General features: G+C 49.4%; 1 protein-coding gene across 3 annotated transcripts; it reads right to left on the reverse strand.

Moving 5' to 3' along the window:
- Positions 1 to 29,197: 29,197 nt before the first annotated feature.
- Positions 29,198 to 53,286, reverse strand: FGF1 (fibroblast growth factor 1). Of its 3 annotated transcripts, none has more exons than XM_008927972.2 (4): positions 53,222 to 53,286; positions 36,424 to 36,616; positions 32,502 to 32,605; positions 29,198 to 31,821 (listed from the first exon to the last, which is right to left on the reverse strand). In XM_008927972.2, exons 2-4 carry the CDS (start codon positions 36,590 to 36,592, stop codon positions 31,630 to 31,632), a joined length of 465 nt encoding a protein of 154 aa, XP_008926220.1. In that variant the 5' UTR covers positions 36,593 to 36,616; positions 53,222 to 53,286; the 3' UTR covers positions 29,198 to 31,629. The 3 variants fall into 3 exon arrangements, with proteins under 3 accessions (XP_008926220.1, XP_008926212.1, XP_017929173.1); XM_008927964.2 differs by having other exon boundaries at positions 29,198 to 31,824; XM_018073684.1 differs by lacking the exon at positions 53,222 to 53,286 and adding an exon at positions 47,016 to 47,083 and having other exon boundaries at positions 29,198 to 31,824.
- Between the last annotated feature and the right edge of the window lie 15,555 nt (positions 53,287 to 68,841).

Genomic DNA, 68,841 nt, shown 5'->3' on the forward strand with positions numbered 1-68,841 from the left:
TTACTGTGTCAATGGTCACACTGAGCCTCTTAAGCTTTTCTGGAGCTGGGATTTATAAACAGTTCCAGGGCAAAATTGCTGCTTTTTGGCTCCAGCCAAGGAAACTGTTCATCTTGCCAGTTGCCAGCACATTTCTAATCCTGGTGTCCTGGGGCCCTAGTTTTCATATTGAAATCTCTGCTCCTAACAGGCTCTTAGTGGACTGAACTCACAGAAAACAACGACCCGCTGAGCTGTGTACACTCATCTTCTGATCCACACTTGACCAAAGAAGGTTGGATTACGGCTTTGTTTTATCCTGCTACAGTGACAGAATCCAGATGTGAGGATCCTAAATCTTCAGTGTTCCTGGTTTTCTCCTTCATAAACCCTTTGAAGCCAGGGTTGTCATTCTGGCTCCTGGTCTAGCAGGGTCCTACATCTCTCTGACTCTGTAATAATGGAGTTATTGGGTTACAGGTGTACCTATGCCAAGTTTCATTTCCAGATAATCTCTTTGTTGACAACAAATCTGAGGGGTCCAGAGAATAATAAGGTATTGGAATAAACAATGGGTGACTTAAAACCCATCTACCAACATAATGTGAGAAACTGCCATGGGAAAGATGTTGCAGCTACAGTTTGGTCAACAATCATTGCACTAGTTTTTTTTGCTGCTTGCTGGATATTGATTCCCTTTGAAATGGTATTTTTAAAAGAAAAGTATAAATTGTTTTGTGTGCTAAGTTCAACCTATGTTAAAAAATACTCATCTGTATCCACATCCCATAAATGCTTTTTAGGAGATTTGGGTTGAAAGCTGCTCTTTGGTGTTGGGATGGGTTGTGCTCTCAGCAGAGTCTGTCGCAGCAAAGCCAGGCCTGCCCAGGCTTTGCCCAGGATGAGAATTCCTTGGTAGCTCTGGTACCTGCTGTGGCATGTTGGGATCCATATTCCATGAGATGAGATGCGTGTTCATGTGCTGGTGCCCGTGTGGTGCTCAGGGTTCCTGGGCGTCAGGGGAATAACTTTGTGTTAAACACCTCTCCAACTTGCCTTGTTAAGTGTGTATTTTAGTGACTGCCAGCACAGAGTCAGCTTCTCTCTCTTGTTTGAACTGTGTTCCCCTGCTTTATACAGTTGAGAGCTGAGTTACTGGGGAGCTGCACAGAGCTTTCTACAGGGAGCAGAATGGTACCCACACGAAGAGATGTATTCACTTCCAGTTTGAATGAGCTTTATCTCGAGGTGGGTGTTTTTGGCAGAAGCAACAGCTGCCCGGGAGGGGGATCCTGGCTTTGCACAGGCAGAGTAACACAGCTTTAAAACCCTGGGCTGAATGAGACAGTGAGAGCCAGCACTTCCTCCCCTAAAGCATTCAAAAGCAGTTTTAAATCGGATTAGGATTTAACAAACACTTCATGGTTTACTCTCTGCAGGGAGGATCAAAGCCCAGGGAAGACTCCTCAGCTGTTTGCTTTTCCTTTATGTAGAAACTTCTCCGTGGCTGATGTAAAAAACCCACTAAATACAATAAAAAAAATCCCTTCTTAGCAAAGCAAATTACTTGACCACAGCCTAAAAAAAGGTGCTCATTATCTGCTAATTTTTTTTTTTAATTTGCTGATTTACTGAGCTCCCATTCAGAGGTGGTGCTGGGAGCAAGTCTATTCCAGCTGGACTGGTCCTGGGAGATCCCAAAACTGGACCATGGATTTACCTAAACATGTTCTTGTCATCATAGCACCTGGGCAAAAAGAAGGTTCAGCATTTACTTTATTGAATAACATCATAAGGTTGGTGTCTCAGTAGAGCAAGGACTGCTGCAGTGCTGCACAGATTGCGTAGGGACTTTTCTTTGCTATTTGGTGGAAATGTTTTTAAAATCCTAGAGGTTTGTGTGCATATGCCTGTTCTAGATGACCAGGGCTTTATCCTACTGGGGGGAGACTCAGAACTGAGCAACACGGTTTAAAAAAATAGTGAGAATGAGAGATGAAAAATAGTTTTGTGGCTAAAATAGAGCATGTATCTGACCCTCTGACTTCTTCCTACTGTCATGACACAGGTTTGTCTGAAGGAAATCACCTTGGCAACTTGAATATGTAGATGGGGCACTTGGGGACTTAGTTTAGAGGTGGGTTAACAGTTGGACTCGACAGTCTTAGAGGTATTTTTCAATATAAATGATTCCATGATTCTATGGCATGTCAGAGATCTGCACCCTGGGGTGCTGAGCCAGTGATGCCCACGGTTTATCTGCAGGCTAATGCCTGTTTTCTCCTCCCATGTAATGTGGTTTAGCTCAGAAAGGGAACTAAATGCAGAATGAGGATTAAACTGTGTAAGCCTGATGGATGTTTTGTAGGTGATGCTTTGCAGAAAATCATTACTTTGAAATGTTGGAATAGAAAGGAACATTTTTCAGGCTTTTCAGACATAACATGTTGTGGAAAAGAGGCTTGGAACAGATGTACTCATAGTTTATTCCATTTATCATATTAAAAATAAAGAAAAGACAATTTCAGCTCATTTACTGCTTTATTAGTTCAAATAAACAGCTTTTCTAATCAATGTGTATGGCAAACACAATGCTTTCGTAATTGGCAGTGGTAGTTCCAAAATTAATGAGACTGTCCTTGTTTATTGTCTGTAACAAGTCAGACAGTCGATACATTGGTCTAATCCATCTGTTATTTTATGTTCATTTTAGCATAAGAAAAATCATAATCTTATTTTTAAATTTTAAAGCATTTGAGGGTTGTTTTTTTCCCCCGTCCTTTTGAGAAAGCACAGCTAGAAATGAGGAGGGCTGCACAGGAAACAGTCACGAGGCAGGAGGCTCAACTACATCTAGGGGAGTCTTTTGCTCTTATTTATCTAGAGGTATTTATTGATTTTTCCTTCCTTTCCAAAAATACTGGTTTAATTTATGAGGTGATAGAAGAGGTTGGGAGAATAATTTTACCTATAAGAGCACAGAATTGTCCAACTAATTGCCCAGGAAAAAGAGAAAAGATCTGCTGATCTACCCCTGCAGATGTTTCTCATCTGGAATTACAGACCAATTCCAGCCATTTATTTTTTCGATTACTGTTTATTTTGATGCTTTATTACACTGCCATTACCAGGAAGGAAATGGTACACAGAAATCCAGCAAGATATTATTTCTACTTTGGTAATATTTATTCAGTAACAATTTGGGATTGAACCCCTTCCTCCCCCTTCTTTTTTTTTTTGTATAATTGTGAGCCCTCACTTCTATCCTTCACTGGGAACAATAAAAAATGCTGATGGGATATGAGCTGATGCCCATCACGGTTGTTATTAAAGTACCTGAAATTTTATACAGACATTAGTGCTCATTTCCAGAGTGTAGCTAATAAGGACCTGTTGGCTTTTTTTGCCACCTAGTGCTTCTGTCCCTGCATTACTGTGGAGGGCTGTGTGTGTGAGGAGTGAGGAACCATATGCTGCAGCTCCTCAGCCTGTTGGATTTGTCAGTGGAGTTTCCTTGCACAAGTGAAATAAACTCAAACCTTCCCTGTTTTCCTTGAGAGGCACCAAGGGCTGTGGCAAACCTTGCATGTGCTGAGTGGGAGGAAGCAGGTTGAGAGAGCACCTCTTGCTTCTGGAATCCCTGTGATCTGGATTTTAAACCTGGTGAATCCTCCTTCATGGAAGATGCTGAGCTTGCTGATGTTCTATGTGTTTGATAGGATGGTGCATGTTCCTACTGTGGACAGATTTTCAGATCTTTTAGCTGGGCACACAGAGCACATTTATCCTCTGGGTTAGCAACCAGTGATGCTCTAACACACCTAAGCTATGGTTCTGTATGATTAAAAAGGGCTGGAAAATTAAATACAGGCAGAGCCAACAATCCTGTGCCACTTTATTTCTCCATATTTCTACTGTAGCTTTTGGTGTGCTACATCTGCCTCACACTCTTGCATTTACACCCACAGGAACATGTAATTTGTAATTTAAGGTGGTGCTGAGCGCTACAGCTGGAAATGGGCAGAGTTGCACTTGTATCTAAACTGGGTTGTTGCAAAAGTCCTGGTTGGATTTGGGGGGGGTGTGTTCATACCAAGGGATGGTGCAAGACCTCCTTTCCCTGCACAGGCTCTGCCTTGAGCAAACCCTGCAGTACAATGGAGCCGTTCTGCTCCAAAGGGGAGCAGGAAGGTGGGTGGATTAGGAAATATTTTATATTAGTGATTTTTTTTTTTTCCACTGAGCCATGTCACATTCAAGTCCCACCATAGCTTTATGGCTACTTACCTGCCCCTCCCTGTGAGCAGCAGACCTGATGTCCATCACCCATCCATGTGCTGAAGGCAAGCTCAGGGTAAGTGCTTTAAAATGCCCTGCAGTGACGATGACTGTGGGATACAGAAGCACTGACAGACTCCTGCAGTGGGTAATATATTGCTTTTTGGTCCCTGGTGATGGCATCCAGACCTCCCAACCTTTCATAATCCACAAATGGAAAAGTGGCACTTAAAATGAATTTATTCAGGTGGGAGCACTGTAAAACATGAAAATAAGGCTTTTGACTTGCTGCACCTACACTTGAGTGTCAATGAAAAGCTTTTTATTTGGTTTTAGAACCAGACTTCCAGAAGTCAATGTGCCTTGTGGTCTGGAACTGTGTGTTATGGGAGGCAAATCGGAGCAGGGCACGGACAGCAAGGAAGGGATTGGTAATGAAGCTGCACAGTGAAAGACCAGAAACCTTTGGGCATCTGATAGGAAAATGTTTGCCTGGGGAAGGCTGGAAATGGGAGATGAGCGGTGGGAGAGACAAAACCCCAAATGAAATTCCTTTGGGATTAATAAGTAAGTCTTCATTTGCATGTCACCATTTTTTCCCCCGCTTTGGGCAGTGGGATCACTCAGCACGCTCTGCCTGCTGCCTCCCTGCTGGGCAGCACAGGGGTGTCTGCTGATGGAGCTTTCAGCTCTGCTGAACCCGAGGAGCTGCGAGTACCCTGAAGAGAAAGAAGAGAACAGAAAACCAACGGTGGCGATGCAGGGAAGGCGAGCAGGCGCGGTTTTCCCTTGACCGCTTATTTGATTTGACACTGTCCTTAAACACAAGGTCATTTACAGCCTGCCCGAGGGCTGCCAGACGAGGAAGTTACCTTGCAAAGGAAGGAACTAGCCCATACTGTCTAAATATTGTCAATTGTGTGCTGAATGGAGGCCACAACTTGAGGAACCTCAATAGTAGCTCTTTGTGCCCCGGCCGCCTCCTGCCAAAGTACTTTCCATAATTAGGCGTAAAACATATTTACATTCCTGCCGTCCTTGGTCCCGGGCACACCTGTACGTGTGTCTGTGTGTACATGTATGAGGTGCAAGCATACATATTCCTGTGCATTTACAGTGTGTGTTCCTGCCTGGCGCTCATGGGAACGGCTGCAGCAACCAATGGAGGTAACTGGGACGTGTGGGACAGTCAGGGGGGTGTAACAGCGAGAGGAGGAGAAATCCATTGGATTCCTCCCCCTGCCAAGCAAGAGTATAATCCTGATATAGAGAGATACTGTGTTTTGTCTGAATCAGAAGGTCTGGGCTGAATGCTCCCTTTTAAAATTCATTGACGTTTGCATGGAAACCAGAAAAATGGGCTTAAGTCAAGAATGCAATAACCTCACTCAGAACTGCTCTCCATGGCAGGCACTCATCCGCTTACGGCCGTTCTGCTCGCGGGGAGATAAATGGAGGAGTAAAATACTGTGTATGGCTGCATCGCCTGCGTATTTATAACACAGCGGTTGATGTACAACAGCTTTTCCGTGCATGTTTCTCCCCCTCCCTCCATGATAACTTGCAGCCAGACATTGATTAGTTCAGTTTGGGGGGAAAAAGAGTCGTGCAGGACAACTGGATACTTCAGCAAAGGGATTCCTGAAACGTGTCCAAGGGAGAACTGAGTGGTCACGTGGCACTGGCTCCGTGCCTGCTTCCAGCTGCCGAGTTTCATTAGAAGACAGCCAAAATACATTAATTAGTTTTCTAACATAACTTTCCTGTGCAGGCAGTGCTATGGCTTTCACAGCCATGCACGGGGGCAGAGGAGATAGTCTGTACAATGTGTGAATGATGGCCATGATGTAACTGCTGTGTCAAGATGTGTCCCCTTCCTGAGGCTCCCAGTTGCCCACCTTGGTGGTGGGATCATGCTGGAGGGACAGGGGCAGGGAAGGCAGCCTGGGCTAGTTTTGGGCTTTCCCCAAGTTCAGTGTGGCTCCAGACCTAGAGCTCTTTCCAAACTGTTTTCTATAGAAGGTTGTAGAGAAGTGAGGACGCGTCTTGTCTTCCAAGTAACAAGGAATAGAACAAGAGAAAAGTGCCACAAGTTGTGCCAGAGAAGGTTTATTTTGGATATTAGGAAAAAATTCTTCACCAAAAGAGCTGTCAAGCATTGAGTCAGGCTGCCCAGGGAAGTGGAGGAGTCGCATGTTAAAAGACATGTAGATGTGGCACTTGGGGACATGGGCTAGTGGTGGCCTTGGCAGTGCTGGGGGAATGGTTGGACTTGGTGGTCTGAGAGATCTTTTCCAACCTGAATAATTCTGTGATTTCTTCCTCTATGATTCTAACTGTATATGAAGTTTCCTCTGACAGATCTTCCCAACAATGATTTCAAATACTCCAAAATGGCTACATTTGTGTTCTTATCTCTAGGGCAGTCAGAAGAGATACCCACAAAAGGACCAGGGTAATCTCTGCTCCTGTTGCAAAACTACTTGTAATAATTCTGCAGAAATTCAAGGAAAAAGTTGTGCTCAGTCTAATCATGAGTTTACTTTTTCTCCGGATGCTTTCTGAGCTCTCAGGCACTTAATGGAAACACCAGTGCTCACACTTGGAGGGCAGGCTGGAAAGTTTGCGTGGGCTTGTGCGTGTGCCAGGGAGTCAATTTTTGTCCGTCAGAAGCCTCTTTCCATTATGCTTTTGTCAGACTTTGCCTCTGTAAAGGGGAATTCAGGCTTTCCATGTCAAAGCCCTCTGCAAATGTTACCCAAGACCTCTTGTCAGTGCTGTATTTTGTACCAGGAACACCTACCAGTGCTACCAGGAGCAGGGAGGGCAGGACTAACACTCCTGCCCTTTGAGGGAAATGACTGGTATTTGGGATTTTTCATTCTTTCCTCCCTTGGCATTCACCATTTCGGATGCAGGCTCATGCTCCTGCTCTCTTTAACAGCCTGTTTTTCCTCTAACCGCTTCCAGCTCCAAAACCTCTCTACATCTTCTCAATGTAAATACACTTTAGCTTGCCCAGCACAGGCTGTGGAGACAGTAGTGACCTTCAGATGAGTGCAAAGCATTTCAATTTGACCTACTTTGCTGCAAAATGGGTTTGGCCATGGCAGGGCAGCTCTCTCTTTCTTCCTCTCCTCTTGGTGAAGGTCCTTGGGAAGCCCCGGGCACAACATGGAGGAGATGCCCCATGTGAATGGGGGAGCAGGGCTTAAGGAGGATAAAAACCTCAGGGCCTGAGTTTTGGCTGCTGTTTGGGTAGCCTGATGCAGACAGGCTGAGTGCTGGGTTTCTCTGTAGTGCCAGGTTTTATATTTGCAGCTTTCGTTTTTTGAATGTGTCTTTAAAAAAATCTACTGTAACACAAAATGTCCTTCACTGAATACTCCTTTTTCATTTACTACCTAAATTTTTTCTCTTTGGTTGCTTTCCTCAAGGATGCTTGTGTGAAGGGAGCAGCTGCAGGAGGAACCAGGCTACCATGGTGCTTCCCAAGGCTACTTGGCTGTACCAAGAAGAACCCTGGTGGTTTTGTCAGATTTCCCTTGTCTTCTGTAAGACCTTCAGGGCAGTGCAGGTACTGCTTTGCTTGGGTGTTGATAAAAAGGGCTGGCCTTTCTTCTGGACATCTCAAGAAGACAATCCTAAATGTAGAGGGGTTGTAATGCCCCAAATCTCCTTATTTGACTTCATGTGTGTGTGTATGTGTGTATATATATATATATATATGTATATATCATCTCTGTATATATGTATATGTATATATGTATATATATATAATAACAGCCTTCCAGTACCTAAAGGCTCCAGGAGAGCTGAACTTCGGACAAGGGCCTGGAGTGACAGGACAAGGGGGGAATAACTTTCAACTGAAAAAGGGCAGGTTTAGATTAGATATTAGGAAGAATTTCTTCCCTGTGAGAGTGGTGAGGCCCTGGCACAGGTTGCCCAGAGAAGCTGTGGCTGCCCCATCCCTGGAAGTGGTTCAAGGCCAAGTTTGGGGCTTGGAGCAACCTGGTCTAGTGGAACAGGTGTCCCTGCCTATGGGCAGGGGGGCTGGAACTAGGTGATCTTTAAGGTTCCTTCCAACTCAAGCCATTCTGTGTTTCCATGATTCTAGGAGTGTATTAAATGGGAATAATTTAATAAATACACACTAGAATTGCTTAGGCCTTTACATTTTGCTATTTTCTGCAGTACTTGTTTCTCAGGAGCACTGTGGGGTGACCTCTCTGGAAGTATAATTGTCTTTTGTTTGGGTACATGTGTCTTTAAAATAAAGTTCTCTCCTTATCTCGAGTTTAAAGTGCAAAATTCCCAGGTTGGAAGCAAGTTAAAATTTCCTATTCCAGCTGCATCTGCATTCAGTCTCAGGAGAAGATACTTGGCTGTAATTTGAAAAAAAGAATAGAAATTGATATTGCAGGTAAAAAGGAGCAACTGAGGAAAAATATCCTTTCAAAAGACCCTCAAGAAATTTTCAGGATAATTTTTACTTATTTCTGAATAATTCATACCACTGGTCAACCACTAAAAATTACAAAACTGACCCCAAACCCACGTCCTTGCTGATAAAAGCCATGGACTTGCTTGTAGCTTATCTAATGACTGAACATCTGTTTCTCCCTTGCTGAGAGGTTCTCTTGGATGAGTTAATGCAATTCCCTATGCAAAGGTTAAATGAAGTTGAGAGGCTCCAACTGGTGGCGTTGTGCCATGAAGGCCTGTGCTGCAAAACCAACTTTGCCATGGAAATGTCCAATTTTAGTTCAGAAAGACATTCAGGAGGAGAAAAAAGTCACCCAGCCTGAACCTGGGCTGCAGTGAGGCTGGATTCAATGACTTTAGAGGGCTTTTCCTACCCTGATGATTCTGTGAGTCTGAGCTTTCTATATATTCCAGTATGGAAAGGGGGCTTTGGAATATGCACTTTCCTTGGGTCTGAAGAGCTAGTGCTGAGCTCTGCAGCCACTTCCTTCTGCTTGGGCAGCATCATTGTCTTCCAATGGGATGGGCTTGGAAGCTGAATGCCTGTTCTTGGTGATTGTGTAGTATGCGTGCACAGGATTATTTAATACTTTTTTGATTATTTAACAACATTTGGCATGTTTGACAGCAGAGCCTTTTATGACTGGAACAGCTGGAGGTGGGAAAGGCTGCTGGGTGATTCCAGCACCGAGTCCTGGAGCTGCTGGGCTGATCCCTGGGTGTTGGGTGGCAGCTCTGCGTGACATGGACGTGGCTGTTCCCGTGGGGATATCACACGTGTGTGTGTAACTGTCATATATCTGTAACCTTGCAGTGAGATCAGGATGGCCTTTGGGATGATGGATTCCAAGCCAGCTACCTCTCTCCTTCATTCCCATCACTTCCCCCTTGAGTCTGCCAGCCCACAGTGAGCTCAGAGGAGCACGATGAGTGTAACCACACCAGGTCCCTGTAGCCCAGAAGCACACGTGGGGTTGTACCTGTGTCCATGAGCTGTTACAGAACGCTGTGTCCACACTTTCACTTTTCTGCCCTTTCCTTTCCATCTCGGCTTTGGGCTCCTCTGGCTCCACATCCTGCAGGGCCACACTTCACACGCGGCAGCAGGAGCATCAAAGAGGAGATCCTGAATAAACCCACTGCTTTATGACATCTCTTCAAAGTGCCTTTTTAAAAGTTCAAAGGACACGAGGGAAGGAGGGGATCAAAATCAAAGGAAGATGGGGGGGAGGGAAATTAAAGCCTCAGAGGAACTTTATGGCACATTTTCTGTAACACTTTCAATGCCAAATTCACAAGTGTTCCCAGCACCAGCTCCTCTCTTGCCATCAGACTCCCTGATGCAGCAGTTTCAGGGCAGCTCAGTACAGGGCACCCACAATGTCACTGTTTCATTCATTTTTTTGTAAGACCAAAACTTCCTGTTCTGCTGCCTCCAGGACGAGGGAGAGATCCTTGTTCTGTACCGGCTGGAAGTCCTGGAGCTGACAGCAGGGTTCACCTTTAATGAAAAGCTTTTTCTTTTTTTCCCCAGGAATGCACCTCACTCTCCTCTCTTCCTGTCTTCCACTGCAGGACCATTATTTTGTACGTGTTTGGGAAATTTCCGTTACTGTTTGGGAAAAGGGACTTCTCCTAAGTGAAGGGAATCTGACTTGAAGCAAGAGAAGAGAAGCAAAACCTCTGTGTCAACACCCCAGAGACCATCTAGAGACTCAGCTTTACTTATGAAGGCAGGAAAGAAATGCAAATAATTGAGGTATATGCTTCTTAATATTCAGTTAGCTCTCATAATTTTGTCATTTTCTGCTTCTCTGTGTCTGTTTTTAAACATATTAGGAAAAAAGTGATATATGAGCCAAGAGAAAAAAATCAGGATGGTCTTGACCCAGGATCAAACTCTCTTTGCTGCTGGGCACGTGCCCACTGAGCTGGAACCACGTCCCTGCTGTGGGGAGCAGAGTGGGGCAGGGCAGGGCTGAAGCTGGAAAGGGCAGGGATGTACATTGCTAAATGGCTTTGCCAGTTTGTGTTACAGGTTTGGGAACTTTCAGGCTTGTGTATTTAAATGGAAAGACTGAGAAGACATTTGTCTCAGAAATATCTGAGAAAAAAAAATGGGTCTTTGTGGAAGGATGGAAGGCTGCTGCTCAAAGGAGCTGTGGAGAGTTTCCTCAGCATTCTGTGAGCTGTGGAGGAGCAGCCTGTGGATCCGGTTTTGTGCTCACCATGTTTACAACCATCAGCCAGCAAATGCAATTCCTCCATAGGAGTGATTGTTTACTCATCCCATTGCTTTTCCAGAGTCCATGGAGCCAACATGTGTGTGTTCCTGCAGCAACACTCAGTCCTCATCCTGCCCAGGTAAGCTCACCTACAGAAAGTGCTTTTCCCACAGGTGCTTTCCAGGGCTGCTGCTTGGAGAATGGCAGAAAACTGTTGCTGAATTCCCTTCTCATTAATTCATTCTCTTGTTTTTAATATACTGAACTGCACACCTTGCCCTGTGTGCTCTGCCTTAGGCAGGCATCCAAAAATAGTCCACAGTGGTGCATATAGGGGAGATAGAACTCTGTGTGTGCTGTGCTGTGTGGGTGGTGGTCTGGAGGACAACTACTGCCAAGAAAACAAATTAATTTGCTTGTTTTTCACCCAGAGAGGTCCCAGTTTCACTAAATAGCACTGAAAAGGACACCTCAAGGTGAAATTCAGTAAGTGTTTAATATATGTCTGCAAGAAGATAGTTTTATTCATTGGTAAGGGGGAATTTAAGGCATGTGGAGTAACTAATCAGATTGAGACTTGCCTTGGAGACTGGAGCTGGGACCTGTAAGGTTTGTTTACAAGAGGGGATTTGCATCGAAGCGAGACCCTTTAATATAAGCTCTTTATATTAATTGGTTTGAAGCAGGTCTGTCTCAATGAACAGATGGCTTTATTTCCCTCGCGGTCCTCCAGGCCACGTGGGGGGATTTCCTTTCCAAACACGCCGTCAGCAGTGGGGACAGGCACACAAAGTCACATCTTGTGCTGTGCCAGGGCTGGGGCACGGTGGGACCGTCCTGGCAGTGCCTGGTGGGCAGCGCGGGGGAAGGAGCCCCATGGGCTTACCAACCCCATGGCTGCTCTCTCAGCATCCCATAATAGCACGATTGTTAAAGGATGTGGCAGTGTTTAGGAGGTTATTAATGGCTTCCCACGGGAACTGGGAGCCTGGTGATTTCCACCCATCCACCTCACCCAGGGTCCAGAAATAGAAAGGGGCTTTTTTGTGTTCCCCTACGTCTTGCTCAGCCACGGCTCCAGCAGCGGTGACACAGGCTGCTGTGGGAATGCTCCCGGTGCTTGGATGTTGTTCCTGCTGGGGGGAAGAGCAGTGAGTCAGCAGAGCTAAAGACGTCTATGGGTGATGTCAGTGCTTCCTCCTGGCTCTGGGACATGCAGTTCCTCTCTGCTGTCACTGCTGGTGATACCTTACATGGGGCATTTGGGTTGTAGGGCAGAGCTCTCGGAGCAGTAGCCCTTGGAGCATCTCCATGGCCTCCTCTGGACTCGCTCCAGCAGGTCCACATCCTTCCTGTGCTGAGGGCCCCAGAGCTGGATGCAGTGCTCCAGGTGGAGTCTCACAAGAGTAGAATAGAGAGAGGAATCACCTCCCTAGACCTGCTGTCCACCCTTCTTTTGATGCAGCCTAGGGCATGGTTGGCTTTCAAGTGACAAAGGCTTTGGTGCTCAATGGCAGCTCAGTGGGGCTTTCACAAAACCAGAGGGTTGATGAGATGTTAATTGGATAGACTCGGAGTGCTCCTGTTGCAGGTGGGCTGCAGCATGGCCTCGGTCCCAGATCTGTGCCGAGTCTATTTTATTATTGTGAGTGTTGCTACGAGATGATTCCCCCTGGAAGTTTCCAGACGTACACAGATGTGAATGGGTGTAGCAGGGAGGAAGACTCCCTGAAACCCAAATGGCAAATGAAAATCTGTTTGGGAGTCCTCAGTCAGTTACACAGACACAAAAAGTCAATGCTGGACACAGGGTATGGCCATTTCCCAGGAAGATCCAGCACTGCCTCCTGTTTGAAATGTCCTTTCCTAATGAAACTGTTTTTCTGTTATTTTCTTAGGTTGCAAATGGTTATGCAAATTTTTAAATATTTTCCTACTTCCCTTTTTGGATGTCTAACATTATGTATTATTTTCTGATACTTACCTAACCTGGGAAATCTGTTTTCCATCTCATTTCAGCCAAGGTTTTCTTTTTAACCAGTCCTTCCCAGTATTTTCCTATAACACTTCTGGTTCACTGAGTGAACTTTGCAGTGTGAGGGTAAATGAAAGTGAAAATGTATTGCTTGTCACACACTGGCTGTTTAGAGAGGGTTTGGGTTTTTTTTTTCCCCTCTGGATTCGAAGAGGGAGATATAAATCATTGATTTAAAACCAGGGTAATTTAACAAGATTATAGGAGAGGGAAAATCCACTTCCTACCCAAAGTAACAGTCTCTTAGGTCTCTCCACCTACACAAGCCATATGCATCCTCCAAGCCGCCTGAGATCCTCTTTTGTGTTTTTCTGGCAGGACTGTGGTATAATAATTAAAGTCCATATGCAAAGCTTTCTCGGTGGGACTTTTAATTACTTTGTAATTGGTCAGAGTGTTACCATTCATCAGCCCCCAGCCTGCTCTGCTGGGTTTGGAAAGTCCCAGACATGGAGGGATATTAGAAGCTCAGAAACCCAGGTCGGAGGGATGTGATCAGGGATTGCCTTTTCATGCCATCTCCTTTTTTAACAAACATGACTGTGCTTTTCTTTTCCAGGAGCAAAGCTCTGGGATGGGGAGAGCAGTGGGATTTGTGCTGCAGTGGTGTGTGTGGGATGCTGTATCTGGAGGGTTCCACACCGGTGCAGAGGGGTGGAGAGGGGACTGGCAAAGGGAGCGCTGATCCCTGGCTCGAATTGCTGGTTTTCAGTTGTGGGGAGCCTTTATGGTAACCCCTGGGTAGAGCATGGCATAACAAAGCTCCTCACTAGGAGCACTGGAATGCCAAAACCTCAGGCATCATTTGGTCTTGGTCACATTATCCAAATTTGTTTGGCCCTTGCCACGATGGTCCCCCTTCTCCCGAGGGATGGTGGCTCCCAGATTACACAGCACAGGGGGCAGAGGCTGTGTGTGTGCAGGTTGGTGTTTCTGGAGGCCAAATACTGAGTGTCCTAGAAGCAGGTACAGCAAGAGTTGTCAGCAGCTCTGCTACACCTGAGCAGAGGCACCGTCAAACGAGACACCGTCAAACTAATCCATATCCCGTTCCTGTTATTCTCATTCTTGTTGGGAGTCAGGACTCTCACGGTGCAGGGACTGGAGTCAACTGATATTTTTAATAGTTGTAGCAACCCACTCATAATGCTTTGATTCTGGGATCTGGAACTCAAAGCCCAGCTCTTGTAAAATAAACATGGGCGTCACTTTGGTTGTCAGTTCAGCAGGATCATGTCACAGAAAGAGGTGTCTTGGAGCCTGCCTAACTCCGACTGGCAGGACAGGCTTCCAGCAATGAATTTTCAATGAAACATTTTTCTAATTATAGCAAATTATTTTTACAAACATTTTCCTGGGAAGAGAGTCTGAAACTAGGGCCAAAAAGGAGAAGGCTGGGATTTAGGCAGTGCCTGACAAAAAAAAACAACCACAAAAAAACGGATTGTATGGTAGTTGTCTTTTATTATTAGGCCAACTTATAAACTTCAAATGAATGGATTCTAGTGAACTTCATTCCAGTATGACCAGTTTGTGTTGTTAAAAAATTGGAATGGCTTAGAATGGTGCCATCGAATCCAGCTCTTCCCCTCCCTCTCCCTGTATGGCCTCGGGACTCCCCAGCTGCAGGGCTGGATGGCAGAGGAGTGATGGGCAGAGGTGACAGACAGCAGCTGGTCATCAGCAACGCTGGTACAGCCTGAGCAGAACTTCACGTCCAATGGCCCCAGATGCAAATTATTTCATATTTATTCTCCTCTCCAGATGTTGCAGCAGACTTGTATTCTTTTTCCAGGTCAGAGCCACCTCTTCCAGTCGCAAACGCGCTTGATTTTGGGGTAAATGAATGAGTAATCTTAAGTTATCACTAAGAGAAGTGTGTATCTCTGGATGTCCCATGCCCTACAACTGTGAAGGCAGTGCATGTTCATGGTGATGGAGGTGGTTTGGCTGTGGGCAGGCTCGGTGTTGCCTGCTTTCTTTTCCAGGAGAGATTCCCACTGGAAGTGCAGGGGCTGGTGGTACTGTGCTGTTTGTGGGCTTGCCTATCATCCCACAGTTCTTGTGCTCAGCTGGGGAATCTAATTAGAAGTTAACCATGGAAAACTCCATAATACTTACATAGAGGTGGTGTGGGCTGTGTGTAATCAAGGGATAATCTTAATGCAAACCTGAATATAGGTTATTGCTCATCAGGAAGGAGTTAGTTGATTATTTCTAAGACCAAAAAAAAAAAGAAAAAAAAGCCACCCCCAGCCAAAACCCTAACCACAAACCTCACAGAGTATTTTGAGTCACTAAACCTGGGCAGCTCCACAGCGGCGTGGGAAGACATGATGTGGTGGATGGTCCTAGTTGAGGGCTGTGCTGGGGTTTGCAGCATGGGCTATCAGCACCCCAAGAGCCAAGATGGGCTCAGGGAGCCTAGGAGTAACACAGGTGATGGATATTTTATGGCATGTGCTTATTTGCTTGATGAGGAATTTGAGATAAAGCTGTTGCAGGTGGTAGAAACTCATCTAGAAGCTCACCATGGGCACAGACTCTGGCGAACCCCGTGGCATCTCGCTGGGATGGCTCTTATTAAAGCACCTAAGGGTTAAAGATGGACGGTTCCCTCCCCCCCCCACCAGTAAAGGTAATTACCCACCATCTATTTAGCAGGGAAAGAATTTGCCATTGAGCAGATAGGGCCAGGCTTCACCAGAGCCCTTCAGCCGCCCAACAATATCGCATTACCCCGATTGCATAAAGAGCGCGAGCCATTTCCGCTGGCGGGGCCATAATGGAGGTATCTCTTTACAAAGCCCCCACTTCAGGCCAGCTGAATGCCTCCGCCGAGCCTCCGAAATCCCGCAGCCCTAATCCCTTTAGCAACAAAGATCTGTTTCTTTGCTTAGCATGAAGTAGACCTCAGAGGCCGGTGTGTGCCTTGGCCTGTAGGCCAAAAGCCTCCTGTTTACAATTTCCCTATTCCTGTTTTTAATGTTGTTCTGAGAGCAGCCACAAAGGGCCGGTTTTGTCCAGCAGGAACAAGGGAGCTATTAGAGAGGGACGGAGGAAGGAAGGAAGGGAGATCCAAAAGGAGCAGCCCAGGAGGGATTAGCATACACAGCTGTTCCCTCAGGGACAGGAGCTTTATGCTTTTTATAATTTCCCTCTCATTTACATTTTTTAATATCTGGTTTCCTTGTTTCCAGTCCCCCTTCCCCCCATGTCTCCAGGACCATCTGCCCATTTTATTGGATTTTTTGTTTTGTTTTTCAGGCGGGTGCATCCAGCCCAGTGTGTTCACTGGCTCCAGCTTAAATCCTGCAATCCCTATCAACTGTGGTTTCGCTCACGTTAAGCCCTCTCCCTTGCCTTGCCCATCTTATCCTGTGACCCTCCATCCAGCCCCATCACCTCTCCCTGGCGTGGTGGGAAGGCAACACTGAGCATCCCTGGGTTGGGATGCCCAAGGCAGAGGGTTTTCATCCCTGAATGCACATTGTTCTTGGCTCTGCCAAGACCAGAGGGGAGAATGGTTGAGCTGTTTACAATATTGTTTCATAGACTGCTCAAAAGCAACGTCTGTTTTCCAGAAGTGCAATGAAACATTTATGAGTATGGGACATCGTGCAGCTCCGGAGCCCTGCAGGGGACGAGGGACAGTTGCTTTTTTTATGTGCACCACATCCCAGCTTATGTGGGCTGTTGGCAAAGGAATTAGCAGGACACGTCTATCTCATTTTCATTTCCCTCTTCCACAGTGGTGATCCCTCAGGTACCCCAGTTTGTGAGGGTGACTGGAACCAGAACCCAGCTCTGGGATGTGCAGGGCAGGAGCTGGGTGAGGCGCTGCGCTGTGCTGTTCTCCAGATTTGCTTGGCTGAGACTTTCTCTCTCATGAGCTCTTTCTCTATTTCTATAAGGTACATGAATCCCGGTAAAGCTATGGAGCTACAAAAATCCTATCCCTTCCCATGCATCCCTCAGGATGAGATGAAATGGCCTCAAGTTGCACCATAAGGTTTAGATTGGACATTAGGAAAAATTTCTTCATGCAAGGGTTTGTCAAGCATTGGAACAGGCTGTCCAGAGGCGTGGTGGAGTCACCATCCCTTGAAGTACTCAAAAAACATGGGGTAGTGGTACTTGAGGACATCGTGTGCATGGTGGTGGTACTGGGTTGATGGTTGGGCTTGATTGTACAGGTCTTTTCCAGACTTAATTATTCCATGATTCTATATGATTCTATGATTTATGCCAGTGAAGAAAGAGGCAAAGCTGAATTCTAGGATTCTATACCTATGCCAATTCACATTAGCCATCTTAAATATGGACATTTATTGAAAAGAAATGAATAGCACAGCAGGTTTTTCCTTCAGTGCAGAGGAGAGGTTGTGTATCTGCCTCAGCGCTTGTACAGCTCCATTTTGGTTATTTCCAGTGCCCCAGCCTATTTCTCGTGTGGAAGTTACAGCAGGTCCTTCCAAATAATGACCTGTTCTTTTCCCAACACAGGACAGCTCCAAGGCCCCTTAAGGTAGTTAAAAATATATATTTTAGGCAAATGGACACTCTAACTGGAATTGTACCCTGACTGTAGCTAAATGTGGGGATAAATCAGAATTTGAGTTTTACTGTGACGTCTATGAATGTTTCACTGTATCTCCAGCATAAGGGATCCCATTGTATGTATCGAGGATGTCTCAGCTTTTACGTGGTCTCAGCTACATTTCTCAGGATTTAATATTTGAGGTTCCTTCTAGGGACGTATCAAAGGAAAAGCTGGATTTGAACTCCATTCAGAAAGCTTTCACATATTCAGAATTACTTAGTGCTCATAGAAGTAATTTGGTTCTGTGGAAGATGTTTAATGAATCTCCTGGCAATGGGGTGTTTTGTCCCGTTGAGCAGGAGCCTGGGCTGTGAATGGGACCCGAGCAGCAGAGCAGGGCTGTGGTTTAACATCCTCCCGACTCACCCGGGGACGTCCAGCCTAAACCCTTCCTTCCTGCCCAAAGTGGAATTATCATTAACTTGTAACTAGTTTTCAAGAAGAACATTTTTTTTTTTGGTAGGCTGTGGAGTTCTTCCAAGAATTTTTCAATTTTTACAAATGAAAATATAGGCTCAGCCAGATGCCAACTAAAATGCAGTTACTTTATACCAGCCAGCCCAGGCACTGCACCACAGGCTCAGCAGCACGACCTTTAAAACAGCCTTTTTAGAACAAGCTGGGAGAACACTTTCTAAAAAGCCACAATTGCAGCTGCTCTCATTACTTATAATATCCTTGATGGAGAGGAACTTAAAAATAATTCTTAAGGAACTTAAGCTTCAACAACCCCCAGTAGACTTAGTTTATGTGCAGTGCAGGCTTCCTTCGTGGGATTATAGGCTCGGGACGGTGATTACAGTGTTGATGATAATGTACATTTTCTAAATCATTACTTGCTTAAGAATAAAATAAAAGGAGTGAAGCCTTTGCTTCACTTTTCTCATGCAGATGAATGGATCAGGGATTTAGCCACTTGTTTCTAAAAGCAGACGCACATTTCCATGTTCCCTCCACATATTTATTAAACTAACAAGTTTAATGTATATGTAAAATGCATTTGGACACTGTATTTCAAATCAATAGAATAATCTGAGTCATCAGCTCTGTAGATGAATAATTACATATTACTTCCTGGGATTTTTTTAATATTCTTATTTATAATAAGCTACTCTTTAATTAAAACTGGTGTTTGGGATTCAATTTCTTTAGGGTTTTGTGTATGGAAATCTGTGCCCTAATTTTTATATATTCATTAATATCTTGCAGCTTTCCTGACTCCACACCCATCCTCTGCTCCAAAGCTGGTTTGAGGGTGCAGATCAGGACTGTGGCCCTGCTGAACTCAGAAGATCAAACCAACATTAAATCTAATTTATTTTAGTAGAACCAGTGAACGTTTTGCACGAACACTGTCAGGACACTTTAGTCTTGACTGAATGATATTTTTTCCATCTGTGAATTTTCTTTCTTAAATTAATTACAGTAAATATGTTGGGGTATGGATAAGAATTGTCCTGCCTCTTCAGCTTCTTTAAGATTGAAACAAGATACCTTTTCCTTAAACTCACTTATTTTTGCTCATTTTTCTATTCCTCTTTGAATAGCCAGCACTTTGGTATTCAAATTTGTCACCTCAGAAAGCTGTGGTTCTGCTGAGACCCTCTGGTCCCCCGACAGCAGCAGGATATTGAAGGATTTGAACTGTGATCTCCAAGCAGCCACAACCCCCTGCTCTAACCCCTTTCATTTCCACCCCAGATGCGGCTCCTTCAGCCCTACATTTCCTCCAGGTAGGACTTGATTTCTGAAAGACCGGGTTTCTGACTGCTCAATCTCTTTCTTCAGTTTATTTTGCCCCAGCAAGGGCTGCAAGGCCAGCACTGGCTTGTCCTTTCCCATGGGATGTCCTTTCCCAGCCCTCAGCTCCTGGGACCACTGCTGATGCGTAACCTGCCAGCTGTGGGGACAGGGATGTTATTCCGGTGGGGAAGACGGGAACCACAGCTTTGCTCTCCCAGACAATGACTGCTGTCTCCTTCAGTGCATTGTTTTGTGCTGGCAGGAACAAATTAAGGCTTGGTCTTTGCTCCAGGAAATTCCCCGTCCTCCCTTGATGGGGTATCTGGCTACACCAAGAGCCTTTCTGCTCCCACAGCAGTGGATCTCAACACCCATGTACAGGACTGGTGTCCTGGGGTGGTTTTTTATTTTAGGGCTGACTTGGGAAGCTTGTCCATAGAAAATGAATAAGTAATTAAATAATTAATAATGAAATAATTTCCAGCTGGATAACCGGAACACCTCCATGCTCTGGTCAGGGTTTGGAAAGTTGATGGGGTGATGGGACATCAATCTATGTCTTCCTTCATCCCTCTTAAAACTCTTCCTGAGCTTTGTGAAGCTATGGGCATTTGGCAAAAGATGCTGGTGGTGACTCTGGAATGAGCCTGCTCTGGTGTCCTGTGTCCTCCAAGTGCGACGTCTGTATGAGCAGGACCAGACTCTTCCAGTAAGGTTGTGGGGCCAGGGGGAGCCATGTCACGGGGCACCAGAGCTTTCTCTTTTTGGTGTTTGCTGAGACAGCTTGGAGGAAAAAGAGCAGGGAATCAAATAGAAAATCTGGATGTTTGGTGGAGGAGGGAAAGCTGGAGTGAAGGCAGCCTGGAAAACCATGGGGTGTTCCGTAGCCTGAGAGGGGAAAGGGGGGTGATAAGGTCTGGGACAGTGCCAGGAGAACAGGAGGAGGCAGAGACCGTGGAAAGCAGCTGGGAAGAAGCCTGCTTTGCGGGAGGAAATGTTATTATTAGTGCTCAGTTTCCTGAACAAAAGATTCTTGTCTATTTAAATACTTCAGCTTCACGGAGCTGCAGTTCTCCAGACACAATAAAATTTGCCTTTTCTCCCTGTCATTGTCATTTTCCGCTTGCCGCAGGTGGTTAAGGCTCCTGTGCTGTGGAGTAAATAATTTCAGTCTGCTGTGCTGGCTTGCTATGGTCTGGAAACAGAGAGGGTAAACCCTGGGAACGAGAGGTTTGTCCCTTGTGTCCCCCTGCATCTGCTCTTGGAGATGCTGCTCTTCCACAGCAGTGCAGATGCTGCTGGTTTAGAGACTAAGATCTATCAGATTTGAATAAAATTGGCAAAAGCAAAAAAATTCATTAAAAAGTTAAACATCTAGATATAAATTTATCTTAAGAAACCTCCTAGGCCACTCTCAGTCTTCCTCAGACAACTATGGCAGGTTTTATGCTCCAGCAGCAAGGAGCAGAACCTCACTAATTCCCAATAATCTCAGCTAATGGCTAATTTGAATTATTCTTTCCATCCAGGGATGTGCAAAGAACAGACAGAAGTTGGAGTTGCTGCTGTGTGAGAAAGAGACCCAGGTTCTGTGCAAGGTGGTGCTCACACTTGTGCTGGAACTATCCTTTGGTGAGTGAGGTGCTGCCATGGTCCTGGTGTCTCCATGTGCTCTTCTCCGTGTGCTTCAGCAGGCCAGGCTGTTTTCTGCAGTTTTCCACAGAAATTCCAGATAATTTCATGTTATAGGGGAGAAATGCTTTTTCTATCTGTCTTGAAATGTTAAAATCTGATAGCAATAGTATGGAATTTACTTTTTGGGATCCTGACTTCTTTTTTTTCCTGTATCCAGGTAGCTTGAGTTTAATGTCAGATCTATCCCTATAGTGATAGAAATGGAACTTTTATTCCATAAAAAGATGGGAGATGTCTCACTGCTCACTTCCTGATTATAATTGTTCCTTGTTCCAAGACCTGCAAGACTTTGAAAAGTCAGCCTTCCTGAATGTATGACAAATATATTTATATCAGGGAATCATGGTATATCCTGAGTTGGAAGGGACCCACAAGGATCATTGAGTCCAGCTCTTGGACTCGATATAAATATATATTTATATTGAAGTTACTACAAAAGTGCAGATGTATTTAGTGCAGTCTGACAGTGCTGCACTGGGACTCGTGGCTGTCACGAAGGACACACAGGATGCACAGCTGCTAAACCACTAAGAGCACGTCCTGTCCATCTCAGTGGGGAGGGTTTCTGCACTGGGATTCTGGAAAACTGAATAATTCACTCGTGGTGAATGAATAAATGAAGGCAACCTACAGTCATGCCAGTTAGATATATTTTTTAATCAGAGAGTTTCGAAAGATGACAACAGTCATTCTTTGAACGCTGAGGATGTGGGGATGAGCCGTCAGTGTTTTATGGGCATGAATTTGGTTAGGTAATTTCTTTCAGGGTAGGTAAACCCCAGCTGTGTGTGGCCTTCAGCCTCATCAGTGAGGTGTCAGCCCTAGCAATTAATACTTCTATTTCACAGGAGCTTGCACAGTTCTGTGCCTGACTCATGCTTCTCCAGCAGGCTCCATGCAGCACTGCCCCCAGCCCTGCAAAGCTCAGAGCACTGGTGCTGCTCCCCTTGCCCTGAGGGTCCTACTCCCAGCCAGGACTGATCTCTCTCCTGTGAGGATGAGTGAATGACTCTGCCTCCTTGTTCCAGCAGTCTCAACTTCACCAGGAGGTAGGGAAGGAGTTACTTTTGACCATAGGAGTATGTTCTGTGAGCGCCGAGGTAACTCGGGGCAGACAGTAGCTGCTGTTGGAGCTGATGGCAGGGCTGGGAAGCAGAGGAGTGTTCAGGCTGTCAGCGGTTCCTTGCTTTCCCTCTGGCTGGGAGCACAGGAACTCTCAGTCTCCGGCCAAGGAACGCCACCCCCGGGTCCTTATCTCTCCGGAAAGTGCAGTGGTGAGATGTTCTGTGCAGCTTTGTAATTCTCCTGACACTCCTCAGACGGGGCTCTGGCACGCTCTGGTTTCCCTCCTGCTTCAGCTGAGCTTGCATGGCTGGAGCTATGGGAATGTGGAGATGCCTGGGTGAGCTGCGCCTCTGTCCCTCACCTGGGGAGGTGACAGCTGCCACGGCTGCCTGTCCTGGGGCAAGGACAGGCATTCAGGGACTCCTTCCAGGTTGTTTGGCTGTGGATAAAAACAGGCAGCAGGCTCAGTGTAGACAAGAACGTGTCCAGTGGCAGGAGAAGAGGCCAGATGAGTGGGAAAACTCATGCCAGAGCTTGCCCATGGTAGTAGGAGCCCAAGGAATAAAGGGATTTTGTTTGCCCTCCAGACCAGCTCTGCCTCTCGCTGCTCTGGGGCAGCTGGTGGCCATGGGGACAGCAGTGGCTCCTGAGTGACTGCTGAGTGCGTGTTGGCCCTGATGATGTGCTGAACTGCTTGAGCAAATCATCCTAAAATAGACTTCATATGTGATGCAGAAGAACCCAAGCAAAACACAAAGCCCAGCCAAACCCAAATTTATGCTTGTGGTTACCGAGCTTGTGAGATCAATTTTTTGTTTACTTAAAACTGATTTCAAAGAGGTGTTTTTTTTTCTTTTAATTCTTATTTTTGATCACTGGGTTGGGGGATGGTCATGGCACTGCTTCAGCCAGGGCTGAACATCCTGCTGTCATCACAGAGATGCTCTGTCCCAAAATGCACAGAATTAAGGTCCTGGTGAGATGGTGAGGTGGGGAAGCACAGGGGCTGCAGTCACTGCTACATTGGCACATCCCAGCAGTCACCCATAAAGAAAACCCACCAAAGAGATTCTCTTATTTTCGTGAAAACCTGGAAAAGTAGATCTCAGCAGGTTTTTTTTTCTATTTCTAACTTTTGCAAAGATTAAAGCTATCAAGTGTTAAAAGCACCAGTTCAGTTAAAAAAAAAAGGGAAAAAAAAAGCTGAGAAACAAAAAAACCCTCCAAAGCCCACAAAGCCTCTGTGGAGCTGGCAGAAGACAGAGCACAATAATAGCAGCACTGGCTGATTCCATCTCCCGTGTCATCCCACATGTTGGGTTTATCCCAGTGGGACAGGAAAGCCTAGAAAGTCCAAACTGCCATATTTTAGGACGAACCATATAGAAAATAAACACATGAGATAAATAAAACACTGCCAGGAAGTGATGAATTCATGGGACAGAGACCTGAGGTGATGATGATCGCAGCCGCCCGGCTCATGATGCCGAGGACACTGCCCAGCCTGTCTGGGGCAGGGAAGCAAGGGAAACACACACCTACTTTATTTTTTCAGGAATCCCTGGCTGTGTGGCCCCCATTTCAGCAGAGAATTCCTGCACCCTCAGAGTTTGAACTGGCTGAATCCCTGAGGGGTCAGAGCCAGAAGCTCTGTCGCTGGCCAGGACCCATCGTCCCTTTAGCAGTGATGCAGTGAGTGTGACTCTGTGCCAAGCCCAGATGGAGTTGTTCCCCAAGCAGATTCCTTCCTCCATGTCCTTTTATTTATTCTTTTCTTCTTCTTTTCAGCACTTACTTATTTGCAGATTTGTCAGCATAATGGGTGGCGTCCCAGTGGCAGTTTGTGTTGGCTTTCCAGGGCTGCTTGAGGTTCCTGTGCCGTGGGGGGACAACAACTGTGTGGGGATGGGGCCAGGCAGCACAAACTGTGAGGTGGGGGGAGCCTGGGCTGGGGGTTCAGCACTGGAAGCTTGAGGAAAGAAAATTGAATTCATGTTTGTGAATGGAAATGGCTTTGCAGGAAAAATCCTGGAGAGAATGGGGTGGCTGGTGCTGCTGCTGTCGCGTCATCTGTCCCTGCAGAACCTCACTGCTCCTGACCGGGGTTATTGTGCTGCCTAATTGCTTTTGGATGGTGTTCAGGCAGCAAAGTGGGGCAGCAGCAACTCTCCAGGCTGGTTTAACTCTTCTGTGGGGTGTAATTTCTGGTTGGTTACATGGGGAGGCGAGATGGGAGATAGGAGACGGGGTGGGCAGCAGTGGGGCTGGAGCCAAGGGGAGCAGGAGCTATAGCAACACTGTTCAGTAGGACCTTGGAGGTGGACAGGAGCTAAGTGAGCATTGAGTGCAACCAGAAAAAGGATTTTACTAAAAAGAAAGTGAGATGTGGAAGGACAAGAGATGTCTTCAAAGGGTTTGGAATAACGGGATGGAGCAGCTCCTGGCTGGGGGAGCAGGATGGTCCATGAAACTGTGCCGTGCACACTGGGACCCATCCTATGGGGACAGAATAAATTACTGTGTCACAAGTGTTATGAGGGAAGAAGGTCTGTTGCAGAACCCCAGTCCAGAGCAGGCTGGGGGAGTGCAGGGTGTTTAAGAGCTGTGGGACCTCTCTTTGCTCCGTGGTGGAGACAGCGTTAATCGTTTGGGCTTAGCGGTGTGCGGCGGATGATGGGGAGGAACAGGAGGGCTGTTAAGCAGGAGGAAATGGTTTGCTGTCTAGATGGGCTTAACACAATATAAACTACATGGTGCACAAGGAAAGTTAAATCCTGAAGTGATGAAGGAGCTGGAGTCACCCAGCACAGCAGTGTAGGTGTGAGTGGGGTGAGGGGTTTCCTCATGGTGGTGGTTGGAGCTAATGCTGAAGCACAGTGCCCATGTGCCTTTTCCTTCAGCCACAAAGGCATCTGCAATGACAACTGTGAGGCAGTTGTGTTGTTTTTCCCTTCCTGATACTTTGACACCATCCTTTTTTTTACAGACTAAAATTTCAGAACCATCTAGAAAGGAGACTGGGAGCAGAGGTGATCCAAACCCAAGCTGGGGGCTTCCTGCTGGGTGCCATCAGGATCTGGCTCTGCCCAGCTCATCCATGTGACATGTCCCTCCATCTCTCCTTCCCTGCCTCCACATGGCATATGGAGGAACCTGGATGGGGTAAACTCAAGTTGCCTGGGTGCATTTTCCCAGACTGTTGATGTGGGCAGACAAGGTAAGGGCAGGGTCTGCCTTCCTTATAGATGCCCTTCACAAGCTCTTTCTTAGACAGGTTGTTTGGCTAGAAAAAACATAGGATTTTTTTGTGTTTGAGAAAACCTGTTCAGACTCTGAGAAAAATTGGTAAAACAGTATTTTAATTATAACTCATTATGCAGTGTCTTGTTCTGGAACTGCACCTTTGGCCAGGGTGCATCTCGCCAGAGATGCTGTGGTAGTGCCCCAAGCCTTCATCTTGGTTCTCATTTAGCCTAGAAATGTAATTAAAGGAGGGTAAAAAAGGAAGCAACAGTTACTGACTCTTGAAAAGTGAAGGGTTTAGGCCAGACTCCTGCTAGGAAAATAAACAGAATTTCATTTTCTTGTTTCAAGTTCTTCCCACATATTGAATTTCCATGCTCGGTGACAAGGGGGATCTGCCCGAGTGAGCAGCGATTGGATTCAGATGGCTTTGAGTTGCACTTGGATTTGCTTTGGAAAGCTTGACCTGTCCTTGGAGAGCAGGGTTTGGATCTGAGCTCGAGGCCTTGTTCTCTAAAGAGCACAGACCTTGCAGTCTGAGTTATCAAGCTGTAACTTTTCATGGCTGTGCCTGGAAATGGTTTTCCTGCCCAGTGTCCTGCCCAGCAGGGCTGTGACAGAGCCTTTCCTTCCTGAATTAGGCCAGCGTTTGCTGATCTGAGCCTAGAATCCCCTTTTAATTGAGGCAGTTGGCTCTTTTGGCACATGTGGGTGCGGGTGCCCACCCACCCTCCTTCCCAACTCCTCTCCTGCAAAAGGAGGAAACCCATGTTGGGATAATTTCTGCAGCGAAACAGTAAATTTGGGATGGTGGGGAGTGGTTTGAGCTTGTCCTAAGTGTACCCACCACCAGGACCCCCTGATGTGGGGCTGTACTGGGCAGGGGTGAGCCCTGGCAATGGGGTGGGAGGTGTTTTGGTGGTCACCATGAGCACCAGGGTTCCTCTGGGCATTTGGTGGTGACAGCAGATGATCCCAGGGGAACCACTTTGGGAGCCAGGGGGGATTGAAGATGCTCTGTGCCTTGGGTGATAAATGTGTCGTGGCCCAGGTCCGGAAATAGGGCAGGGAAGGATGTGAGTGACAGAGGATTCATATCCCGGAAACGCCGTGGTGTAACAGCTCGGGAATTCAGCGGGATAAATGCATTTGCATGTCCTGCTGCAGACAATCTGCTTAATGTGGGAAGCAGAGCTTCCTGTAGCACCGAGTCAGTGGGGAAGGGAAAACCCTGAGAGCCAGGAAGGGCTGGGGAGAATTAAGCAGGTAAACCCATTAGCGGTGACCACCTCTTTGTGTGGGGATTACACAGAGCTGCTGCTTTTGGATACTCAGTGTCTCTGGAGGAGTGAGGGCTGGGAGCTGGGGCCTCTTACCCCTCCTGAGGGGCTCAACCCCAGAGCTGGGATTAGCACTTGCCACAAGCCACCCTCACTAGCCAGAACAAATTGCTGCACGTGCTGAGGAAGAGCCAAACCTGCGCGAACTGTGGCAATGCTGTGAGGTGGAGGTTTGGCAGACCTTGCTCTGGCAAATCCCCCCATTGTTCCCACTGGGACCTTCCCCATGGAAATCGCTCCTCTTTATTGAACGGATTTACACTGTCCCACTAGCCTGGCAGGAGATTTACCCCAGCTCCCTCCACAGCTCAGGAAATCCTCAGATATTGGCTCTAAAAATGGAGTAACAGCACAAATGGGAATAGCTGTGCTACCCCAAGAGCTTGTTTCAGTCAGCACATCCTGAAGTGGTTTGGCATAAGCTGTGCTCAAGAAAGGCTTGGGACAGTGGGGAGGGAGGTCTGGGGTGCAGCAGGAGGTGCTGGAGATGGGTATGTGGAGGTGGGGGCATGGACAGTGCTGCTGCACCTCCCTTGCCAAGGGAGAGCTGCAAGGGTGGGCATCATGAGGTGGCACGCTGGGGCTGTGACTGCAGGGGCTCTCCCAGTCTTTGCCAGAGCCTCTGAGGGGATGATGCTTCACGGCATCGTGGTGCCCAACACTGCATCCCACAGCTCCTGTCCTGAGACGTGTGTGTCCTCCGGCAGCCTTTCCAAAATGCGAACCACAGGAAAGCAGCAGAAACCCAAGCTTTCCTTTTGCTTGGATTCCCATCAGTTCCCCGAGTTTAATAACAGACTATTCCAGGCTCCCTTGCTCGGGTTGGTTTGGCTCACCAGGCTGGGGCCGAGCGCTGTCTCATGGGCAAAGCAGCAGTGGGGTGAGAGGATGGGGAAGGAGAAGCCACGTTAAGGGATGAGTGGTTTTGCCAGGAGTGTAAACCCACTCTACCCTTCCTGCTCCCCACGGGGGTCCCTGGACAGCCCCAGCCCCACGCGAGGGGCAGCAGGGGCTCCCTGGGGTGGGTGCAGCACCCCTGGGCAAGTGGGGGGACCCCACCGCTTCACGGGCCCCCTTCAGCTCCTCTCGCTCCATTTGTCCGCCAGATGCTGAGCCAGATGTTGGCGCTTCGATGTCCGCCCGCTGGCACCGGCAGCGCGGGGGGGGATGCCCGGTCTTCCCCTCGCTCCCGGAATTCCCGTGTGCCGCCCCCCAGCAGCCTGGGGGGCAAAGTTTGTTTATTTTCTTTATTGTTCGGGGCCTCCCGCCCTAGTAGCTTGTCCCTGCCCGCTCCTGCCAGCTCCCGATCCGAAACCGAAGGCGAAATAGCAGCAGCCCTGGTGCTCCCTGCGCGGTCTCCCTTGGCTGAAAATCATAGAGTCGTGGAATAATTTAGTTGGGAAAAGCCCTCTAAGATCATCGAGTGCAACCGTTGCCCCAGAACTGCCAAGGCCACCACTAAAACGGGTCTCTAGGTGGCACATCCACATGGCTTTTAAATCCCCCCAGCGATGGGGACTCCACCACTGCCCTGGGCAGCCTGTGCCAGGGCTGGGCAGCCTGTGCCAGGGCTGGACAGTCTTTTCAGGGAGGAAATTTTCCCTAATCTCCAATCTAAACCTCACCTGGCACAGCTTGAGGCTGTTTCCTCTTGTCCTATCCCTTGTTCCCTGGGAGCAGAGCCTGACCCCCACCTGGCTCCACCCTCCTGTCAGGGAGTTTTAGGGAGTGAGAAGGTCCCTCCCAGCCTCCTTTTTCCAGGCTGAGCCTCCCCAGCTCCCTCAGATGCTCCTCACAAGACTTGTGCTCCAGACCCTTCCCCAGCTCTGTTGCCTGCCCTGGACATAATCCAGCCCCTCCATGTCCTTCTTGGAGTGAGGGCTCCAGAACTGGACACAAAGATGGGGAGTGCTGGGCAGGACATCTGCCCTGTATGTACAGGGAGCTCATGATGGACTGTCCCATGGAGCAGAGGTGTGTGTTCCCTCCCTCCAGCACACTCCACAGCCCAACCCAGCTGTGCAGCATGGCCCGACCCAGATTTTACCTTTCTCTGGCATTTTCTTGTCCCTCACTCCCTACCTCCCTGCCTTCTTTCTTTCCTTCCCTTTCCTTTCTTCCCTTCCCTTTCCTTCACACTCCAGAAAACCTCTCACAGCACACTTGGGCTCCCTGCACTTATTGGGAAAGATCTTCACTTGTAATGATTTTCTTAAATCTTATAATTTTCCTTCCCCCTTATCCCCCCTCACCTCTCACCCTGAGGACAAACTCCCTGAGGTAAGCATGGTTTCCCTGGGCAATGCCATCCTGGCTTGTCCATCTGTCTGAAGCAATTACTGTGGCTTCCCTGGGGATTATTTTTCAGCCCAAGTGTTGACATTTTTCCCCGGCTGGGCGTCGAGCGTGTACCTGCGGGGGCGGTTTCTGAGCGGCAGAAGCCTAACGAGAGGAGAGCCCTGGGTTAATGAGGTGTTGCAAGACAGCACAGCTAAATCCGGCATTACACGTTCCAACTTTCCAGTTTAATTAGAAACCTGCATCTCCCGCTCATGCATTCATTCACTTCTTGACTTGAGTGACAGCCCGGCCTTTCACAGGGAAAGCAACCACGGTGTTTAAGAAGAGTGTTGATGTTGTCAGCCTTCCACATCCCTCTGTCTTGCCCAGCTTTTTGTTTGCCGTAGGAATATCGTGCTGGACCTGTGATAGCAGCTGAGCCAGGGCCATCAGTAGTGTTTGGGTCCCTCTCTTGGCCTTTCTCTCCCGGCAGCTTGTTGGCTGAAATCCAGGATTTTGGCAGATATTCTGTCCTTACTGGGCACTGCCAGGTACTTCTCAACTCTTATCCACTGCAGTGAAGCAATTAGAAGTTCAGAGCAGCACTGATGCCAGAGGTGGAGGGGTCCAACCTGTTGAGGGATCCATGTCCCTGCAGATGTAGGATGAGGGAACGCATGAGGATGATGAAGACACCTCCATGGGGTAGTGCTTGCCAGCTGAAAGGTTGCAGGGAGCTGTGTCTGCTCTGGTGTGAGTTATATTAATGGGCTTAGATGTGAAAATAAGGCAACACTGCAAATCACAGGTGTTTGCCTGTTCAGGCTTACCTGGGACACAGGGATACTGAAAAACTCCAAAGTTATCCCACTGCTGTACCTAACCTTTTTGAGGGGGGAAGGCAACAATGCAGAGTAGATTTTTTGTAAGCATTATTGTTTTCTTCTAATTGAAATGTTTTAGTTGGTATGTAGAAATATATATATTAAAAATGTGCCTTTTTGGCTGTTGGGAATTCTAAGTAAAAACTGAAAATTTGTGTTTGTGGTCCCTCAAGCATTCAGTGTGCACAGAGTAAATACTTCCAAGACCACCCATCTGCCCTCCCTGTGGGCAGCTGTACAGGAATGTTGCTGTGTAGAAGACAAGAGGAGCAGCTGGTACCTACAGGATTAGCAAAATTCACCTTTCCACTCGATTTCCACGTGGATCTCACAGGTGAGAAGCAGCACTGAAGGGCCATGGCAATGAGAAGGTGCAAGGAGTTGGTGCAGGCTCCTTCACAGCCACAGCTCTGCCATTCCTATGCCAGCTCCCTGTTTGCCCAGGAGCACTGGGATTACCTGTGATGCTATCAGTGCTGGGGAGAAGGTTTCAGAGCCAGCAAGTGCAGAAGTGCAGTAATTAGAGCGATTGTAAAGTGCAGTAATTAGTGACTAATTGCTGTTGCAGAAATATGCAAGGCAGAGTGCTCTTTATTCCTCTCTTGTGTAGAGATGGTTGATCTGGATTTGTCGGGAGCAGGGAGCACTTCTTGTCCCTGTCCATGATGGCAGGATAAATCAAGGGAGAATGGCTTTAAACTGAAGAAGAGTAGATTTAGATTAGATATTAGGGAGAAATTCCTCCCTGTGAGGGTGAGTGGTGAGGCCCTGGCACAGGTTTTCCAGAGAAGCTGTGGATGCTCTGGGTACAGTGTGGCAGCTTGGTGCTCCTGTGATGCTCTCACATGGCAGGAGTGGCTCTTGAGCTGCTCTTGAGCTGCATCATGCCAGGTGAGGAGAAACAGCTTCTCACAGGGTTTGGGAGTCATCAAGGGGCTCCAGTGGCATTTTTAGAGCCCCATGTAGCCAGACACCAGAGCAGTGGGGGGAATACCCCTGGGAATGGGTGCAATGTGCTGCCACTGTCATGCAGCATCTTCCTGCTGTGCATCACACCTTCACACCAGTCACTGACTGCCACTGCCCCTTCCTCACTGGGACAGCATCAAGGGGCTTTGGTGCCTGGAATTACCTATGAACAGATTGTAGAAGAGACGTACTTACTTGATAAATAAATACTAATAATATATGGTAGGTACATGAAATACAGCACTACTGGTGTTGTGAGGGAGGCCAAGGTCTGGGACTGGAGCTTTGCCTGCTTGTTCAGCTTAACACACCAAGGATATTGGCCAGCATTCACCAGGCTGGCCCTGGATAACAGGACTGATGGTCCAATATGAGATTGTTTGAGGGTACGTTAGAAGCTGCATACTTAGATAGATAAATACATTAATACACAGTATCCAGGAAGGTTTTGCCTTAGAATGCCTGGGGACACAAAGCATGCACTTCTCTGGTAACTGGGGTGACCTTGGGGTGCCCTTTGGGCAGGTTTCTGGGTGCCTGTCCCCAGGAGCTGCAGCGTGGTCATGGCACACAACAGCAGACAGTGGAGGGCAGGGGGAGCCAGGGGGGTTGGTGGCTCTTGGGAGGGTGTCAGGACTCTTCCCCTCATCTCTGCAAAGCTTTTGTGCAGAGCTGAGGAGCTCTGCTTTGGCTAGTTTTGGTAAAGCCTTGACCTAAAGCTCGGAGCTCTAACGAGCTCTAAGGAGGCGGCAGCAGTTGGGTTTTGGTATTTGGGGTCATCTCTGAGCTTCTGGGATGGGGCTTAGTCAGCCGAGACGGGCAGTGGGAGGAAGAGAATCGCCTTCTGGCCGTAGTGAGTCCGCGGCCCCAGCTTGCTGTTCCCATTCTTCTTCAGACCCACAAACCAGTTCTTATCCGCGTGCTTTTTGGAGATGTACGTGTTATAATGGTTTTCTTCGACCCTTTCCAGGAACAGGCACTCCTCACCCAGTAACTGCTGAAAGAGAGCCCGGGGGAACAACAGTGAGCCGGGGTGATGCCATGGGGATGGGGATGTGTGTTCCTAACGTGGTAATCCCAGCTCAAGACCCACCTCCGAGATCTCCATGCCCCAGTAAAGCTCATATTAAAGCATGGAGGTAAGTAGCCTTGATTTTGTCCCCTGGGCCACTCCTGCAGCATCATGTCCATGGCCTGGGCATTTTATTCAGCAGTGATGGAGTCCGGCCCCATGCTCCATCATCTGGTCCTGGCCCTGGCTCCTGCTCTGGCACTAAGATGTGGGGTGGCAGCTACAAGCTCAGAGCACAAATCCACAGAATGGTTTGGGTTGGAAGGGACCTTAAAGATCATCTCATTCCATCCCCCTTCCACTAGACCAGCTGTCAGCTGCTGAAGGGCTGCAGAGCAGCTGCTGCTCCAGGTATGAAACACAATATTTATCAAGTGTCAGATAGGAAATCCAATAGTTGTTGGAGGCAGGGCAGTAATGGCGATATTTGGTTATTTATTTATTTCCCCCCAAAATAAAGCCAGATGCAGAGCGACTGTCCAGCTGCCAGAATCACAAACAGAGCCTAATTATTGCCTGTGGTTTGCATTACTCAGAGCTATGAGATTTCTGCAGACCTCAAGCCCTCTCTGTGTCTGGTCCCACGGGATCCTCCCACTTACCGAGCCATAGAGCAGCCCGTTGGTGTCCATGGCCAGGTACTGCCCCGACTGGGTGCTCTTTATGTACACCACTCCCACGCTTTCTGCACTCAGTTGGAGCTGGACTGGAAGTAAAAATGAAATAATAACATTAAAATCAAAATAGGAAAAGGGGAAAAAAATAGCTGCTAGGAAGGTTAGCAGGGTGTTTTGTTCCAAAGCCTGGCTTATAAAGTGTTTATAGGAAACAGTACAGTGTGTAATAGAAGTGTCTCCTTGTACCCTCTCCTTCAAAGAAACCCCACAGCCATCCTTTAGGAACCAAAGACCAATTTTCCCCTTATTTTACATCAAAGGAAGGGCAGCCTTTTGGTTACGATGCTGGAATGGGACACAGGAGATTGGGGTTTTAATTCTGGCTCTAATTTACAAATTTCTCATGTGGTTTGACAAGACACTTAAGGAGTGACATATGAAGAAGTATTTTGAGAGCTAAACCAGCAATGGGCAGAGTGCAGATGCCTGCACTGCAAACTCCTGATCCAGCGTGTCCCATCCAGCCGTGCACTGTGGCTGGATTTATTCAGGGCACTGTAGGTGGAGAGTGGAGAAATGTCAAAGGCTGATCTTCATCTTAAAAAAATACCTCCTGTAGGTAGTCACACCTTAGATTTTCCGAATGTGCAATGCTAGCACGGATTTGATGCTGAAGCAGGACCTGGGTCTGCCAGGGCACAGCCTGGGTGGGAGCAATGGGAGCTGCCTCAGGCCCTGCAGCCGCTGAACACCAGATTCCATCCTCATTCCCAACGCTGGACTGCAGCTAGAAACTCCAGGGCAAAAAAAGCTCTTTTCTGGTCTTGTGCTGAGGGAAGTGAGCCGGGGAGCTGCAGCATCCTGCTCTACTCAGCATCCTGTACCTCACCCAGCAGCTTTAAACTTTCCATTTGTCTGGTTTCTTTTTTCCTTACTTTGCTGATTACAGGAGTCTCGGAAAGAGATTAAAACTTGGCTCAAGTATTTGTTTAATATATTTATCAGGAAAAGGCTGTTTAGTTGGAGAGAAGCCTTGGGAGGACAGTTCTCCAGTGCTGTGTGTTCAGGCAGGAGCCCACGGGGCTTTCATGGGTGGGCAGGAACGCTGCAGCCAGAGCCATTAAAAGCCCCACCAGTGTGTGTGGAGGCTGTGGCTCTGTGGCTGTAGTCAGTGTGACTTGCAAATTCCAGCTCTTCCAAGCGATCATTCCCATCTCCTAGACAGTTTTTTTTCATGAGATTTATGACAGCAATATTTAGATTGGTTTGAATGAAGTATGAACGGATGCCTCGGCTCCAGTTCTTTCCTTCCTGTTTATATTTAATTTATTTATCATTATTTAGATGAGTTAAAAGGCAATGTTACCTCTTGGCCTGGCAGAACACTCTTCCCAGTGAAATCTTTGCTGTAATGGTTCACATTCTTCCTTCTTTTTTTTTGCATGTCTTGCTTAGTAAATGATGGCTAATTAGGAAATTGTGTGGGTACAGATTTGCAGGAATACACAGTCCCAGTGCATGCCTGGTTTAGGCTGGGAATCTGCAGTGGGAAAGCCCCAGCCCACCTACATTCACTGTGATGCTGCAGCCCCAAGAGCAATCCAGGGGGAAAGAGGGGAATGGGATGAAAATGATGATACTGTCCTAAAAGCTGTCCCTGAGAGAGGGGAGTGAGAATCCTCCGGCTGCCAATTCAGCCATAGAGGAAGGGAGAATGCTGGGTTCGGAGGAAGGAGCTTGTGCTTCTTGTGTCCTTTTACAGGCCTGATTTCCTTCCATGAAGTAATGGGATGAAACAGGAAAAATAAGGCTGTTTGTGGAAACAAGCTTCATCCCAAGTGGTCTGCAATGTCCTGGTAAGTTTTCTTCCCATTTCACAGTGCAAGCTTGGGATGCCCACACACAACAACAAAGGATGTGGGGAGGGAATCCTGACATCGGCCTGAATGACAAGGGCTTGGAAAGACTCTTGCACTCCTTAGAGATCCTCCCTGATTCCAGGGCTAGCAGCTGGCAAGGCCATTCAAGATAAAAATAAGAATTTTTGATATTTGTCAGGAGCAAAATGAGCTTGGGCAGTTTGCAGAGCATCAATGCAGACTATAATGCCTCTGTGTCCTTCTTCAGCTTCCCAATGAGCTGTGGGTGTTCCCATGTCTTGTCCCTCCCTGGGGCTGGCAGGTGCCTGTCCCAGCTGGGTGAGCAGTATCCCATGGTGCTGGTCACGGTCTGGGCTGCTCCTCTTGCACGCCAGGGGATGGTGCTGAGCAGCTCCAGCATTTCGCAGGCACAGGGGCAGGACCTTGGGCAGCTGCTGGTGCTCAGAGCAGGGCACCTCGTGGCAGGGCTGCTCTGCTGGCATGCAGCCCTTCCAGGAGTTTCCTCTGTAAATATTAGTACATTCCTGTATCCAAGTTTATGAGATCATTTACAGGAGGTTCCTTTCTGGCAGAGGTTTTCAAACACGTGGCCCCAGGCCAGCAGCCGGGGAGGTGTGAGCGTGCTGGGGTGCAGGACCTGCCTGCACTCACTGCCCGCGTGTGCGATGTGGCTGTGGGGAACAGCTCACTCCCAGGTGATGGATTTGTTTTTCTGGAGGGAAAAAGTCTGGGCTGTGTGGCAGCATCCATGCCATGCTGGGGCACAGAAGCTGGATGCTCAAGGCCTTGGTAGCTCCACATGTTCCAGGAGATGCCATCTTGACTGTGACCTCCCCTTCAGACTCCAGCAAAACCTCTGGAAAATGCTGCAGAGACACTGGCTGAGCTCATATGACCTCTCCTTGTGGGTCTTGTGAGCCTGGTCCTGTCTCCTGAAGATCCTTCGGGTCACTGTCCTGGCTGTCTCTCCCAGGGGTTTGAGCAGGGTTAGGTGGTGCTGGGTTCATACCCAGCTGGAGGCTGGAGCCCCACTCTGTGTTCATCCAGCCTCAGGAGACTCATCCTCATCCATCCCCCAGCACTTGTGTTGGGCAAATGATGGGAGACAGTGTTTGTAATTAGTCTATAAACTGCCTGTCATTAAAACAACAATAGCGAGAGGAAAGGTTAAGTTTGGGGAAAAGCCACGTGTGCTTGCAGTTTAAAGTAAATAAAGGCTGACTTGGCTCCTCCCAGCCCTTCCTTGTAATCGGATAGGAGCCTGGCAGATCCCAGTCATATTCCAGTAAATGTCCAGGATATGGTGTACCCAGAGGTTTCTGCCGAGAGCCAAAGGGAAGAGCCTGGTCCTGCTGCCCACAGAGCCCCCGGGAACTTTGCTGTGTGGCTGGTCCAGCTCTCCTGGGCATCGGGTTAAAGAAACCCACTGAAGAGTTTTTGGTAGTGCAAGAGCTCAAAAAGCATAAAACTTCCCAATGACTCCTTGGTAGGACAAATGGTGGCATCTGCGGGGGCAATTCCTCCCAGCAGCAGGTCCCCAAAGTCCCATGGGGCCACCAACATCACCGACTGCAGGGATGGGGACAGGTGAGATGAGACCCTGGCCATGGGTGACCTGTTAAATTGCTGTGGCAAACAGATGCAAATGCAGAGATAGCACAAGTGATAGCTTTGTGTGTGGGATGCCAGGCTGCCCTAAGCCCTTTCTGCCAGCTCCCTGTGAGACCCAGCCCTGCTGTGTCATTGCTGCCTCCCCTGTGTCTGCCTGCCTTTCATGAGGTAATGACCAGTGTCAGATTTAATACTTCATATATCTATTTATGTACTTTATATCTGTACTTTTATATCACACGTACTTTGCCTCCCCTGCTCTGCCTATGGGCTATAGATGTGTGACTCCTGGAAGGTGTGTTACCACCAGGATTAAAGAAACCTTGGTCCAGTGCCCGTCTTCCCCAGCTCCCCCCATCCTAGCTGATGAAATCATAGGAGCAAGGAGGTCACCAAGACCCATAGGGTTTGCTTACTGTGCTCGTCGCTTCGGTCCCTGGTCCCATCCACTGTGCCATCCGGGAGGATCCGTAGGAAGTGGCCCCCGTTGCTGCAGTACAGGAGTTTGGGTTTCTTGTAGTTCCCCGGGGGCAGGTTGAACTTCTCGGTCAGGGCGGTGAAGGTGGTGATTTCTCCCTCGGCCATCCCGCAGCCTCTCCCACAGCCGAGCTGCAAGAGATGTGGCAGCAAGGGTGGCACCAAGTGCTGGGCACACGCTGCTGCTCCTGGGCTTTAAAGGGAAGAGGGGGAGCCCGGGGGTCCCTGCTGGTCCCTGGGCTGGCTGCAGGGCAGGTGATTCACAGCGATGATGGCTCAAAGTGACACAAAGTGACACAAAGGTGATGCTCCTCCAGCGTGGGAGGTGGCGGGGGGCTGTCTCCTCACTGGGAGGGACTCTGTCCTTTTAATTTTATCATAGTGAATTCTGTTTTTGTTCTGCTTTCTATTGACGTATGTACTAAAATTATACACTCAAAAACCAATTTGAAAAACACCCAGTGTCTGATTGGAACCCACAAGAGGCGGGAAGGGAGCCCAGGTAATAACTTTCTCCACTATTATAACTCTCAAACACAATTATGACCAGGAATTGCAACACCCACTGCATGCCAGGTAGTAAATATTGCTCATATCTTGGCACACTGGCTCACCTGGCCCAGGAACACACACACAGAAAAGGTCAGAACAAACATTAGACGTGGTGGGAGATGAGCAGGGGGCAGGACTGTTCACTGCCTGGGGGTGAGTCTGAGGATTACCGAGACAGTGATTAAGACCATATGAAAACCAAGAACTGTGAGTCTAGGTTATGCCATGAATATACCAGAAGCATTCCAGTGTTTAAAGGGGCTACAGGAGAGCTGGAGAGGAACTTGACAAGGGCCTGGAGTGACAGGACAAGGGGGAATGGCTTCCCACTGACAGAGGCAGGGTTAGATTGGATATTGAGAAGAAATTCTTCCCTGGCACAGGTTGCCCAGAGAAGCTCTGGCTGCCCCATCCCTGGAAGCGTTCAAGGCCAGGTTGGACAGGGATTAGAGCAACCTGGTCTAGTGGAAGATAATATTGAGACCTCATTTTGCAGGAGACTGTATGGTCATGATCAATGTTTCAGCAGACACTGTGCAAAAACCTGAAGGCATCAGATTGATAAGAGGAAGATGCTGTGGATGTCTGAGGGTGAGAACTGCCCTCACAGCTGTGCCATCAGGAGATGACATGGGAGATGACTAGAGTCCCACACACATTCCAGGTACATTCACGTTCTAGCCTACAAACTACATTTAAAATCTCACGTGAATTCATTTTGTCTTTTCTATGCAGAGTTCTATAGTGCTTAGAGAGAAGTGGATTTATGAACAGAAAAAGGCATGCCACAGAATAAATCTAGATACAGGAAATTACTTTAAATGTCATGTATTCCCATAGCTGGATTATGGAAAATATTTTATAGTCACTGTTTATATGTGTTTATAGATTGTAAAAATGTCTCTTTAGCACTGAGATGTGCTACTGGTACATTGGGATGCAGCCAGTACCACACTGTGTGGGTTTGCTGTGGTGCTTTGAGTGCCCTGGGAGATATTAAGGACGGCAACTCTCTGCAATACACACGCACACACACACGTGTATATATATATAGTATCTCTAAACATTTGGCCCTTAATTCTTTAGTAATTAAATCTGCAAATGCAGCTGCAAGAAGGGGAAACTAGTCATTGAAATGGATCCCAGAAGCCTGCAGCGGATAAAAACGTTTGCAAGTTGGATTGTTAAAAGCTGAAACCTTGGACGTACAGACTGTATGGCTGTTGCTGAAAGCACTCCCAGCCATTGCACTAGCTTTGCTTCACACACAGACTTCATTCCTTGCTCTCAGATACCCCGCTCAACACAGATCAGGATTTTGGGAAGTGCTCTCTGGAGTGATAACATGGGCCAGCCCCCCCCTTCCCTGAGATTGGTGAATCAACACACAAGAGCTCCTAATGGTTTTCAAAGCAGCCAAATACAAACTCAAAATCCTTTTTTAACACCATTGTCAGGTGAATCAGGTATTTCTTGGAGTGTTTGGTCCCTAAATTTATTTTCCTGTCAAGAGATTGTACTTTTCATGCAGTAGTTCAGTTTTTCTTGCCAACTCCTCCTCTGAAGGAAAGCCTCTAAGTCACCCAGTGCAGCCCACAGGGCTCTGGTGTGTTACTGAGCATTAATCAAGATCAGCACCGTTGTGTAATTTCCTGGAACCAAAGCTTTTCTTGAACCTTTATCTGAGTGCAAAAGGCACTCAGAAGTCTCTTGGGTTGATGATGGATGGTAATGAGAAAGAAATACCCCAGATCCAAGAGCTCTGATCAGGATCTCAGCAAACCCTGCAGCCAGCAGCAGCAAGGAATGGGCTGGATTCTCCCCATGGTCACCTGAAGGTCTGAGGGCATCTCTGGGTGGCTTGACCAGACCAGCTTCTTCATCATTACTTATTTCCTTTAAGGTTTTTCTGCTATTTTTAGAATGACTCTGGTGCTCACAGCTGCCTTAACTACCACAGAAAAGCTGAATGAACACTTTTCCACTCTTGTTGTCTCTCTGTGCTAAATACTATCGCTCTTCTCATACTTTATGACCACGGAGTCGTTCCTCTACACACACCACCACTCATGGCCCTACAATTATACTTTTGGCAGGAACATGTTAGGTTTTTATGGGAATTAAAAAGCACGAGTGAGAGAGAGAACCTGAACCAAAGACAACATAAAGGGCCTTATTTCTTTGGGTAGAAGCCCAACAGTGCTATTAAATAGCTCAAAGCAGAACAGAGCACTCTCTCCAAGAAGCAAAGCTGAGAGACACCACACTCCAGCAATTATTTGGTGCCCCATGGAGAAAGGAAAATATTCCAAGAGGAGATTGCTGTAGGAGATTGCTGCTGCTGAGCACTGACCCCGCCGACCACACTAGGACAGTGAGCTGGAGCTGAGTTGGACAGTGTTTGTTCAAGACCAGCTGTGTTTGTGGCTCCTCTTTCCTCCACCTCTGTGTAACAGTTTTCCTGTGCTGTGCTAAGAGAAAACCCCCATAGAGAATGAATCACTGGGAGCTGGACCCAGGGCACCTGCTCCAGGGCAGCCCCAGCTCTGTCTGTGGCACAGGGGGCAAAGGGTCCCACCAGGGTGCCTGGTGGCACCCAGCTCTTTCTCCTGGAAGGAGATGTCAGCACCCCAAAGGATCAGAAATAGCCTTCTGAAGGACAAAATGGGCTTAAAAAGAGAGTTAAATCCGAATGTTCACTTGATCCAGGTCCTGCTGAGCTGTGGTGGCTGGAGCGCTGCCGCGTGCCTGCTCCTTGCAGCACTGAGGGGAGATGAGCCCGGCGTGGGACCGGAATAGCTGTGAAATTCTGAGAAGTTTGGCTTTGGTTCCAAACTTTATCACTGGCCAAACCAGTGGCTTTGATGTGAAATCCCAAACTCTGCAAGCATCCGAGTCTGAGCATCGAGGGCTGGTTGTGCTGCCAATAATGGGCGTGTGAGCTCTGAAATAACAGCACAGGCTGGGAGCCATGGAAAAGGAGTGGGGTCGTTTTCCCTTCCTGTTTTAAAGTCGATGCACTAGATAGCACTGCTGTCTCGGTGCTTGCATGACAAAGGTGGTGTTGATGGCAACTTGGAGGACTGCTAATGGTCCAAAAGTTTTTTGCATGTCTGGATTTTCAGGAACTTTTGTGACTCTTCTATGGCTCCTGTGGCACCAATTAAGTAGCCAGCAAAAATTAAAACTAGGAGGTGGCCAACTAAGGTGAGCCTGGCTTTTTTCCTTAGATATAAAATACCTGGCTACTATCTGGAGGAAAGCAGAAGTATCTCACATACTGGGTTAAACTGGATTGGAGGTTGACTCAAATACTTGTCCTTGGCTTTGGACACAAGCCTTTATATGGGGTTGGAAAGAAATGTTCTGTATGGTCTCTGTGTGGCTACAGTGATGAAGAGTGCAGTTAATCACAATTGTCATTTAGATGATCAGCTAAAGATCATGCAGAGAACTCCAAGGAGTACTCCAAAGAGATGAGAGACTGCTAAATCCAGGAGTCTCCTAAGGTTCAGTTAATGAGATCAGCGTCCCCTGAACCCAGCTCTGGTGAGTTCAGTGGAAACACTCCAGTTGGTTTACTTTGGAAAGTGTTATTTTATCCATTAAAGTAGAAATCCTGTTTCTACCAGGGTATGTGACTCAGCTGGGATCAGACAGCAACACCTCCTGATAGGCTCCTTTCCCATTCCCACTTCTGACTACAGCCACCTGGATAGAACAGTAACTTCTCAGGCAGTTCAGACACTTCATATGGGAATCAAAAGCACTTACAACAGGTAGAATATTTTTAAGGAATTCAGGCTGTGGCTTTCCTCCACCCACTGTCTGTCCTGAGGGTTCCCAAAGCAGCCTATGGGCTGCCCATTACGGCTTTGGGGCAATCTGAGAACACCTGGGCATGTGGAATAAACATCTCTTGGATAAACAATGATTTTATTAATCATAAGTTTTAGAGATCCACTGCATGGGATAGATTTCCTCACCCAGGAAAAGATTAGAGACCAGGCAGAGGTTTCCTCGTGCTCTGGTTGCTGCAGGAGAGGCAGCATGGTAGGTCTGGTGTTCCCATCCCAAGGGCTGGTGGTGCAAGGCACGACTTAAATTCCTTGGACTATGCATCCTCTTAGAGTGACTTAATAAATGATTAGGCAAAGCATACAATAAATATGTAATAGATCATTTTGTGTGTATCAGCAGAATGCATTGGCTCGTTTCTGGTCTTGCTTATGGCCAGGTGATTTTATCTCTAGCAATGTGATTAACTGCTCAATGAAATATTTATCAGCCAGGTTTTGCCCTTTGGAAGTGGAATATGTTGCATGAAGTGTGACCAAAAGTGTAGAAATCAATTTAACTAATGCCTGCTGTCATCATCTCCTGCTTTCTACCAGGAAACACGGTCATTCCACTCAGGTCACACTGGATTTGTGGCAGGTCAAACAAGTAGGAGTGAAACTTTTAGCATTTTACTGAGTTTGCATCACTAATGGCTGATGGCAAACACCAGGAGCATCATGGTAAAGATAGATTAGGTAAAGGTGGCATCCTGCCTGGGAGGTAGGGATAGGGGTCAACCCATCCCAGGTGAAGGGAGGAAATCCTGTGCCTGTAGGGATGCCCACGGGAAAGCCCTGTATCCTGCCTTGGAGCCTGGTGTGACTTATGCAGGGCTGTGAGCCCAGGACACCCCAGATGCTGCCTCACACTGGGACAGCCAGTACAACATCCCAGCAAACTGGTGGTGTCTGTGGGGAGACAGGAAAACCAAGAGATGACCCACTTTCTAATTACCTTCCCGCCTCTCCCACCTCCCCACCCACGGCCCTTTGCAATCCGGTGATTAACTTAATTGCAGTTCCAGCTCCAGGAGTCAGTCCAGCCTGGGAGCAGGAGCTTTGCCAGGAAGGTCTTGCCCCTCTGTTCTGTCTGGATTCAAACCAAGAGCACAGACACGTAGATGAGCAGCACTGGCTGCAGACACAAATCCCACCACCTCATGTTGGGGATTTAAGCCCAGACTCCCAGTGCAAGCTAGATGCGTGGGACCTGCTGGATTGAAAGAACATGCTGGACAGAGAATTGCCAAAGTTCAGCCCATCCTTGGCTGGAGGATGTGCAGCTCCCAGAGGATGAGGGGACACCTCCAGAAGAGGCAATGCCATTGCTCAGTTATGAGGAGGGGTGGCTGTGGCTCCCCTGTGAATGCTGGTATTGGTCCTCCCTCAGACCAGGGTCTGAGCAGAGATTGCTGTCCAGGGCTGGGCTGTCAGGGCCGGCACTGCAGCCGTGGCTGTGACTGTGACCACTGTGCAGGAAAGTGGCAGGAGGTGACAGCTGGGAGCAGCCCAGCTACACCCAGTGCTTCCCACCTCATCCTAGGGGATTTGCCGAGGGCGTGTCTGGCTCTGCTACACTGCAACAGGTGTCCTAGTTACAAAAGGCAATTAGTGGAGAAACTCCCAGGGTTCCTCCTTCCTCCAGGAGATGGCAGGTGCTGTCTGCCCTTTAAAAGTGCCCTTTCCCTCTTGCAAGCTTGTGCTGAGACCATTGTAAAACGTTATCCCTCCTCCTATGCTTTGCTGCCTCCTAGCACCTCATTCTGGCACATGGAACTGGCTGGGAGCAGCCACTGACATGTGTTGTGAGTTACACCATCATTGTGGTCTCATCTCTGCCACCCAAGGAGGGTGGCTCTGTGCTGCCAAAGCTGCCAAGGACCCAGGGACGACACACCAGGTGCAGGTACCTTGTTTTGGGTGTTTGCTATCTTGGTTAAGGGCAGGGCTGTGGGCACCTTTCCTCCTTGTGTCTGCCTGTGCTTGGCTTCCCAGGGAAAAGTGTCTGGAGGGAGGGGAAACCACAGGAGATGCTGTAACACCTTATCAGTTGTTGGTTGTAATGTTTTGTGATGAGGTAGGAAGCCACTGGGGGCAGGGGGCACTCAACGTGCCCCTTGGCTCCTGCTCAGCAGCCCTTAGGCTGGAGAGGTCCAAACAGTTGGGGTCCCTGCAGTGGGGTCCCAACCCATGCCCTGCCCAGAACCCACCACTCAGTTCCCGGCAGGCAGGAGGGATGTTAAGCTGGGTGACACTTCACAGGGCTTTTAAATGTCACCATCCCCCTGCCACCCACCCCCGGTGTCAGTGCAGGACACTGGGCACAGTGTCAGACCACAAAGCCCTGACTGTCCTGTCTGGGCCAGCCCTGCAGGTGTGGCTGCCCTGCGCGCCCACGGATGGACGGACAGAAGGATGGACAGATGACAGCAAATGTCAGACTCTAGCCCCAAAACTTCCCTCTATGCAGTACTCTTAATCCAAGGGGTGATCTGGTTCTCCTGTTGTACCACGTCCTGCCTGAGCCCTCCAGTCCCACCCCAAGCCAAGCCTCCTGCCGATGCCCCGCTCAGGTACGTGCCTGGTCACTGAGTCTCTGGGTCACCCTCCGTCAGCCGCGAGCCCTCGCCAACCCCTCGGCGCTCAGACGGGTCCGACACCTCCGTGTGCTGTTGCTTATACTCATGAGGATGGAATTAGGAGTGAAAAGGAGGAATGCTCATGCGGTGTCAGGCAGCACTTCCTGCAGCTGGCCATCTGAAGGGTGGCCAAGCCCAGCTGAGGGTTGGCTCCAGCTTCAAAACTGGGATTTGAGTTTGGGTTCAGCCTTTATACCGTGTCCTTCCCCAAAGAAGTAGAGGATGATGGAATCCAGGGTTTCATCTCCAGGCCAAGTGAAACCCCACATCCATCCTCGTGGTTAACCATCAGTAGACATATCATCGCTCAGAAATCCAACTTCCTTCAGCAGAGTCTCGGTCTGGGTTGTTCCAAGGAAAATCACTTGGTTCCTGGGTTCACCATAAGCTCAGCAGTGATTTACTATGATAATGTGCAGGGAGTTAATGATGTTCATCCTGCAATGTTTGTGTAAGGGCTGTACAGCTGCTCTTGTTAACTTCTAAGTAAGACTGGCTGGAAGAATCCTGTTCCTAATTCTGTTGCTCAATATCTTATTTTAAATTCAGTGTCTAGTACCCATGGATGCTACCTCCTGGTTTTTTTTCCTCCAAGCTGTATGAGTAAGGAGCTTGGGCTGTGTTTTCCTGTGCACACTGTTGCTCAATAACTTAACAGTGCAATAGAAGCTTGAGATAATAATTGCTATTACCAGGAAAATCCTCCAATAAATAATAATTTTCTTATCTGCATGACTTTGGGACTGGAGAAAATGCTTTCCAGTGGAAAGCTGCAGTGCATAAGAGCATGCAAGGGGCATTTCAGATGAAAGATCAGAGCAAGGCAAGCTCAGAGCTGAATCTTGTTCAATGCAAATGAGTGGGTTAGCAAAAAACCTGGAATAATTAGTGTGGATAAGTAGCCACTGGAGTAAACTAGGGAGAGCAGCTGGGCATCTCCACCTCTTATGGTCTATAGAGTCTGTACAGACTCGTGGTCTTTAGGCAAAATTTGGGGAATTCTCAGTTCCAGTAGTGGGTGGTTCTGGAGGCCACGGACACTGAGCTCTATGTTTGTCACCCTCATCTCCAACCTAGAAAGGAGTATGAGTCACACACCAGGACCTGCCAGACCTTGGTGGAAGGTACAGCCCTAATTCTGGTCCTCCTGTCCCAGACAGGGACACACCGAGGCACCTGTGTCTGTATAGAGATGGGCACCTATTTGGTCCTTGCTGTGACATCTGTGACCACAGGCTGTGTGACAGCAGGCAGTACTTCCACACTGCTCCAAGGCAAATAGTGCCCTGCCTTGGATGCTGCCACAGGTTTCCATTACAGAGTCCTCAGAGAGAAGGGGATATATTTTGAAGTCTCTTCTACCCTTTCTCATCTCTGTAAACAACAAACCACCACAAAGAGCACGGTGCAGGAGAGAAGGCTGCAATTTTAACTACCTGCTGAACCTCAGCCCCAGAGGTGACACCCACACTGGCTATTTCCAGCTCCTGAGTGGGCAGTCTAAAGACATCGGGATGTTTGTTGTGCCCAGTGTTTCCACAGCTGGTTTAGGGGAAAGCTGAGGGTCAGGCTGGCTCACAGGGATGCAGCCAAGGATCAGAGAATCACAGAATGATTTGGGTTGGATGAGACTTCCAAGTTATCTCATTCCACCCCCCTGACATGGGCAGGGACACCTTCCACTAGACCAGGTTGCTCCAAACCCCCACCTTGAACACTTCCAGGCATGGGGCAGCCACAACTTCTCTGTTGTGATGCTCACAATAATCGAGGCAGAAAGATGCCCTGAATTGTCTAAGTGGGGAAAAAAAGCCCCAAACTAACCCAAAATCTTTGGGACAACCAGGCAGTTTGGGGAACAGTTGTTGCTGTGCCCCCTGCCCAGCTGGGAGTGCTGTCACCAGGACCCCAATGAGTTTTTAACCTTTTTCTTAGTCATGAGCTGCACATTCAGCCCCACACTGGGATGCAGTATCCCCAGGGAGTCAGTGAGCATCCCCCAGCTGTGGTTTGTGAATACCTTACATGTGTGCACCTGGTAAGGATCACACCCACACCAAGTTAGGTGTGAACTCCAAAATCCCTTTTTGGAGTCTGGCAGCCAGTAAACTCTTCCCATCAGTTGGAAGATTTTGTGAACACCCTGCAACAATGGGAATATTAAGCAAGGGGAGGGGAGAGTGTTTTACTTGATGTGAAATACTTGTATTTTATGTCCAAGATTTGACCTGTAATTGAGACTTAAGTACAAAAGGAGGTAGAAATTCTAGTGGAAAATGTACCCAGTTGAGTAGTTTTGTGTACAACACCCAGGTGTTGTAGGTGTGCAGGTATTGGAGAAATAACAGTGGATCTCTCTGGGGGAAACGAGGAACCTCTCTGGGGAAAAACATAACTGGATTAGGTAAAAGCAGGACAGCCTTGGGATCTACCAGTCACGGATACAGGGATGGCCCTGTGCCATGTCTGGGAGATTTGGAAACATGTGGAGGGGTGGATGGTGCAGGGATGCAGAAGGTTGTGCCCTCAGTGACTGCTGCAGGCAGCATGTGGCAGGGAGATGGGCAGGAAGCAGCTGGGTTATCCAGCACTGAGCTCCCATGATCAGTATAATTTTCAGGGGCTTTATGGCGTGCAGAGAGTCTGGAGTATGCAAACAGCTGGAATCTGGAGTTCATCTTTGGACGCACGGAGCAGGTTTTGTCATGGTAAAGATCTCCCCCTCCTGTCCACCACAGCAGCAGGGATGAGAGTGAAGGAGGGAATCAGCTCCCATTCCTGCTCTTGTTCTGTGACTGAGCACAGGTCAGACAGCTCAGTGTGCAATGGGGGGCCACCCTGAGCAGGTGAGAGTGACTGTGCCCCCAAGGTGGGCTTGCAGGCTGGGCGAGCTGCCTGCCTGGCCCCCTGGGCCGGGAGTGTCCGGTGGGACCTGCATCCTTCGGGGGGGTGCAGGACCATGACCCTCACATGGGTCACTGCCGGGCTGGCTCCACCTTGGAGGGATTGACAGATGTGTAGTTGTGGCACTTGGGGACATGGGCTAGGGGTGCCCTTGGCAGTGCTGGGGGAATGGCTGGACTTGATGATCTTAGAGGGCTTTTCCCACCTAAATGATTCTGTCATTCTGTGATTCTGCAGAAATAATGTCCCTGCACAGGTGAGAGCTGGCAAGGGTGGTCTGCAGGTGGGACAGGAGGATTTACCAACCCCAGAGATGTGGGAAGGAAAGATCTGAGATTTCAGCTCTTGAGGCACAGATCTAAATTAAGAGCCAGGACCAAGGACAGACTTTGTGAGTGCAAGTGGGTTGTGAGTCATGTATGAACTGTGTGTCCAGACCGTTGTGGGCAAAGGGCAAAGCCTCACAGCAGACAACAGTTCTGAAAGGAGTCTGTAGAGGACAAAAGGGTTTTGGATGTCACCCCGTGAGTCAGTGGCACCCTGGGCACAGCAGCCAGCCCAGCTTCTGCACCCTGTGAAACACTTCCCGCGGCAAACCTTTTTCTGCCTCTTTTCTGATCTTTATCCTCAGGGTTAGCTGCCAGGCTCAAGTATCCTGGGCTTGGGTGCTGTCTATGGGATCTTTGCTTGGTCCATCCCTGGGCAGCCTTCTTGGGCAAGGGAATGGGTTTGGGGATTTGGGTCAGTACAAACAGCAGGAGAAAGGGGGGTCCTTTCCAAGAGAATTCCCAAATATTAACCCTGGCACTGTGAGGGTCTGCCACATTCAACAGCTAGAAGTGAAGCATTTTATTATACTCTTTTCCTTAGCAAGCTTTTAGAGAGGAAAGCAAGGCTTGTGACAGCCAGAATTTTGTCACCTGCAGGTGCCGGGTGCTCTGCATGCTACAGACCTGCCTCTGCCTCCTCCCTGGGCTGGAGGCTACGGCTGCCTATGACCCAGGCATGAGGCATGAGTCCTTGTCCCTTGGTGGGCAGTGCCACCTTCCCTGTTAAACACCAACAGAATTTGAGGAATATAAAACCTGCAAGTCACCAACTGCTGCTGTGGCTGCTCTGTGCTTCAGTGTTTGCTTTGGTTCTTTAAACCATGTTGGAAACGAGGGGAAAAAATAGGAACTGCCATTGCTGAGAAACACCAAGTCAGGCACCTTTCTAAAACAAAGAGGGAGAGGGAGGATTCCTGCATCCACAGCAGAGACTGCGACAAAGCCATAGTGTCTCATTCTCTCTTGCTGAACGGGTTTTCAAAAAATTCTTCTGCAAAGAGATTTCTATTGTGAGATTTCTATTTGAAAGGCAGGCCTCCAGCCCTCACAATAATCCCTGACAGCTCTGCACTGGCAGACAATGTATGCAGGATTCCTAAAAATGCCCCAGCCATGAGTCAGTGCCTGCTGTGCCCAGGAGGGAGATGTGCTGGTACTCAGGGGCAGCCCATTAGGTCAGGGCAGGGTTTACCTCCCTGGAATATACATTTTCCTTTAGGGAATATTTACCGAAAGAGTTGGAAGATATAGTACAAGTGCTAATGTGTTTTGAGGCCAAAAACGAAAGGGCAAAAAAGATTGGAGATGGAGTAAGCAAGGAAGACTGAAAGAGAAATGGAGGCTAAAGATGAGAAGAAGCCTGCAAAAGAAGTGGAATCACAAAGAAGGTTGGGGAGAAAAAAAGTAGAGGAGTGCGAGAGAAAAAAAAAGATTGATCAGAAGAGAAAATGAGGCCAGAAAAAATAGAGGCTGCAAAAAGGTAGAGGGCCAAGAAAGGGTGGGAGGGGGAAAGAAATGCAGAGGCTGAAAAGGGCAGGAGGCCAAAATAAAGAGGGAGGCCAAAGGAAAGGCAGAGACCAAAAAAAAAGAGGAGGATGGAAAGGGGTGAGAGGTCGAAGAGGCACATGAGACATACGGGAAGGTCTGTGCAAAGAGGGGTCTAAAGTTTAATCGGTTCCTCGGGCCTGGACGGGGCTCAGTGGCGATAAGGCAGCACAATGTCCAATTGTTCTCCTTGCACACCGAGTCAGCCCAACTTCCTCTGGTTTCTGGGCTCAAGATGTGCAGGAACACAGACTTTGGATTTGGGCTGGACAGAGTTCGGGTCTGCCGAGGTCCCCAGCCAGACCTAGAACTCTGCATAGAGTTTTGGATAGAACTTTGGATAAACTTTCATTCCCAGCTCCACCCCAGCCCAGGGGATAAACTTTTCCTCCCAAGCTCCCTAGATTACCCTGGCCTTCCTCCCACTCCTGAGACCCTGATCTTCCTCCCAGCTGAGGCAGCTCATCATGCAGCTGGCTACAGCTCCTTGCCCTTACTCCTGATCAGCTGCACACTCAGCTCCAGAGCAGAAGCCCCACGGCACCCTGGACCCTCAGCAAAGCAGGGATGGGGAGCTGTTGCTCTCTCAGGGAGTTTCCTCTTTGCTAAATGGCCCAAAGGGACCAAGAGGCTGCAGGTGGCGGAAAGTGGCAGTGGGGACATGTGACCCTGGGGGGGTGAGGAGGCTCAGCCCTGACACCACCTGCACCCCCAGCCAGGGCGATTCGAGCCTTGCAGTGATTTGTCTTTATATTTGGCACCTTTGGTTTGGCTGAGAGAACAGTTCACAGCTTGGAGCACGGTGGTGATGAGGAGTCAGGGCTGACAGGCCCATCAGGATAATTGCTGCAGTAGTGTTATTTCAGCTATAAAACCTAGAAGGTTTGGGTTGGAAGGAACCTTCAAGATCATCCAGTTCCAACTCCCTGCCATGGGCAGGGGCACCTTCCACTAGACCAGGTTGCTCCAAACCCTGCCCAACCTGACCTTGAACACTTCCAGGGATGGAGCATTCCCAATCACCCTTAATTGTCCAGAGAAACTGTGGCTTCCCCAAACCCTTCTATGGTTCTGCGACTTTATTTTGGTTTTTTGCATCAGAAATGAACCATTTATAGTGCTGTGTCACTGCACTATATCATTCCTGTTTGTTTGGGTTTTTTTAGTTTGTTTGGTTATTTTAACGGTCCAAATATTGTGTTTTGCCATTTAAAATGTTTTTAGTTTATTGTATGTCTGTTACATGTATATTTCAATTTAAATTCTGATCTGGGCTTCTGCTTCTGGCCAGAGCTTTAGATGAATTTGCAGTAATTTGGAGAGTGTTATTTGGAATGATGCTCCTGGCTGCGGAACCAGTCCTATCTCCCTGGGTCTGGGGGTACCTGCAGGGCTTGAGGGGGTTTGTCCCAGTTGGGGGGAGCAGCACACTGACTCCCTAAAACTGTCCCTGGAGAAGGGACCTGCTGCCTCCCCACTACCCACCCCACACCTGTGCTCTGGAACCTCCCTCTTCCCCCTCACTCCAAGCCTCCCATGGGGCTGGCAGAGCATCACATGGGCATCTGTGAGGGTGGCAGTACTGGGGATCCATGTGGCATGTACTAGCATCCCGTGGGGATCCCAGAGACTCCTGTGCAGGTCCATGGGGCTGGCAGAGCACCCCATGGGGAACCCGAGCATCCTGTGAGGCTCCGTGGGGGTGGCAGAGGATCCCATAGGGATCCGTGAGGGTGTTAAAGCATCCCGTTAGGCTGGCAGAGCATCCAATTGGGATCTGTGAGTGTGTTAGAACACCCCATCGGGCTGGCAGAGCATCACATGAGGATCCGTGGGGGTGGCAGAGCAACCCTTAGGGATCCATGGGGCAGGTATGAGCATCCTATGAGGATCCTATAGCCTCCCATGGGGATCCATAGGGCTCGCAGAGCATCCCATGGGGAACCCAGAGCATCCCGTAGGGCTCGGTGCAGCATGTACGAGCATGCCCTGGCGATCCCAGAGCTGCCAGTGGGGATCCGTAGGGCTGGCAGAGCATGCATGGGGATCCGAGGGGTTCGTGTGAGTCTCCCGTGGGGCTGTCAGAGACCCCCGTGGGCTCCAGCCCCCGCCCCCGCCATCGTCCCGGGTGCGGTCGCGGCCGCTGCCCACCCCCGCCGCCGCAACCTACGCGGCGGCTGCGCGGGCGCTCCACAGCTGCCGGCTCCGCAAAGTGCGCGCGGTGAGACCGGGATGGAACACAGGGAACGGGGATGAGGAGGATGAGGAGGAGCTGCCTCGGGGCGGGGGATGCGGGGGAGGATGCGGGGGAGGGAAAGGGGGCGGCAGTGCGCGATCGCATCCACTCCCGCAGCGGAGCCGGGCACCTGCCTGCACTGCCCGACCACGGGTCAGACCAGCGGGCTGGGGCTGAGGCTCCCCGGCCAGCAGGATCGGAGAAAACCCCCCAAATGCTGGACGAGCATCAGCATTCCTGTCCCTCGCGTTTCCCTCTCCCATCATTGCGGCCAAGGACATTCCTGCAGTGCTGGGTGTCTCAGTACCCTCTGAGAAGGCGATGACCCTCCTCACCCTAATCAGCTCCGGGTGCCCCGGGCAGCGGGGACAGGGTCCTGCCTCCCCGTTATGGGAGTTTCCACTGCCCTGCTCCGTTTTGGTCCCTGCCTCCCCTTGGGGCAGCCGGCCAGAGAAGGGGCGGGGCAGGGGCGGCCCGCAGGGCTTACTCCGGCTTGTGTTTCCCGGCTGGCACCACTGAGAGAAGCTTGCCTTAAAGCCGAAGTGTTCCCGAGAGCGCTGTCAGCCAGATAAAATGCAGCTCTACGTCCCCGAGGACGGGAACTGGTGCCTGGTGCCGATGCCGGCTCTACCACAGGGCGGCTGTGCCGGGGCATCGGCTTGCCTGGGTTGCCAGGGCTGGGCTTGTGGGGTGCCAGCTGTGGGCTAATGGGCTCACGGGATGTCAGGGTGGATTTGTGGGATGACAGCAGTGGGCTCTTGGGGTGCCAGTGGTGGGCTTGTGAGGTGCCAGCAGCGGGCTTGTGGGCTCCTGAGATGCCGGGGAGGTGGGCTCGTGAGGTGGCAGCAGTGAGCTCGTGGGCTTATGGGGTGCCAGTGGCGAGCTCAAGGGGTACAGGCTGGGTACAGGTTGGGGTGCAGCTGTGCGAGGTGTGAGGCTGCGGGTCACTGCGTGTTTGCTGCTGCTGCAGGGCTAACGAAGCCCGAGCGATGACTTCAGCGCTTGGCCGGGCTCCATGAGCACTTTGATGTGGTGTTTAGGCTGTGTTATCTAAGGCTTGCCCAGAATAGGCTTTTAGTCCCAGCTCACATGGAGCCAGTGTGTTTGGACAGGCATTCCGGGCTGGAAATGCTGTGAGCCCAGACGTTTGGATAAAACATTCCCGAGTTGACTGTGGTTACCAGTGGCTGGTGCAGATGGCTCCTAATGCACCCCACAGCACAGGTGGACTCTATGGCCTTTCCTGCTATAGCACTATTCCTTTTTTTCCCAGTTTGAACAATCCCACACATTCCTCCTGCTATTTCAGGAAATAAAAAAAATTATAGCCAAACATTCCTGAATCTCACAGAATGGCAGTTCTGGCTTTGCCTCTGGCTGTCCTGGATGAAAGGCACTGGGGTTTTGAGTATATGAGGAAGATTAGGAAATGCTGCTCCTTCTCACTCAAGGGATCACCCCCCCTTGTTTTGGAGCTGCAGGGAGACTGGCCCCTCCCGGCAACCCAGCCTTCCCCACTTGCCTGGTCCCCCTTGCACCCTGGTTGTGGTTGGCATTCAGCAGCCCTGGTGTGACGCAGGGCACGGAGCGCTGCAGATGGTGTCCTGCCAAATGGTGTCCTTTCTGCCTGTCCTGAAGGCAGACGGCCCCGGGACAGAGCCAACAGCCAGAGTGAGGTATGGACGTGGAGCAAACACGGGCTTGGGCAGTGGGATCTGCACCAGGCACAAGGGGAGAGGAAACTTGGCTAAAATCCAGACACCGACAGTACTGCAGTGACCCCAGGCCCTGCACTGAGAGCTGGAGGGATGGGAGACAATGCAGGGATGGGGTCACTATGGAAACGGGGGGCACTGCACTGATGGGGACACTGAGGAGATGGGGGTACTGAGAGGATGGGTGGTACTGTGGGGCACTGCCATAGCAGCAGCTCTGCCTCCCTCTGCCCTTCCCAGTCTGGCCCTGCCTGGGCAGCCCCAGCTGCAGCAGGTGCCCATGGTATTTCCCAGGCTCTCGGGATGGATTTTGGCAGCTGGCTGTTGCTCCTGTTCCTCTCCTGCTCCTGCCTCTATCTGGGGTAAGGAACCTCTTTACCTCACTGCCTCAAACGCCCACCAGTCTCTGAGTCCCATAAATAATGCACACCTCCTGGGGTTGTTTGGAAGCACAGTGAATAATTAACTATGGAGCCCCGAGGAAGCTGTAGGTGCTTCTCTCTGCCTGGCACCAGCTCACACAGGCAGTGCGTGTGTGGGCAGCTGAGCCCCAGCACCTACTGCCCCAGCAGCTTCTTATCCCCACAAACCATGGTCCTGCAGCAAAGACAACTTAGGCAAAACATCCTGCATATTTAAAATGAGATCCATAAGATCCCCCAGCCTTCGGCTTTGGTTCCATCCCTTTTGGAGTGGTATTCCTGGAAGGACTCAGTGAGCACTGCTCAGCCCAGTACAAGCTGGGTACTTCACGATGGTAGAAAGCCACTCCTGCCAGAGCTGGAGGGAGGAAAAGGAAACCCCAGTTGTCCCCCAGTGCCACACGTGTGGCCGAGCTGGTGAGCTTGGCCAGGAGTTCCGGAACCAGGACCGTGCGGTGTAGACTCTTTGAGAAGGGGCTCCAAAGCCCCTGGGAGGCTGTGGCTCTGCAGGGTGCTCTGCCAGGGGGAAATGGGGAATGCTGGAAGAGGCACTCACCTGAGGGTCAGTCGGAGTGTGCAGGGCTGGGTGGCAGGGGCGGCTGGGAAGCTGGGGTCACCCTGCCCCTTGCCCCGCTTCCCGGAGCCAGCAGCTCCCACAGCGATCGTACCCACACCCCTCGCAGCACTCACGGGTATCCCAGAGCAAGGCAGGGTCCCTCAGATGGGCACAGGCACCGGGAATGTGCCAGGTCCTGGGCAGTGGCTGGTGTTGGCCGGCAGACACCAGAGCAACACTGTGGCTGGCAGTGCCGGCTGCCGCTCTGCACCCACATAGGACAAGGAAGTATGGATAATCCTTCGCCTTGCTATTTTTTTCCTCTCATGTGATCTTGTTTTTGGACAGCTATTTTGGGGCTGGACTCCAGCCCAGGTGAAAGACAAGGATTGAATCCAGCCTCCCCCTTTTCCGGAGGCCCTCCCAGGACCTCTGCCTGTCTGCTTGCAGGACGGGGTGAAACCCTGCCACCGGCTCATGGTCCGTGCCTGCTTCCAGCCCTTTCCCTCTCTTGCTGCAGAGCCCTTTCTGTTGTGTTCTGCTCTGTGCAGCCGAGGGGTGATGGAAGCAGGCTGTGGTGGGCACACCGTGCCTGGTCACCCCTCCATCCCATGGCCTCCCCCTGCCCTTTGGGACCAGGGCTCTCACTGGCACTGGCTCAGCTGCAGAGTCGGAGTCTCCCCAGCACCATTTGCCTCTTTCTGCCCGTTTCCCCCCCAGACCAGCCTGGCAGGAAACTGATGGGAGATAAATGCATTAAAAATATGCTTGGAGCTTTTAGCAGCCTTGGAATGAACCACTGAAAGCCCTGACTCTGTGTGCTGCCCATCATTCCCCTCCTTCTGGCTGGGAGCATCCCACCAGTGCCTGGAGGAGATGGACAGGTGGAGACATGGGTGAGGGGGAGAACTCTGGGGGTCTGTGCTGTGTCCTGTCTGTCGCTGCCCTAGGGGCTCTGCTGGGGACATCCTTGGGCACATCCTGGTGTCAAACGCTCAGCAGTGTCAGGACTGACTATTTTAATCCCATTTATGTCTTTCAGCCCCATGGATGAAGTTGAGGGCGGCCAGTGGGGTGCTGGGGAAGGGCAGCCTGGCTCTGTGGCTCAGGGAATGCAGGAGTGACCTCTGCATGGGCAGGAGTGGGGCAGAACATGGATGTCTGGGATGTGACACTGGCTCTGGCTGTCCCCACGTGCAGGTGTCACTGCAGACACATCCGTGCCCTTTCACGGTGGATGGCGGGAGGAGTGGGTGCTGTCACGGCACGTTTGGCTGCCTAAATTGGGTCTTTGCATGACTGAAACTCGTTGATGAGTCTCAGAGAAACCTGAATTTCCCTCTCCCCAGCCTTCCCAGTTCAGCTATGAGAGAAGAGGGTTTCAGCACTGACTCCACAGCACTGTGGGCAGGAGGCACATGGCAGTACGGGACAAGCGAAGTACAGGACCCACCATGTGAGACTTCAGTCAGAGGTCAGTGTGATTTGTGTTACAGAGAAATGGGTTATTCCCATAGGTGTGTTACATGAGTGAAAAATTCAGGTTCAAAAATTTGAGGCTTATTTTTTTCAGCCTGTGTCCCAGTCTTTATTTTTTTTATATTCTATAGATTAAATATATATAAAATATAATAAATACATAAAATGTACATTAAATATATATAAAACTATAAAATTAAAATATATTATTTATATGTAAGAATATATGTAATTGTTTTCTTGTTACTACTGCCCATTAAGCAGTTTTAGGTCACATAAGGACTTAATAAGGAATTCCTCTCTGACACCTATTAAATGCTCTTTTCTCTTTTAGGGGGAATGGGAACTTTCACCATGAACTCCACCAAAGTTTTTCTGTTGCACTTGCTGCAAATTATGGTATTTATAATAACGAGGTGAATTTTGAAAACCATTAACTCCTAAGAAGGCAGTTTACCCCTTTGGAACAATCTCTGGGGAGGGCTCCGGGGGAAACCAATTACTTTGTAAAAGTAACAGAGGTTTTAGCAAAGGAAAAGATGAATAAAACGACTGAGAAGGGAAAACCCTGAAGAAGAGGGAGGTGCAGGGAGGCGTCGGGGCCGCCAGAGGGCGCAGCGGGGCCGCAGCTGGAGCATCTGGACACAGCTGGATGGGGAGGCGGGCACCGCTGGGGGTAAGGCACAGCTGGATGGGGCACCGCTGGGGGATGTGGCACATCTGGGGCACAGGGCAAAGGGGAGAGGGGGCAATGGCACTGCAGAGGGGGCACGTCTGGAGCTGGGGCACAGCTGGGGCCCTGGCACAGCTGTGTTGGCTGTGGCACAACTGGCAGCCATGAGGCATCTGAAGCTCGTTTAGGTGTAGCATCCACAGCTGGGGCATATCTGGGTGGCAGCAAAGCTGGCAGTTCTGGCCGAGTGGCAGCAGGTACACCTGGCACTGTGCACATTTGGTGTCACATCCACATGCACAGCTGGCAGTGCACCCACCTCTGGTACATCTGGCACTGTGCACATCTGGCACCTGCTTTCACACCCATGTACTCATCTTGTGGTGCATCCACCTCAGGTATGGCTGGCCCTGTGCACAGCTGGCAGCACACTCATGTGCACAGCTGGCAGCACACCCATGTGCACAGCTGGCAGTGCACTCACCTCTGGACCTGGGGCCCAGGTTACCTCTGCTGTCTTCCAAAAGCCACTGCAGGTGCTCCAGGCTTGGTTTTGCTTCCTGCATGAGCACAGGTGGGGATGAGGCTCTGCCCCTGTAAGCAAGGCAGGAGCTCCTCATTAAGATCCTCTTGCTCTGCCTGAGCTCTGCCAGAACCTGTCACTTACCCAGCCAGACACACAGGACTGTAATTTTGTTTGTCTTTGCCATGGTCTCGCACATTGCTCTCAGTCCCAGCTCCTTCACCAGGATCCTTTTGGTCTTTCCCAGTCACCGTTTCCCAGGAGGGAGCACCCCATCCTGAGGAATGACTCCCAGCCTTTGTATTTTAACAAATTGAAACGAACATTGTTTACTCCCCTCGGCACTAGTTCAGAGTCAAGAGCTGATTCCCAAAGGACTCTCCTGGATACACTAACCAAACGAGGCCTCTTCTCTTGTAATTACATTTCAGAGACAACAGACATCTCCTGATTCATTTAATATGTGCCATGTCGTATTTAGATACCTAACAGAAGCCCTATTACCTTAAAAGTCCTACTGTTATCAAGTACTGACTTAATTACAGTTTTATCTAAAAACAGATCAAGTTAGCTTGACAGAAATCATTTGTCCTTCTCCCCTGCTTCCCGATGATGTTTCTTCCCTGCAGTTCCTGCTCCATCATGAACAGCATCAATCCACTGACACAGCTTTTTCCTGAGACCTGCCAAGAACCCACCAGCATGCTTGCTATTCCCTCATCCCAGCCTTGCAAAATATAGAATCATAGAAATCATGGAATGATTTGGGTTGGAAGGGACCGTAAAACTTCTCTAGTCCCACACCCCTGGGCAGGGAGACCTTCTACCAGACCAGGTTTCTCCAGGCCCTGTCCAACTTGGCCTTGAATACTTCCAGGGATGGGGCAGCTGCAGCTTCTCTGGGCAACCTGTGTCACATATATAAACACAAATCTATATTTATATCCATATTTAAAACCACGGACTGCCCAGGAGGGTCCTTGGGCTCAGGTTATCCAGCTCTGGCTGCCTTTAACCTTCCTGACTTTGGGAGCTGCTGCCACCCAGGTAATTCCTCTGAGCAGGAAGTGGTGCATCTCTGCTGCTCCTTCATCCACCCTTTGCCATAGCTGCTGTTGTTCCCAGCCCCCACCAAGGTGAGGCTCAGAGCCAGTATCTGCTCATCAGCATCACTTTCCTCTTTCCTCTGATTGTTGTGTGGTTTCCACAGCTTTTGTAGTTGCCCCTGCTTTCCTGGAAGCCAAGCCAAGGCAGTTTTCTTCCCACTTGGGAAAGAGCTGGCTCCGTGAGCCAGGGCGGTGTCTGTCACCGGCAGTGGTGGCTCGGAAGGAAAGGTGGGAAAGTCCCTTCTGTGTAGGGCCCCCTCAGAGCTGTCCTGGCTGGTCCTTGTGCGGTGCTGGGCTTTCATTTGATTTCCCATGTGCTTGACAATGGAAACAGACTTTTTTCTCCTCATTTTGGCATGAGCAGGATGAAGCCCAGTGGGTGCTGGCACTGCAGGGCTGGACCTGGCAGGACTGAGGTCACAAAGATGGATGGACTTGAAGGATCCCAGCTCTCCCAATGTGTGCCACTGGTGGAACTTTCTTTGCCTTGCTGCATCAGAAGGATTTTGCTCCCTCACTGCGTGAGGGGAGGGCAAGGAGGGCAGCCCAGGACCCTGGAGCGTCAGCTCTCCCAGGAATGTCAGCTCTGCTCATTGCAGCATTGGATTTTCTGATCTGAACCCTTGATGAAAACTGGGACTTCTGTGTCTGAGAGCTGCTCCAGGAGATACCTCACTGCCCAAAATCTCCAAGAATTCCTGATTTTGTCTTTGTCAGCCCAGCCACTTGTGCAAACAGCGTCAAGCCAGGGCTGGGCACACAAAGCAAGGTCGGTTATAAGCCGTTCTCCTGGAACAGAGGCACTTGGAGCCGGCACAAAGGAATCTCTGTCTCTCCCCTGCACTGGCATCCTGGCAATTAACCCAGAAAATTGCAGTTTGGCCTTGTCCTGGGTGCTGAGTGTGGGGCTGTGCAGTGTGGGGGGCGTCTGGCCTGGCTGGGGGGTCTGACCGTGTTGTGGCCCCCGGATGCACAGGGAAATGGAGTGGTCAGGGTCCAGCTGGGAAGTACCAAATGAATGGGGAACTTGCCCACTTCTAGAAGAAGTGAAGGAAATAATTTGGGTTTTTACACTGAATTGCATTTAAGAGATTTTTGTCCAGAAAACAGCAAAATTAGGAGTCACCTGGATCATAAAATTGTGGAAGAGCCTGAGCTGGAAGGGACATACAAGGATCATCGAGTCCAATTCCTGGCCCTGCACAGGACAACTCCAAAAACCACACCATGGATCAAACATGGACAACCTGACAGAAGCACAGAGCTGAGCTTATCCCCATGGAACAACGTGTCACACACTGACAGGGACATGGGAGCCCAGGGCAGAGCTCGGCTGGCAGAAACTGAGCCCTGCCCTGCCAGGCTCCTGCTGGAAACAACAGCCATCCAGAGCTAAACACAGCGCCGTGGGAAGTGCTGGTGAAGCAGATAATCCACAGGCAGAGGCTGTGACAGTCCACTCGAATATGTCACGGCACTGTCATCATTAAAAACACAGTAATTGGGTGCCTGGGCAGGGCCAATGTACGTGCAGGGGAAGTACTCTTGATTAATTAAAAAATATTCTGTATTCAGTTTGCCACTGCACTTCCTGCAGATCAAATTAGGAGAGATGGATTCAATTGCAAAGTAATCTTTTAAATCTTTGCATTTGTTCCTTTGAGAATTTTTTGTTTCATTTTTAACTATGTAAAGTCCCCAGCAAAGCCCACTGCAGCCACTAAAAGAATGGAAAGTGAGGGTATTAATGGTAAAAAATGGAAGGCAGTGAGGAAGATAGTAAGTCATGCTTAAAGGGTATTGTAGAAACTGCAGTTCACCCAAGTCCAAGCCACTAGAAAACAAATATTTAATTGTACAGTAAATAACATATTTTTACGGTTCCAAACCATATCTCAGAAGCCAAGTGAATATAAACAGGCATATGAATGGATTGCAGAGCCCCTGGTCCTCCTGTGTCCTGCCACGGGATGGGGACAGCAAAGGGACCCAAACAGGACAGAATGAACAAGGCCAGATCACTTGACTGGGAATCATGATTGGTTTCTGGGGGACCCATTTCTGATTTTTGCATGGAAAGGGACCTCTGCTCTCTGAGAAGCAGGATTGGAAAGGAGAGTGCTGTGGGGGGAAAGGCATTTCGATGCTGACCCCAGGAAGCTGATGTGTGGCTGGGCATGGGCAGAGTGGGCAGCAATGCTCGTGTGATCCCCCGAGGCTGCTGTGGTGCCTGGAGCAGCCAGGGATGCCCATGGGCCCCCCTGGAGCTGCCGCAGTGCCCAGTGCAGGTGCAGTGCCCGCGGGACGTCCCAAGGCTGCCGCGGCGCCTGGCGTGCCCTTGCAGCAGGTATCAGATGAGGAGCTCTCCAGTCACTGGATGTTTTTAATAGCAAGTGGAATTGCTCCCCATCATCAGTATCTTATCTGCACGTTTCAAGGGCACGTCCTCTGCCAGCACCTCCATGAAAGCAAACACGGTGCAGCGCCTGCACCGGGGTTTGCTCGGCAAGGTGAGTGTGAGGAGCTGATCTGGTTACTGCACCCCTGCCTTGGGAGCTGCATGTGCCCAGACATACCCAGTGCTGGGAGGACACTTCACACCATAACCTTGAGCAGATGAAATATGTGCCTGGAAAATAATTGAGATGATGAGGATAATTTTGTTCTCCTGCTCCCACAGCTGCCGCCTCACGTGCTGTCTCAGTCACTGATCTGTGGGGACAGGCAGGTTTTCTGGCTGGGTGATGTGTTTTGGTGCTGACATGATAAAAATGGGTTAAAGAAGGCACCAAGATCTGGCTGTTGCTGGCATCACTGGAATGGCACTGTCCATCCTCATCCATCCCCTTGGAGAGCTCTGGGCTATAGTGGAATGTCACACCACTGAGCTGCAGGTACCAGCACTGTACTGAACTTCAACCCCCCCAACCAGTTTAACACCCACCTGATGTTTGTTGGGCCTGTGTCCCACCACATGCTGCTCCTTGGGGGATGCTGTACCACACAGCCCACTCGGTTTGCAGACAAACCCAGTCCTGGGAGGCAGTTTGCATGCCCCACTGCCACAGTCCAGTCTCTGCTCCCTACCCCCTACAAACCCCTGGACATGGGCAGGCTCTGCAGGACACTGAGTGAGAATGCTGAGCTCCAGCCTCTGATCCTCTGGGTTTGGAAGAAGCCACCTCCCTGGGGCAGGACAGAACTTCCTTGAATTCAAAGCCTTGGCTGCTCTCTGGCTGTGGGCTCGGCTGCTGGACACACGGATGGCTGGCACAGCTCCCCACAGGGCAGCTCCTTATCTTCCTTCTTACATTCGTTAATTGCAAATCTGTTTTCTGGTTCTTATTCCCTTTTCTTGTGAGCCAGTCTAGCTGCAGCCTGTCAGATCCTGCCCCTTCCAGCTCCTCTTGGCCAGCCGGCTCAGCACCCCTGAGGCCCCATCACACCCAGCCCCTTGGGGACCCTCACAGTCCCTCTGCTGCTCAGCCACCATTCCCTGTCTTCTGCTGAGAGATGGAAATGTCAACCCCTGAGGGGTCAGAGCAGGGGACAAATGATACTCACAGCTAAAAACAGGTGGAGGTGACTTGGGTGCAGGGTACGGTGACACCGGGGGGCTGCAACCTCTGGAGGGTTGGGCAGGGGGACCACGGTGACCAGCTCTTCCCAACTCCAGCCCTTTGTCTGGACTTCCAGGCATGGTTGGGATAGTTAGTGGGGAATTCCACAGGAATTTGGAGAAGCTGTTTGAAGATATTTTTATGCAGGAAAGGCAGTGGCCTTGCCTAATTATTAAAATTCAAACGATTTGTGCTTAAGCCAACAGTAGGGAGTTGCTGTAAAGTGGCACATGTGTAGGGGTGGTCACTGAGTGCTGGGGAGAGGAAAATCTCCATCCACATTCCAGAAGCAGAGACAGAAAAAGAGGGAACATCGAGGTCTGGGACCACTGAGCAGCACCAGGAGGAAATTACTATTTACACAGGGAGAGGCAGCACTTACATCCCTCGTACGGGTCGTACCAGGGCTAATGCACAGCAGACATCTCTGGAGCCCCTCCAAAAAGGAAACTAGAGTTTGGTTTGGGAACTTCTGGTTCTAATTCCTGGAAACACAGCTTCAGCTCAATTTCACAGTGGTTTGTGACTTTTTTCCAGTGGTTATACAAATTTTGGGAAAACATTCCTCTCCTTGGAATTGTCTTGTGATAATATAACCCCACTTAAGTGGTTGGAGGTTTTGTACAGCTTCACACCCCTCCAGAGGTGCCTGTGAGAAGCAGCCCCCATCCTCCTGGCATGGATCCTGCCCCCTTAGGCATAGGAATCCCTAGGGATGGGTTATCCACTGCATGTCTGCAGTCTGATTCCAGGCTGCTACTGGACTTTGACACATGAAGAAGGCGAGCCCAGAGCGCCTGTGGGACTGGGAATTGAGCTCAGGGGGCAGGCTTGGTCCCAGCTGGATCCCTTTGGTCTGTGGAATGGGATGGCCTTTAAGTTCCCTTCTGTGATTCTATGACTCTGGTCTTCCAGGTGCTTCCTATGAAGGGCTGACCCTCCCCAGGTGTTGCTGGGAGAGGGATCAGCTGCAGGGAGTCAGTGCTGATGGGATACAGGGCGGAGCAGGGTTTAAGTACCGCTGCTCTGGGGGACTGTAGTCTTTTGGGGAGCTTTGCAGTGCTTGTGGCTGTGCTGAGCACCCAGCCTGGGAGCAGTGGCACCTGCTGGGATCCTCCTTGGATGCACTGGGACTTGCCTCCAGCTCCTCCAAAGGCAAGTGACTGAATGGGGTATAGGAGTGTTTAATGCAGCTAATGGCCAAAACCTTTCCTGCCTTGGTTTTGGGTTTGGTGTAGGTTATGTCTCTGTGTGCTGCTTGCTGCTGTTCTGTCTCTAAGATGTACATCTAAGCTTTTCTAAGCATCTCCAGCTCCTTGGGGTTCTGCTCTCCTGCCTGTTGCTCCCTCTTCTTACCACAAGTCCCTGTGTAACACCTGTGGAATTCTTTTTCCATGGAGCATTATAAGACCAAAGCTCCCATGTAGAACATGGATAAAGCTGATATTTTGTGTTTGGAGAGGAAATGAGTGGCAGCTGCTTGGCTGGGGCTTTGAGGAGACTTTGTATTTCCCCAAAAAATAAAAGTAAGAATAGACAGACTGTTTGGCCTTTCCTGACAATGAAACTTTGTCATTTCTATAATTAACTCGGTTATTTAAATACTTCTTCCATAGATATCTTTGAAGATTTCATAGCCCTCAGTTCTCTTACTTTTCCATTTCAGCTTCCTGTACTGCAGTGACTCCCAGGGGCATGACTAATGACTAATTTCACTTTTCCATTTAATTGAGAGCTTGTTTCTGACTTTGCCTCTGTATGTTTAGCTGTACCTTGGGCAGCTGCTTGATGCCTTATCCCTGCCCAAAATGTACCTGTCAGGCCTTTTATCTTCTTCCTGCAGAATTTAGAGGACATCTATGACCAGCTCTTTCTTCCAAAAAATATTTTCATCACAGCAATGCATCCTGGGTTTTCCTTATTGTGTGCTGTGTGTACCCCTCCCCTCTTATGGGATTCACCAAAAAAATCCCAAGGTTGAAACTCTTCTTACTTATGTATCTCTTATTGTTTTCTGTTGGTAAGAACTTCCTTGAGGGCCTGTAGTAATGTTTCCTTTGCCACTTCTCTGGCACCTGCAGGGAGCAGATTCCCTTCTTCCCCCCACTTGCTAAATATCCACTACTCTGCTCTGCAGAATCCCTGGGCAGGTGAGGCCTGGATAGGAAAGGAGCTAGTGAAGCTTTTGGACAGCATGGTGAAAAACCACAGATGAAGGGAATGGTGATGCTGGAAGCCCACCCTTCCCTCAGGATGAGATGTAGCCTGGACCATGAGCAAGGGAACAGTGATGATCAGCAGCACTAACCCTGTCTTTGCCTGAAGGTAACTAAATATACAGATACGCTAGTAAACACTGGAATTGTGGCTGCCCCATCCCTGGAAGCATTCAAGGCCAGGTTGGATGGGGCTTGGAGCAGCCTGGTCTAGTGGAAGATGTCCGTGCCCATGGCAGGGAGTTGGAACTGGATAATCTTGCAGGTCCCTTTCAACCCACACAGTTGTATGAAATTCCCTTGTGTGATCTTCCTGCATCATGTTAAACGTGCTAAATGCCTCTAGACATCCCAGCTCCCTGACCCAGCAATATCCTACCCTCATCTTTGTGCTCGAACGACTGTCACATCTCCAGAAGCTGTGACCTTGCAGCCGCTGCCTTCGTGATCTGTAACACAGACGGGCTCACGCTGCGCCGGCGGGTGATAAAGCAGAGCTTTGTTCTGTCCCACATGTGTGCACAGCGCCGTTAACATTTACAGTGGGGATGCTGCTCCAAAGGGAGACAGAGAACGAGTCATTGTGGCTTGAGTCAAACAGGGACTTGTGCTGCCGGGAAAATGAGCCTCTGCAATCTCCCCATTAAGACATTACTCTTTAAAATAATGTTTCTGGTTTGTAAGTTATTTTATGTCCCATTCCTGGGCAGGGCAGTTATTTTATGTCCCACTCCTGTGACCACAGACCCATGCACGGTGATTCTAAAAGCTGCTTTTCATGGTGCTTCAGCATAAGGCTCCCATGGTGCCTTTGATCACCATCAATACCATCACCAGATTATGGAGAGACAAAAGAAACATTGAGTGTGGAAGCCTGACTGCAGCATCATGAAGATCATCCTGGAAACAAAAGTCAAAGCTTAACATCAGGCTAGGAAAAGCCACAGGGGTTTGTGAGTATCCCTTTGCTCTGGGGAGGATCCTGGTTTGGCATCCTGTCAGCAGGATGGGATGGGGTCACAAACTTGGACAGTGGGAGGGAAGTTTGCAGGGCTGGAGCAGAGTTTAAACCTTAATGAAGTAGTAAAAGTGTAAGTAAGCTGCCCCTGAAATTGGAGAAGGGAGAGGCAAGAAGCACTCTGGGGAATTGTGCCACAAATCAAGTGGCAAAGTGCCACCTCTGCAGTGTGAAAGGACAGACCTGGTTAGCAAAGATGAGGGGGTCAGGGATACACATGGCTGCTCAATGATTTGGCTGAAGAGTACTGAGAAGGTTTGCTTTTATTTTTAACAAGGAATCAAGGGAAACAACTTCCTAAACTGGCTAGGAAACTCTTGAGCCTGAGGAGTGTCCCTGTGCTTCCTGCACCAGGAGCTGGGTCTCAGTCTATCTGCTCTGACACCTGCCAGGAAGATGAAAGGGAATGGTGCATCTCCTGGAGACAGCTCCCCTCGGATGCACTGCCTGTGGGCTTTGTCCCTGAGATTCCTGCTGTCTCCTTGGTGTTCCCAGATGCCTCCCAGAGACACGTGCCAGGCGAGTGGCTTGGCAAAGGCAGCACCGTAAGGAGCTGGCATGTCCTGGGCACGTCTGGACGGGTGCGAGCGCTGCAGAGCACGAGCAGGAGGCAAAGCCAATTAGCCTAAATAGACAACAGGCTCATAGCAGCTACGGTTACAGCACCATGCTCTCTGTGGGGAAGAGGAACTCATTGCCCAAGGCGTGAACACTGATTTAGGGACCTGGAAGGAGATAGATGTGGAGATCATTGTGGCAAGTAGGACACCGCAGGCTGACTAATAGTATATCGCATCAATATTCTCATTCAAAGGGAAACCAGCTTCCAAAACCAGTTACCAAACCTCTGGTGTCTGGGAAGACTTGGCAGCACAAGTGGCTACTGACGAGTATTGCAAAAAATTATTGGAGGTTAACAAGTGTGAGCTGAGGAGAGTTTGTAGATGGAGCAGGAACCCCAGCCTGGTTTGCCTTTCACTTCAGGGAGATCTGTCCCGCTGCAGAGGCTGAGCTGTGTCACTGCTGTTCCCATCTTCTGTCTTGTTTCGCCCACCCCTGCAAATCTGCCTGAAGGCCAGGAGGAGGGACTGTAAGGAGAAAAGTAAGCTAGAGAAGGGAGAAAAAGAACTGAGTAGGTGGAAATTCATGTGTGATTGCTAGACGTGCAATGCGGGAAGGAAAAGTACTGTTCCACTGTAATATATATATGTAAAATCATGATAGTTATATGTAAAGCTCATAAATGCTCAGTGGAGGGAGCACTCTGTTACACTGAAGGTGTCACTAAGGCTGTTTGCTGCATTCACATGGAAAAGTACCAAATAAGAACACCCAGAGCACACTTCCAGGATGACATGGGAGAAGGGGAAGCCCTTGGTGTTGTATTGAACGCAACCCTGGAGTTGTATTCACAGCCAGCAAAAGGTCCATGGTCAAGGATCAGATCTCTTGGAAAGTTGTCAGTACAACAGGTCAATACATGCCCTTTGTATTACAACAGGGAATTCAGAGAGATTAATTGCAGTGGTCTAATGTGTTATCTGGAACAAGGTTGTTTTATTTTTGCCATATACAATGCCTCAACTGTGCCTAGCTCAATAAAAAAATCCTGGGAGCAAGGAAGATGTGTGATATACAGTCACATAATAAATAGACCTTGAACATTGCTGCCCGAGGGCAATTCCAAGAAACCTCTCGTTTAGCTCCTGGATTCTGACAGTCGGGATGCCTGTTGTTGTCTCCTGGGACTTGCTGAAATGCATTAGTGCCCAAGCCACTGGTGTTGTGAGACCCGATTAGTGGGTTGTTTTCCACCCTCCTTTCCCCTGTAACAGTGGTTCTGATTTTCACAGCAGTGGGAATGCTGCTGGGACTGGGGGTCATCCCCAAGACGAGACAGTTGTAGGATGACCAGGTTTAAGGTCCCACAGCAGGGCTTGCAGTCCATGTGTGTGGATGCTGGTGCTCAGCACTGGCCTCCCTGCAGGGCTCTGTCGCTCCAGGACAGATGTGAGATGCTGTGAACTGACATGGGGACTCAGAGCTGCTGTGTGGGGATAGGGCTGGTTCCCCACCTCCCACTCCTGCTGTCACTCTGGCTTTACCTGACTAGTGCCACTTAACTGGCAGAAAGCTTTCCTGGAGGAGAAGTAGCTCCTCATTCCGTGTTAGCAATTGCTATTTTATGGGGGACCATAACAACTGCAGCCAGCAGAAGGATGTGGCAGGAATGGGGAGGTGGGGAGATGCTGTGTTCAGGTGGGGAAGATGTTCCCAGTGGAAAACTCACCCTTAAAAAAGTTGCTGATTTTCAAACAAACCTGCTTAATTCAGCTGTGTGACCCATCCAGAGATAATGCTGGGACTGATCTGATGCTACTGCAGTCAAAGAATAATAGAGTGGTTTGGGTTGGAAGGGACCTTAAAGATCCTCTGGTTTCAACCTCCTGCTGTGGGCAGGGACACCTTCCACTACACCAGGTTGCTCCAAGTCTCATCCAACCTGGCCTTGAACACTTTCAGGGATGGGGCAGCTGCAGCTGCTCTGGGCAACCTGTGCCAGGGCCTCACCACCCTCACAGGGAAGAATTTTTTCCTAACATCTCCTCTAACCCTGCCCTCTGTCAGTCTCCCTTTTCCTCCTACTTGGCTGTGGCAGCCCCCACTCCTGCACCTGTGGTTACTTGATCCCAGAATCAGCTCATTTAGGTAGAAACTGCTCTTTTAAATTTTTTTTTCATTTGTTTTTTTTTTTTTTTCAGGCTGGACTAGTTTTCTGCTGGTGTTGTTCCCTGAGCGAGTGAGCTGTGGGATGCGGGGTGGTGACTGAGCAAGGGAGAATGTGCTAATGTGTGGTCAAGGACGGGCTCGGGGGTGGGAGTGTGGGATTACAGCGGCTGCAGCTTTCATCTGCAGGAAGGATGTGTGAGCACAGCCTTGGAGAGGCTCAGAGGAGTGCTTGCTGAGCTGGTGGGCCCAGTGCTGTGCCCCAGGGATCCGTGGGCAGGGTTCTGTTGGGATAATGGCAAAGCTACTGGATCCCTTCACAGTGTCCAGCTGACCTGGCTCGCTTGGGGTGAGACAATCCAGTTGCTTAAAAAAATAAAGCAAGTAAATATGGCAGGGATTGCAGAGGGTTGCAAGCTGCTGTTAGTTACAGGCAGGAGGATGTGGAATTTGGGGGTTTTGGTTGCTTGTTTTTCCCTTCAGGCATATAGTGGGATTCCTGTGCAGGGCCACCAGTTGGACTTGATGATCCCTGTTGGTCCCTTCCAGCTCAGGATATTTTATATTCTTTTACTGTTTGGAAGCACAGTCCTAGGAAAATGGAGCTGGAAGCTGTTCATGGCTGTTTTTCCCCAGTGCAGCATGCTGCCCTGCTCTGCTCCCACACTTGGAGCTCAAACACAATGAGTGTCTCCAGGTGAATGAAGCCAGAAAAAGGGGAGAAAAGTCCTCACTGCCTTCCTGAGGCCTCAGTTCCGGTTCTGTGGTGTGTGTGGTGCTTCACGTGTGACAGAGCTTTGTAAGGCCTTGATTCTGTCTTCATCAGAAAAGGACAGTCTAAGCATTGTCACTTTCTGTGGTTCTGGAAAAGTACTGAAATTTAATTTCCAGGCTCAGATATTCTGATCCTCTAAGGCAGTGTCCTATAAATCTAGTTACAGGTTCTTCTCTATTAGCAGTAAGTGCTGGAACACTTTTTAATATGAACGAGAACAATGGTGATGTAGAAGGATAAAACCAAAATAATGCTCCTGTGGCTTTGCACAGTGTAGAATTAAGGAACGTAATCCAAATAATAACATCTCGTGCTTTTATGGGGCTGTGTGCATATGGCGTAAATGACAGCTCATTAAACTTTATATCCTGCCTACAAGATAAGCATGTAATTAGTATTACATCCTTTTTTATAATTAGGAGGCCTCATCCAAAAAAATGTGGCTCGCAAACCATATTTGAAGGCGGTGACTCAGCCTGAATTAGGCTGTGGTGTGAAGATTGAGAGAATTGTGCTTTAGTGGATAAAAAAAGCAGAGACAAAAGGTTGAGCTGGTGTCAGGTTCCTGTGCCTGGATCCACCCGCCGGAAAACACAGGTGGATTAACTTTTTGACATCAGGCATGGGCTGGAGCCCATCCTGTCAGCCCAAGCTTTGTGCAAGACCATCCCTTCTCCCCAGTTCGCAGAGAAGCACGAAGCTGGCACAGGCCCCGCGTTGCGTTTCATGGCTGAGTTGACAGGAATGCCGTGCTCGATCCGGAACGAGCGCCAGCGTGGGGCTCGTGTTCGCCAACCGCCCTCGCCCTCCTCCCGAGCCTGGATGGCTGGGGTGGAGAACGGGGGAATTCCAGTCATCTGGGGATTATCCACAAATGTGTCTGTTTGTCACAGTCTGGGGTGAGAGGTCACTGCTGGCTCCACTGTGCATGTCTCTGCCCGAGGGGTGGCTCAGGGTGGCTTGAGATGGCTGGGTCTTGACTTGGTGCCATTGTTTACATTAGAAATTGATTTTCTCAGCTCCACGGGGCTGGCACTGATAGTCTCTCCCGTTTTCGAGGTGAGTAGCTGCCACCATCCACCTCATGGCAGCCAGAAAGACTGACGAGGAGGATTAGTTGTTTGGTGGGCTGCAGTTTGCTCCTGGAGGCTCCCAGCCGAGGGAAGGAGGTGATGAGGCAGCTGCTGCGCCCGGGCCGAATTCCTGGCGTGTTCCTGAAGGAAACGGGCAGCAGGGCAAAGTGGCCGGGTGAGTGTGTGACGACAGCCATGGAGACAAGTGGACAGCCATCGTCCGTGGGACGATGCTCTTTTGGGGATGTCATGGCACTTGTCGGTGGGGTCGGGCCCCGCAGCCCCTCGGTGGTGCCGGCTGCTTCCGCCGCCCCTCTACGACCAGCCCTTCCAGGAGATTAAGGGTTTATTCTCTCAGCTCACACAGTAAACCCGGGCAATAATCTCCGCCACAGATGTGCGATGGGAGG

This window comes from Manacus vitellinus, unplaced genomic scaffold, assembly GCF_001715985.3.
Source record: "Manacus vitellinus isolate BGI_N305 unplaced genomic scaffold, ASM171598v3 scaffold_25_pilon, whole genome shotgun sequence".
Lineage (NCBI taxonomy): Eukaryota > Metazoa > Chordata > Aves > Passeriformes > Pipridae > Manacus > Manacus vitellinus.

Bases quoted from the DNA above. Each gene is read 5' to 3' on its own strand.
- FGF1 (XM_008927964.2), bottom strand. From the start codon at position 36,592: ATGGCCGAGGGAGAAATCACCACCTTCACCGCCCTGACCGAGAAGTTC. The intron at 32,606-36,423 runs GTAAGCAAACCC...TTTTACTTCCAG, and splicing joins GGACCGAAGCGACGAGCACA to TCCAGCTCCAACTGAGTGCA. The intron at 31,825-32,501 runs GTAAGTGGGAGG...GCTCTCTTTCAG, and splicing joins ACGGGCTGCTCTATGGCTCG to CAGTTACTGGGTGAGGAGTG.